Source organism: Vitis vinifera, chromosome 1, assembly GCF_030704535.1.
Source record: "Vitis vinifera cultivar Pinot Noir 40024 chromosome 1, ASM3070453v1".
Classification (NCBI taxonomy): Eukaryota; Viridiplantae; Streptophyta; class Magnoliopsida; order Vitales; family Vitaceae; genus Vitis; species Vitis vinifera.
Genome location: NC_081805.1, coordinates 25,639,423 through 25,708,267, shown reverse-complemented (window position 1 = coordinate 25,708,267; position 68,845 = coordinate 25,639,423). Strand labels below are relative to the sequence as shown.

The following is a 68,845-nucleotide window of genomic DNA, read 5'->3' as shown; positions in this document are numbered from 1 at the left end:
TTTTATATATTTTTTATAAAATAGCATCAAGGGTATTTTGATCTATTTAAGGTTAAATGTTTATAATTTCAAAGATAAGGAGATTACTTTTCCAAAATGGGAAAATTTTAATCATTTGACACAATTATTTCAAATTATCATGTAACTTAATTTTTTTTTTTTTTAATTTCTAAAAACGAATCCAAACATTTCCTAGGGCTATATGAAAATTTGGAAGAAAGAAAAAATACTATGAAAAATGGTCTTATGTTTGATTTCATCGTGAAAAATGTGAAAGAAGTTAAAATTAGTTTTTTTTTTTTAAATTATAAATCTCAAAATTATTTAATTTTTATTTAAAAGGAAAAAAATAAGTTAAATGAATTTAAACTAATATTTAAAAAATATTTTATCTAAGTTAAATTTATTTATTTTTCTCCTATTTTTCCTCATCATTTTATTTCTTTTGTATTTTATCTCAAATTATCCCGACCCAAACATAGCCTAAAAATTTACCAATAATAGCTTCCCTCCAATCATATTTTGCATGCATTTTTTTATTATTTTATTTTAAAAGGTGCATGCATTCTTTGACTAAATATTTGTAGCATGTCATCCTTGATAGGTTCATATTATCTAATCTCGGTCTTAATATTATTAATAATAACAATAATAATAATAATTTAAAAAAAAATCAACATCAAGTACATACAAAATAACATGATTACATCAAAGAACCGCCCAAAAGACCGACATCAGGGATTTTAAGTATAATTTGGAGAGCGAAAGAGGTGGATTAGGTGTCATAGCAAGCAAGAGTTGCATTATTACAACTATTTTAAATAAATTAAATGTGTTTTGTTTGGTCGGTGTCTAACTTTAATTAAAGATTAGGAAGATGACGTGTCGTCAAATTATTATTATTTTTTTGGGGAAAAAAATTATTTGATATATTTTTTATTGACATGTCATCAAATAAAGGGTCAATGTGTAATCGAGTGTGGGGGATTATTATAATTAAATTATGTTTAAATTATATTCCATAATTTCAAATTGTCTGCCAAAGTGGATCAAGTACATGGAGGAAATTGACAACTCTTCTTTTTAATAATGCTTTTTTTTTTTTTTATTTTATTTTTTTTTTATGATTTTAAATCTATCCATCATTTTCTAGAAAAATAATTGAATTAAAAAGAGAAAAAGTAAAAAAAAAAAAAACTTGGGTCTAATTGAAAATTGTTTAATATAACAATTTTTTTTTTTAAAACATTGGTAACATCTAATGTCCAAGATAATAAAAGAATTTTTATAAAATAAAATAAAATAATGAATCAATGATAAACTATTTTTTTTTTCTTTCTATTTTCTTTTCCTTATATTTTCTTTCAAATTTTCCAAGAAACCAAACATAATATTATTCTAATAAAAGAGTGGAAAATATTTTTCTCATAAATATAGTCAACATATTGTTTAGGGCTTAAGTGTAGTGGTGAAAAGTGCATAAATTGGGGTCAAATGGGCTATCATTTTGAATCTAAGCCAAATACCCACCATGATTGTAAAATTTAAAATAAGAGAATCTTTCCAAGCTTTATAAGATTGTTTTTTAAATGCCAAACATGAGTATATTCGTACCAATTTTAACTGTCCTCAATGTTTTCGATTTTAAAATTAATTCCCTTTCACTTTTCAAGGATAAAGATATTTAAAAATCCCAGGAGTCAATTTTTAAAATCATGACAAAAAGAAAAATATATTAATTAATAAGATGAAATAAAGAAAAGTTAATTTCTAAACAATAAGATAAAATGATTATAATATAGAAGGTGTTTGTTTTTTTAGCTTTTTATTTAAAGTAATTTGCTTTCAGACATTATGTCGTTTGTTTTTCTATTTTTTTTTTATGATTTATTATAATTTTTTTGTCGAATAAAAAAAAATCAAAACATTTGACTTTTTTTAAACGAAAAAAAATAAAATATTAAATTTTCTTTACTTTTTAATACTTAACAACAATAAAATATTACAAAAAAAAAAACAACCTAATACTTAATACTATTAAGTACTATTTAATTTTAAGTTCTACTTATAATTAAGTGGAGAAAAAAAAAACACCGAGTATCTCAATTTTTAATATAATTTTCAATGTTTGGACTAGTATTTTTAATTGTAATTTATCTATGTTAAAATAAATTTAAAATAGATTTTATAGAAGCAAAATGTTTAAAATTATTATTTTTTAATAAAAATATTTTTAAATTTTAATTTTTAATTATAAAAATATAAAATCAATTGCACAACAACAAAGATCATCTCTATTTCTACTATTAATTACAAAACTCAAAAGTTGTTTCAAATCAAGTTAGGTCTCAATTTGAATAATTTCTTGTTTTTAGCTTCAAAGTTACAATTTTTAAAGGGGACACAATGAGTATAGTAAAATTTTTATTAAATATATAAAAAAAACTTTTTACATAAAGCAGCACGTAGTATTTTTCAAAAAGCAATATTACTTGATTTCATATTAAGTTACTTTTAAGCTATAAGATTTTAAACAAAATTACCCATTAGGAATTAAAATTTTTATTGAACTTAAAAGAAAAAAAGAAAAAGCTTTTTATTCCTCAAAAATTGATTAAATAGAACTAAAAACATTTAGAAAAACAGATAATATCTATATAATTGACTACAAATGATCTGATACCATTTGGACCTAAAAAAGTCTTATAACTTTAAAATGTATCTGCAATGTTAAGAAGAGTCCATACTTATATAATATTTGAGACTTTCTCTCATATTCGATTTAAGATATTATAAACACCTTTATACAGATATAACATTCTTATTATATCTATATGATTATGGGGCCAAACAGATAAATACCTTTAACGAGATCGAACAAATCCCTATACAAAGGTCGAAGATCAACCCAAAACAAATAATATTTATATGAATGAGTGTGTATAGTTAAGAAACAACATTTTGGATATCAAAACATGAAAAAAAAAAAAATGTAAAAAAGTGAAAAATCAAATTAGCAATTATAAGAGAAATAAAAAAGTGGAAAACGAGTAGAGAAAACCGGAAAACACAACTTAAGGTACAAGGTTGAGTGAGTCAATGATAGGAAACTCATAGTTTGAGACTTTTTATTGATTTAGACTGAGGCAGTTGGCACCTTAACTCACAAGAAAAGCACTTTGATGATTTCTCTTTTGGCTTTATTATGTGTAACCTCCTATCTCTACAATATCACTTCTAAATTTTCTTTCATTCTTGTAATCAATAAGATTTCCTTCTTGATTGTGTTTATTTGTTTGTTTCTCCCTCTTTGATTAGACCATTTTTAATATTTTTTTTCTATCTCAATTATTCTGGTCTTGTATTTTTGTGGCATCCTTGTCTACAAGGTGTTAGACACTCTACCCCTTGACAAGCATGTTAAGCCACCTTTTGGGCTTTTTAAATATGTGTTTGGTCAATTTTTGTTTTTTTTTTAATTACCTCTTTTTTTTTTCAAATCTTATATTATAATTTTTTGAAAACCTTTTATACTATAGCATTTTGATGCTATGTAGAGGGAAATAAATATTTTTTATTTTATTTTTTTCTAAAATATAAAGTCATATATAAAAGATAGAAGAGTTTTAAGAATCTAAGGTAATTTTTTTTAATTCTTTGTATAATTTAAAAAAAAATAAAAAATAGTAAATATATCCAAGCCGCATCTTAAATTTTCATGGATTTAGAAAATAAATATCTATATTATATTAAAATTTCATATTGAAAAAAAAAAAATTTGGTCCATAAACTATTATTTCATTATTTAACAAATTAAAATTTTGAATTAATTGATAGTTTAGTATAAAATTAAGATTTTTAGAAAATTAATTATTTAATATGATATTACAGTTTGATGTTTGATTTGATGGGAGGTCGTGTATTCAAACCATCTCTTTGTAATTTGTATGCTTGTTTCCCCCGTTTATTTCTCTTCTCCTTTAAATGGTATCTCTCCATGTGGTGAGGGTGGGTGTGGATGAAACATGACATACATATTAAGCCTAAATACAAGAATTCAACAATCAAAATTTTGAATTAATAGACAACTTAATTTTTTTAAATGTGAAAAAAAAAAAAGAAAAATCATTTGATACAATCTATGAGTGATACTGATCAAGTTCAATGAAACCAGCAATCATTTTCAGTGACAGAAGAGCTTCCTCCAACAAGAACACACAAACCCATACACTGATGATGATGCCTCTTTCAGATATCAGTCATTGCAATCCCCCCATAATTTCATTTCTCTGCATTACTTATACTTAAAATCTACTCATCCCCTGCAGACTTGGCACTAATTAAAGGCCACATTTTGGATTCATTTCACCCCATTTTGAAACCTAAATCTATTACCAACTTAACCCTACCACCATGTGAACCACATCATTCACTTTCATTAGCTTATGAACCATAATTTTCTAGTCCCGCTCACCCAAAACTAGACATAATAATCGTGCTCTCGTAAAGGGTTGATCGTCATTGTACCAACAAAATTTCGTGTCTTTTAGTACTTCTAGTACCAAAAAAGGGCAAAAAAAACACACTTATAACGTATTTTTTTTCTCTTGCATAAGTCAAAATAAAGTCATGACTTGTTGACCCCGCAACTATGGAAAGAGGGTTGTGTTCGATGTTATAATTCTAATGAGATATGATTATTGGGGTTGTTTTTTTGTGGTATAATTCAGATCAAGGCATGATTGTAGTAGTAATAGCTAGCACATGGTTGCATGAGGGAAAAAAAAGGTGGATCCAACTGAGAATCCAAGGCTAATTCTAAGCAAAAGGAGAGCATAATGGCTTTGCACCCTTCCTAAGGCTTGCTTAATTTGATTCAAACACATTTTGAGATTGTTTGTAGGTCTCAAACATTCACTAAATATGATTTTTTTTAGAGATTAATTTGAAATTTGGATGTGGGTGATGGGAAGTTGGGAACCACCCCATTTGCTTCCTTGAAAGGATATGCCACTTTGTGGTTATCTCCTTGATGTTACTTAAAGCCCCTTCACATGGTCCCATTGTCCAAAATATGATGAAATCATGTGAAAAAAACCTTCCACATTTTCAACTCCTAAAGTATAAAAATATTTAAAAAAAAAATTATTATTAGGCTCAAAAGAGAAATGACATTTAATGTTTGTAAAATAAGAAAGGCCATTTTTTCTATTTAATAAAAATCCCAATTGATCTTTCTTCTTATTTTCTACCTTTATTTTTATTTTATTTTTCCTTTTCATTTCTTGGGATTTTTTTTTAATGTCCATTGAAGGAAAAGAGAAGGTGGGGTGATGATTTAGGCATACACATGTAGATAAGCATTGAGGTTGAGGACTTCACCAAACCATGTGAAGGTGTTCTTAGATTTGGATTTGTATTTTTACAAACTTTCTCACTTTACCTTACCAAACAATGAGGCAGTGTTTGGTGGGGCATTCTCGGTTTTTAGTTTTTTCTCAAGCAAACTACATGAACCACTTGCTCTGGGGTCTACTCACAAAACACCCACCTAGCTTACCCCATACATCTTTTCCATATTAATGATTCTGTCCTTTTTTTTTTCTTTTTAATTTATAACAAAAAGCGAAAAAAATATATATATATATATATTTACAAATAAATAACTTAATATTGCCAAAGACTCAAAATTATTTTACATCATGGCATGTGTGCAGGCATGCCAGAGCCTAACCATAACTAGGGTTTCCACTTGGACTTGTTTATTTATTTATTTATTTTAACTATGATCTAATTATATAATTTAATTTTAATCCTCCCCCCTTCTTTGAGAAAAAAATATAAGAAAAATCATATGGTGTTGAGAGGCTTTTTGAGCCTTTGGGAAACTTTGCTCTGTAAAGAAGATTCTCAGACCACTGTTGGTACATATGATGGCCCAGGCTGCAGATATGAGCCCAAGTGTAGGCCTGTTCAATTGGGCCTCTAATTTCGGCCCAATCTTGAGCGAGGTCAGTCATCTGACTCATCTGTGTAGGATGCTTTTAAATTTCATCAGAGCATGGCTGTCGAAAATTGAAATGTGCCAGTAAATTTAGAAATAATTACAGAATCTTCTCTAAAATTTATTTTATGAATAATCATACCTTAAAAATGGCAGCTTTAGGTAAAAAAAACTTCATAAATGGTAAGTATGGGAGACCGTGACAATTATGTCATTTGTAACAACTCGCACATGAGGAGCTCTCACGGCTTTAAAATGAATTTACAAGGTTAAGAGGAATTCATGCGTATATAATACAAAAAACTTTCTTTTCCATTCGATATTGGACATTACAAACATTTTGTTGTTGTGTCCCATGTGATTGCATGCCAAATAAATAAACATCCCTTACAGGACCAAACAAACCTGGATCAAGGATCACAAAGCCAGAAAAATAGCTTAAGGGGGATAAATCTAGATATTAATTTTAGAGAGGCAAAAAGTAAAAAAAAAAAGTATACGCCTAATCTAATGGTAATAATGTGTTTTTGACATCTCCCCTTCATGCAAGTGATGCTCATTTAGCAATGTGCAAAGTTCTCCAACAAGGTTATGGGATAAGACAAACTGAGTGAATATTAGGCTCTATAACCTTCATGGTTTCACTAAGTTCAAAGTCATCACTGTTGTCACCTCGCGTATCAGGTGGGCCACGTTGATGCTAGATGGATGGACACGTGATTCTCAACACACAAGGGGTTCTTGATTCAGTGGTTGTACCTGCAAAAAGGCATCCGGACAGGGTGTCCGGATGCACCCTCCGATGATGTTGTTAGCCATAGTAAGAGAGTAAGATATATGAGGCAGTTGGCCTTTTACTAGTTATCAAGAGGTTACCAGGAGATCATCCCTTTCTTCCTCGTGTGAAGTCATATATATACAGCTTCAGGGGTACTGTTCCTCTCATTAATGATGGGGAGATATTTTCTGTTGTGATGATGACAATAGGTGTTAGTAGGAGCACTATCATCCTACGAATGGCTGTCAGAGACCATGGTAGGTGATGCGGCTGTCAGAGATCGTGGGAAGCGATTATGTAGAATGATCGTGGGAAGTGACTTGCTGTCACTTCCTCTTGTCTTCTCATTCTGCAGGTGATGGGATGTGGGCCATGGCTGCTTGTTGTAATTGCGTGTAAGACTCGCTTTACTTTAATTGACCATCCAGACGATTTATATCCGGATGGACCATGCTGAATATCCGGATGTGTTTGTGGAGACTATCCGGGTGTTTACGCTCTGCCAGCGTCGTTTGCTCTTCCTTGGATAGGAGAAGCTGAAACGTTGTTTGTCTTTCCTTGAGGGGTTCCGGATAGGATAGCCGCACCATACATATCTTTAGGGGAATCCGGATGATGATGGTCCGGCTGATAGCACGTGCCACGCGTCACCATGAGCCGCGTGCCACGTGTTTCCCAAGGGGAGGGGTCCCTACATTGCCCCCCTTTTTAACTTGCCTATTTTGCCCAAAAAATGGACGGGTTAAAAATAACTGGGTTTTTGAAAATTGAAAAAGTCCATTCGTCTAACTTGGCCACGTGGCGAGTGGGGGTGCGGAAGCCAAAAAAGGCATTTATGGCGAGCCGCCGACCCTGTGTATCCCCAGGCAATATGTCGTTTCATTGATAACATGGCTGTTGGTTTGGCTTTCCGAGGGGCTGTCCTGCTATAAATAGGGCACTGTACCTCTTTTTGTATTTTTTCTACTGCATTCTCTTGAGAGCCTTCCTTCTTCTTACTTTTTCTGCGTCCTTTGCTTTTCTGAGAAAAACTTCGAACGACCTCGTTTGTTTGTTGCCGGTGATTTTATACCGAGAGAGTAACCGTTCTTCTTCTTCAGAGCTCTATTTGGTACGTACCTCTTTGCTACTGTCATTCCTTTGGTTGCGTTTGCCGGTTCTTTAAACTTGGTTCCTGGCTTTGTTTTGGACAAGTCGCTTGCAATTGTTTGTTTAATGTTGGTACTTTGTTGTTTGTTTGGAGGGGTTTTTGAGGGGTTTTTCTGACGGCTTTGAGTTAGGGTTTGTGTATTTTCTGATTGCTTGGTCTAAACCGTTTGCATTGTTTTTGCGTGTAGATTTTGCTTTGGCTTTGTGGTAAGAAATGGCTCCAAAAAAGACTGTTTCGTCTGTCCGGGTCAGCGAGGCTGGCGAAAAGGCGATAGATAAACTAAATGCGAAGGAGTTCCGGGAGCGATTCCGCATCCCCCATGACGTATTGATAGACCTGGTGAACGAGGAGGCGGCTATGCCTACTGAGAAAGGTGGAAAAAACGCTATCCTCTTCACAAAGGAACAATTCAACGCGGGGCTCCGGTTCCCTCTGCCAGCCTTGTTCAAGGAATTCCTCCACTTCTCTCAGATTCCACCCATCTTCATTCATCCCAACCTTGTCCGGGTGCTGATGGGATGCAGCATTATCAACATGCTGTACAGCCTCGACCTTACGCTACTGGAATTGTTCTTTGTCTATTCCCTGAAGAAAGCAAAGAATGATATCTTCAGTGTGTCCGCTCACCTGCCCTCCCTTCAAATGGTGACAGAACTGCCAGATTCGACAAAGGGAGGGGTGAAGGGGCTGGTGGCAGTCTGGGGTGGATGGGCGGGGCTATCGCAGCATCCGTCGAGGCCTTTTTCTCCGAATTATAGCTTAAAAATTCCGGGTAATCTTGTTTTGCGATTTTTTATCCGGATTTTGCTTTGCTGATTTTTTCTGATTTTTCCGGACAGAATTCTCACCTTTTGTTGCTGACAATGCAGGTTTGGAATTGAGGGGCCACCTTGTGGATTGGGTGGAAAAGGCGTCCTTTGCCTGCGTCTGCAAATTATTTGAAATAGACCCCAAGGAGAGGGCCTACAAAACATTGCTTTCCGCGCGGAATTTGACAGAGGTCGTCCGGGAGCCCCAGGAATATGTTATCAATATTCTTCCTAGGAAACTGGCAAAGGATGAGATAGTGCCTGGGGAGCATTATACTGTGAAGGAGCTCCCCCTCTATCAGGAAGCCAAAGAGGCTGACGCTGAAAGGCGGCGAAAGCTCCTGGAGGATAGAGATCAGAAAAAAACTGAAGGCACTATCCGGAAGGCTCCCGGACAGAAGCGGGGTCCGGACTCTCCTCCAAAGAAAACTTCAGGAAAAAGGGGGAAGCTGGTGAAGAAGCATGGGAAGGACATGAAGGAACCCACTCCTCCCAAGGAGTTTCCTCCTCCCCAAACTACCTATGAGGGGGAAGTAATGATAGAGGAGCCAGTAAATGCTGCTCCGCACTCTATCTCAAGCGGCCCCGGACGCATGTCGGGGTTGAATCACTCAGGTCCTTCCTTGGTCACGGCTGCGCGTCTGGCTAACGTGGCTGAGGAAGCTGCATCTATCAACCGTCCGGGCAACCTTAATCCGGATGCTGATGCAGCTGAAACGGCCCCGTTGGAGGAAGCGGGAGCAGAAAGCCAAAGTCAGCCTTCCGACGACCCGGATCGCCTGGCTATAGTCCTGGTGAAAGGGCCTCCCCTCAAGAAGCCGCGTTTGACGCGCGATCTACAGTTCGGACTGTTTGAGCGGCTTCAAGAGCGGCAGCAAGAGATTGAAATTAGCTGCGCTTCTGCCCATGACGCTCATCCGGATGGAGGCGAGGTGGAGATGGCTACTGAGACCTCAGCCGCCCCGGCAATAATTCCAGCTGAGGATGCATCCGGACCTATGTGTCCGGAAGAAGATATGGGGGTTCCGATTCCGGGACAAGAGTTACCCTCTGCTTCCTCACCTGAGGAGGAATCTGCTGACGATGCCGCTCCTGCTAGCCCTTTCAGCTACGCGGAGTTGGAAGTTAAGTTAAAGCAGATTACTCCTGACTGGAGAGCCATCAAGCCCTCTGCTCAGATGTTTGATATGATAGAAACGGTATATCGTTGTCTTGTGTTTTTGCTTTTTGATTTTTTGTTGCACTGATGTGTTTGTTGTAGTATGATTTATGTCTTTGCTTTTCTTGTTTGTGTGTCAGCTGGTGAGGGGCCTCCGCAGCATGTCTCAACAACACGATCTTTTTACTCAGCTGCTGCAGACTGCAGACTATATGAGGACCTTCTCCTCTCGGCACCAAGAGATTGAAAATCAACTGCGTCTGAGAATGGAGGAGGCTGAGGCCAGTCTATCCACCATGCGAGAGGAAAATGAAGCCCTCCGGGTGGAGTTGGCTGAGGCAAAGGGTCGAGAAGAATCAACTGCGGGCCGCCTTTATGAGGCGGAGGGTGAGGCAGCCCGGCTAAGGGATGAATTGAGTCGACTCCGGACAGAAGTTTTGAATGAAAAGAAACAGAAGGAAGACTTGCAGCTGCGTCTGGATGTGCAAAAAGAGGAACTTGAACGGGAGTTTGCTGTGGAAAGGGAGGAACTTGCAGCGGATTACCAGAAACAAGTGGATGATACATTTATCTTTGGGTATCGCTGCTGCATGAAGAAGAACGGTATAAAGCGAGATACCCCTTCAATTCCTCCAAGTGAAGAAAAGAAGCTCCATGAGAAACCTGCTCCCTGATAGTTTATCTCTTTTTGCAATTTTTCTGCTGTAATTTTTCCTTCTGTATATTTTTGTGGTCCGGATGTCTCTTTGTAATTACATTTACTCATATCAATAAAACTTACTTCTTTCTCATTTGCACTTATGTACACTTTCTACTGATAATACTGCTTTAAATTAAACACATTCCATGGTCTGAGTAACGGAGTGCCATCTAGCTTTTGTAAATGATAGACTCCATTTTCATTTGCCTTAGACACTATGTAGGGTCCTTCCCAATTGGCTTGGAATTTTCCTGTGCCTACTTCAGCAGTATTTTCAAAAACTTTTCTAAGTACTAGCGTACCATTTTTGAAGTTTCTGGGCCTGACTTTTCGATTGTAATGCGCTGATGCTCTTTGTTGATAATCTGCCATCCGGATGGATGCACTTTCTCTGACTTCGTCTGCCCAGTCCAAATTTCTTCCTAGTTCCGTGTCGACGTCTTTTTGCTTTGCTGCATCAGTCCGGATAGTAGGAAGACCTATTTAAGTGGGAATGACTGCATCCATTCCATATGTGAGGGCAAAAGGAGTATTTCCTGTTGGTCGTCCGGGTGTGGTTCGATAGGCCCATAGGACGCCGGGTAGCTCCTCCACCCACTTTCCTTTGGCTTGCTCCAGCCTTTTCTTTAAGGCATTAATTAAAGTTTTGTTTGTGGCTTCCGCCTGGCCATTGCTTTGAGGATAACGTGGCGTGGAGTATGAATTCCGGATATTCAATTCCGAACAGAAATTCCTGAATGCAATGCTGTCAAATTGTGGACCATTGTCAGCTATGATGATTTGGGGAATTCCAAAGCGGCAAACAATGTTCTTCCATACGAATTTGGTGACATCTTTATCTTTGATGCTTGCATATGTTTCAGCTTCTACCCATTTACTGAAGTAATCAGTGGCGACAAGAAGGAATTTCTTTTGGGCAGGTGCTGTTGGGAGGGTTCCCACTATGTCCATGCCCCACTGCGCGAAAGGCCATGGGCTTGAGACCGATTTCAATGCTGCTGATGGCATATGTGGAATGGGGGCGTATCTTTGACATTTATCACACTTTTGGACATATGCTGCCGCGTCTTTCTTCATTGTTGGCCAATAGTATCCTTGTGAATGAGCTCTATGTACTAGGGATCGTCCTCCCGTATGATTTCCGCATATTCCTTCATGTAATTCAGCTAGCACATACTGGGCCTCTGTATGCCCAAGACAGCGAAGATAAGGCCCTGTGAAAGATCGCTTGTATAGGTGTCCCCCGATCAGGGTGAAGCGGGCAGCCTGCACCCGGATTTTGTGTGTTTGTTTAAGATCTTTGGGTAAAGTGCCTGTCCGGAGATATTCTGCAATATCCTGCGTCCATTCTTGATTATCCGGTTGGGTTGCCTCAATGGTGTTGCAAGTGGAATTTTCTGCGACAGAGGGATTGGCTTGCACATATATGGGCAATAGAATAGCTTCTTTGATAGGTAGAGAGGCAGCTATGCCGGCCAAAGCGTCAGCGTGCCTATTGTCAGATCGCTTAATTTTTTCGATTGTCCACTCGGTGAATTGCTGTAAGGTGCTTCTTACTTTGGCTAAGTATCGCGCCATGCGTGAGTCCTTAGCCTCATATTCTTTCTGGATGTGCCTTACCACTAGTTGCGAGTCGCTGTAGATCCGGAGTTTGGAGACGGATAGAGCAAGGGCGAGGTCCAATCCGGACAGGATGGCCTCGTATTCTGCCTCATTGTTAGACGCGGAGAATCCCAGCCGGATGGCTTGCTCCAGATGTTCCCCAGTTGGGGACTGTAATACGAGCCCAACTCCAGAGCCTGATGAGCGCGAGGCTCCGTCAACTCGTAGTGTCCACCACTCCTGTTCACTTGATTCGTGGTGCTGGTTGGGTCTTCGTGAATATTCGAGCACAAAGTCGGCCATTACTTGGCCTTTTTTGGATAATCTGGGTTGGAATTCGATTCCAAATTCGCTCAATTCGATGGCCCATTGTAGCATTCGCCCAGTTAAATCTGGTTTGTGTAGAATGCTGCGAAGGGGTTGGTCGGTCAGTACAATCACTGGGTGGGCTTGAAAATAGGGGCGGAGCTTTTGGGCAGCACTTCGAAGAGCTAAGGCTGTTAGCTCCATTTTTGAATACCTGGTTTCTACATCTGCCAATGCCCTGCTGACATAGTAGACAGGTTTCTGCTCCTTTGGTGAAGGGCAACGGAATAGAGCAGCGCTGATTGCCCATTCTGAGACAGCTAAATACATATATAGCTTCTCCTTTGGGATGGGGCTGCTCAAGATGGGTGGATGCATAAGACAATGTTTAATTCTTTCCAACGCGTTTTGGCAATTGTCCGTCCATCCCTGGGTTCCAGCTTTTCGTATCGCTAAGAAGAAGGGTCGCAACTCATCAGTGAAGCGGGCTATAAAACGTCCTAACGCAACGAGCTTGCATGTGAGGCGTTGTAACTCCTTTTTGTTCCTGGGAGGAGGTGTTTCCATGACTGCTTTGACTTGATCCGGGCTGACTTCTATGCCTCTTTGGCTGACCATAAATCCCAGAAACTTGCCAGCACTCACGCCAAAGGCACATTTGGAAGGATTTAGCTTCATGTCATACTTTCGCAAGAGGTAAAATACTTCTTGTAGATGGAGGATATGCTGCTCTCGAGTTTTGCTTTTAACCACGATATCGTCAATGTATACCTCGACCGAGCGGCCTATCAGAGGTTTGAAGATTTTAGTCATCAATCTTTGATACGTGGCGCCGGCGTTTTTGAGTCCGAATGGCATGACTTTGTAGCAATAGAGGCCGTGTGGCGTTATGAATGCTGTTTTTTCTTCGTCATCCGGAGACATGGGAATTTGGTGATATCCGGAGAAGGCATCTAAGAAAGAGAGCATCCCTTGCCCGGAAGTGGAATCCACAATTTGATCTATCCGTGGTAAGGGAAAACTGTCTTTTGGACATGCATTATTGAGATTGGTGTAATCAACACAGACTCGCCATTTGCCCTCTTTCTTTGGTACCACTACTACATTTGCCAACCAATCCGGATAAGATACCTCTCTGATGAATCCGGCTTCCAACAATTTGTTAATTTCATCTTGGATAACTCTTTGTCTATCCGGGTGAAAGCGTCTTATCTTCTGTCGAATGGGTCTGGCTGCTGGAAAGACGTTAAGCTTGTGAGAGGCGATAGAGGGATGAATTCCCTTCATATCCGAATGTGCCCATGCGAAGATGTCATGGTTGCTTCGAAGGATATTTTGTATGCTCTGGGTTTCTTCTTGTGTCATGAGGGAACTGATGTTTGTGAGGTGATCATTCTCTTCTGAGATTTGGATTGTTTGTAAGGGATCTGCTACCGGGGGATCCTTGTCCACCGGACCCAATAATTGATATTGGTCGTGCGCAATGCTAGGTTCAGGGGGAGATGCATCCTCCTGGTTAGCGACTGCTTCACGTGCTATTTGGTAGCACTGGCGAGCGGCTAACTGGCTGCCATACAAGTCAGTTTGCCCTTCGTTGGTGAGGAAACTCACCATTTGATGATATGTGGAAGGGATGGCTTTCATGTAGTGAAGCCATGTGCGTCCCAAGATGACATTGAAGGGTGACAACTCTTGTACCACCGAGAATTGCACGTTGAGAGTGACTGGTCCAGCTCGAACCGGCAGTATAATGTCTCCTAAGGATGTGGTTGATGATCCGTTGAATCCGGATAAGATTCGTCCGGGGTTTTCGAGACCCGCGAGACTATGTCCCATATGGCCAATGACTGATGCTTGTATTAGATCGGCTGAACTGCCTGGATCAACCAAGATACGTCTTACATCAAAATCTCCTATTTCTAGAGAGAGGATGAGGGCGTCGCGATGTGGCTGTAGCGTTCGGGTGGGATCTACTGGTGGGAAAATGATTGTCCCATCAATGGGGCGAGGGCCCTCCCCAGTAAGACCCGGCCGGATGGAATTAATGCGTTCGCGTATTGACGCGACTCGCAGCAATTTCTGTCTTTTCCGCCTGGAATCGTATTCCTCGTCAGATGGGCCCCCGTTGATATAGTTTATGACAGCTTTGGGGGCGACTGGGGCCCTCGGGGCCCCAGAGTTATGATGCTGTGATGCGTCCCTTCCTCCAGTATCTGAGCGGATGTACTGTTTTAAATGTCCTGCTTTGATGAGCCTTTCAACTAGATACTGGAGGGACCGGCATGTCTCTGTTGTATGACCATGGTCTTTGTGGAAGGTGCATTTCTTGCTGCGGTCTCTTATAGATGGGTCCGTTTCAAGGGGTCTAGGCCACCTGAAGTCGGACAACCCTTGGATCATTGGGAGAAGTTTTTCGTATGATATGGATAGGGGTGTGATGGGCGGCCTATCCGGACGACTCGGCCCGTCCTGCCTCCGGTCAATTGGTTTTGGCCGGTCCGGAGGTTTGGCATGTCTGTCCACGTTATCTCTAGAAGCCCGTCCGGCAACCAAAACTTGCTGAGTGGCTGCACGTACGTCATCTTCGAGCATTGAATATTTGTTAGCGCGTCTGAACAAATCGTCCATCGTTGTAGGAGGTTTTTTTGCCAGCGATTCGAAAAATGGGGTGCCTGGACAGATGCTTCTTTTGAAGATCTGTAGGACAGCGTCCATGCTGCAAACCTCTATTTGGAGTACGGCTTGGCCAAATCGTTTCACAAATTCCCTCAAGGATTCGTTGTCTTTCATTTTTATGTTCTGGAGGGTGCTGATATTCTGCTTGTGTCGAGCAGAGCATAAGTACTGTCCCACGAATGCTTCAGAGAGGTCCCTGAAATTGTCAACAGAGTTAGGAGGTAGGCGATGAAACCATGAGAGGGCCTGCCCTTGAAGGCTGGTAGGGAATACTTTGCATAATAATGCATCGTTGCCAATATCGAGCGTCATAAGCTGTCGATAGTGCATGATGTGATCGAAGGGATCGTTGGTCCCATCGTATGTGGAAAACTTTGGTACGAGGAATCCTCTTGGGGGCTCGTAATGGGTGATATGAGAGCAAAAGGGCATGGAGAGCATGTCATCCAGCCTTTTGCTGATGGAGCCAATGGGTGGCTCGTTTGGGAGGTTTCTCCCAGCTGGTCGTTCCGCTAGGTGTGAGTGAACGTTCCGCATCGCTGGGGTGACCATGGGGTCACTATGCGGAGGTACGTTCTGCACCATGGGAGCAATCATAGGATCGGGGCGTGGCGCCCGAGTTGTGGCCACTGGTGGCCTTGATCTCCCAGGCTCTTGTGGGCCTAGTCTTGCGCGCATAGAACTTGACAACTGTGATTTTCTATCACGTTGTCTTTTTGCTGAGAAATGAGTGGAATCTGAGCTTTCCTCACGGGGAGCTCGAGGCATGGGTGTGCGTGGCTCATGGGGCCTTGCGTTGTATGTTCCTGGGACAGCTCCTGTTGACCCAGGATATATTGATTCTGGCTCTGGCCTTGAGTTTGCCACTTGACCTTTTGAGCGCTGACGACGAGGAGGTCCTGATGTTGAGGCTTGAATGCGTAATACAGCGTTTTCTTCCCTTAACCTCTCCGTCTCCTGGAGGAGAGCTCTTAGCTGTTTTTCGCTCGCCAACTGTCTTTTTTCGATGGCTTGACGCCATTCGTGATTATCTTCTTCCTCTCTACCAGATGATCGACTTTGGGAAGGTGTGGCCATCTTTGCTAGTGATTGAATCAAAATAAAAAGTAAAAGCTTCCCACAGATGGCGCCAATGTTGTCACCTCGCGTATCAGGTGGGCCACGTTGATGCTAGATGGATGGACACGCGATTCTCAACACACAAGGGGTTCTTGATTCAGTGGTTGTACCTGCAAAAAGGCATCCGGACAGGGTGTCCGGATGCACCCTCCGATGATGTTGTTAGCCATAGTAAGAGAGTAAGATATATGAGGCAGTTGGCCTTTTACTAGTTATCAAGAGGTTACCAGGAGATCATCCCTTTCTTTCTCGTGTGAAGTCATATATATACAGCTTCAGGGGTACTGTTCCTCTCATTAATGATGGGGAGATATTTTCTGTTGTGATGATGACAATAGGTGTTAGTAGGAGCACTATCATCCTACGAATGGCTGTCAGAGACCATGGTAGGTGATGCGGCTGTCAGAGATCGTGGGAAGCGATTATGTAGAATGATCGTGGGAAGTGACTTGCTGTCACTTCCTCTTGTCTTCTCATTCTGCAGGTGATGGGATGTGGGCCATGGCTGCTTGTTGTAATTGCGTGTAAGACTCGCTTTACTTTAATTGACCATCCAGACGATTTATATCCGGATGGACCATGCTGAATATCCGGATGTGTTTGTGGAGACTATCCGGGTGTTTACGCTCTGCCAGCGTCGTTTGCTCTTCCTTGGATAGGAGAAGCTGAAACGTTGTTTGTCTTTCCTTGAGGGGTTCCGGATAGGATAGCCGCACCATACATATCTTTAGGGGAATCCGGATGATGATGGTCCGGCTGATAGCACGTGCCACGCGTCACCATGAGCCGCGTGCCATGTGTTTCCCAAGGGGAGGGGTCCCTACAATCACCCCCTTGTAAGTGTTACTCCCTAGACAATGTGGAAAGTCACAACTTAACCTCCCATACTGGCTAATGTTTTCGATGATCCACAACTCGAGATGCAGGCACACTTTCTGATTGAGGAATGGTTCCAATGGATCTAAAACAAGTTTAACCAATTCAAAAGTATCATCCCTTATGAATTCCTATTCGCTAATTCAAGCACTCTCCTCCGATCATCTTATTTGAAGCCCAATCGCCTCCTACACTTCCAACTATTTGTCTAGTGCGAGTCCTTCAGATTCCTCACCAAATCAAAAGATTTTATCTCTGAACGGCCCAACCATGTTCTCCACCTCAATGATGTTGGCAAACTCCAAACTCCACTGCAAGCTACGCTTTCCCCGTGGCTATAAAGTCATCTACTTCATCCAACACCAACTCTTGATTTTCAAGATGTAACGCTACACTGATGGCAAATTGTGGTTTGACTTTATGGATTTTATGGAGGAAACTATTGGAGGAAGAGATATCCATCATGGAGTCTATAAAGATGGAAAGAGTTAACTACAGTGCAAAAGCTGCTAATGACGTCTACCAAGAGGCGAATTCCATTGAGTAAAATTCAACACTGTAGGGCATTGTTTAGGATTCTAGAGGGTTTTAGAGACTAGGTTACCAAGTGTCCAAATGATGGCTGAACTTTGTGGCCGAGATAATTTAGAAGTTGAAGGAAATCCTTCCCAAGTACTTTGTGGACGAGATTTGTACATCTCCATTGTGGGATAAGAATGACAGGTGCAGCGTTCAAAGAAAGTTTAGGAAGATGTTGCAACAGCCATTGGAAATAAGGGATCAAAAAGGAAAGATATCCTTGGGATTGACTCTTACTCCCTTCAATTAATCCTAGAGAACACAGAATGCATGAATGTCTCTACAAGGCGAAGTATTGGAACAATTGATCTTTCCAACTAGGGGGAGATGAAAGCACTCTCAGGAGACTTTAAGGTCAATTGGAACAATAGGAGAATCATTTCAATGAAAGGTTGCAGACTTTGATGCAACACAACAAAGCACTAATTCATAACAATGACAAGTTATGCTAGCAGCTCTAGGAGTGACAATCTCTTTCGTTATAGCCTATAATAACCCCCCTCCAATGGTGAGGTCCCAGGAACTCCCTCCCATCCATAGAGAGGGTAAAGTCAACTATGCAATTCAGTAGAGGAAACGGTTTTTTTTAGAAATGCAGCTAGACAAGTTAAAAGCATGGGTACCTCATCCTTCATCCATTGGCGAACAAGATAGTTAAGGATTAACTACCAACACCTCAAATTTTGGAGATGGGAGTACCTTAAAAAACTATGATTTTTGAAAATTATTAAAAATATTTTACCATCTCAAAACCTAAAAATTAATTTTAAAAATATTAGGAAAGTTCATATTTTCATATAAGATGTATTATATTTTATATAGAAGTTATTATTATTTTTAAATAGAAAATATATTCAAATTAACCTGAAAAAACAATTTTGATATTTGAAGCTTAAGATTATATTTAGTTCTCAAAAAATTTGAAGAAAAATGCAAGAAAAAAAAAAGATAAAATAAAAGAAAAAAAAGTTAAAGGAAAATAAAAAAGATTTAAAGTTAATAAATTTTTTTATATAGTACTTCAAATTTCTTTCACTTATTTTAATTTTTTTAATATAAATATTAAATACTTTTAAAACACATAAATTTTTAATTAAATTTTATTATATATGATTTTTTTTAATATTTTTCTCGATATAATTAAAGATGAGAAAGTCTTTTTTTTTTTGTATTTTAAAAAAATTATTTTTTGAGATCCATACATAACCTACGTGTATGGTTGTTCTATGTATTGATCTTGATTAATAAATAGGGTGCAGTGAGAGATGATCTAACATGAAACAAAATAATGAGGGAGAGAGGGAGGGGAGGCAAAGATGTGATAGTGACATGAGATATGAGGGGAATGGGCTTAGAATATGAACCACCAGCTTCTGATTATTCCAGGTAGGCTTATGAAACTGGAGGTGGATGTGCTTCTTATTAGATTCTTCCTTCCACATGGCAACCCACCAGCCAATCACACCCCTATTCTCCCTATCCTTTAAGATAAGCCCCCTCTCTTTCATACATTAACAAGTAACACCCTCCTCATGTCTTTACTTCTTCTCCATATCCCACCACCAATCAATTAACCTTCTCCATTGCTGATCACAAACCCTCCTCCATGGCCTCTGTCTGTGCCTCCTCCGCCATGGCTGCTGTTGCCACCATCTCTCCCAGGCAAGTTCTCTCTCATATGTGTCCTACCATTCAAATGCATGATCACTACTAGTATATATATGCAGAGTTATTAACCTTTCTGCATGGATTTTTGAAACCGTGTTGTAGTTCTCAGAAGACTGGGTCTGTTGTGGGAGCAACCAAGGCCTCTTTTCTTGGGGGGAAGAGACTGAGCCTGAAGAAGTTCACGGCACCGGCAGCTGGGACGCGGTCTTTTACTGTATCCGCGGCGGCGGCAGATCCTAACAGGCCTCTTTGGTTCCCAGGCAGCACCCCTCCTCCATGGCTTGATGGCAGGTTCAGTGTTTATATACATCTTCTGCTATGTCTCTTGTCAGATCATGGTTGCTGTGTTTCTGAAGTTTTAATTGGTTTGAATCTTGTAATGCAGCCTTCCTGGAGACTTTGGTTTCGATCCCCTTGGCCTTGGTAAGTCAAAAAGATGAACTTGACTCTTTATTAATCAACTTGATATATCATAATCTATTAGCATCTTGGGTAGTAGGGGACTATATAGAAGGTGGGGGTGACATCCCAACCTAGTTGGACAGGGGAACAACTTCTTAGCCCTGTATATATAAAATGGGGATTCTTTTAACCATGTCCACATGTTTTAAAATATCCACGGGGAGTGACAGTCATTATAGAATGTTATCACAGCTGATTCTTGATCCCTATTGATCCCGATATCAGACTCTACAGAGTTGATTCTCAATCCTGATATTAGACTCTATCGTATCTTCTTGATCCCGACATCAGACTCTACTATGTCTTCTTGACCGGATATCAGAATCTACTATGTCTTCTTGATTCGGATATGAGACTCTACCTTGTCTACTTGGGGTGAATATGATATCCCACACGAAACTCCTAGTGCAGTAGTACTAAATATATGATGAGCTTCTCTTAATCATATATAAATATGATTTAGAACTATGACAATACATTGGGTTAAAGCAGATAATATATACATTGGACGAGGTAGGCCACTACAAAGTATTAGTCAATTTGATATACATTATTAGCCTATTAGCAATTATGTTAATTGGTAGTTGAACACGGGTATCTCTATTTACCAGGATCTGATCCAGAGACACTGAAATGGATGGTTCAGTCAGAGATAGTGCACTGCAGATGGGCAATGTTGGGAGCAGCTGGAATTTTCATCCCAGAGTTCCTAACAAAAATTGGGATACTAAACACCCCATCCTGGTACACTGCTGGAGAATTGGAGTACTTCACCGACAAAACCACACTCTTCATTGTTGAGATGATTTTCATCGGTTGGGCTGAGGGGAGAAGATGGGCTGACATCATCAAGCCTGGGTGCGTCAACACTGACCCCATTTTCCCCAACAACAAGCTCACCGGGACTGATGTTGGCTACCCAGGTGGGCTCTGGTTCGACCCTCTTGGCTGGGGAAGCGGTTCGCCCGACAAGATCAAGGAGTTGAGAACAAAGGAGATCAAGAATGGGAGATTGGCTATGTTGGCTGTGATGGGTGCTTGGTTCCAAGCCATCTACACTGGCACTGGCCCCATTGACAACCTCTTTGCCCACCTTGCTGATCCCGGACATGCCACCATTTTTGCTGTAAGTATTAAATTATCAATTTTCTTGAACGCTTATACTTACAGGTTTTGGATTTAACATCTTCCCTTAAGGGCCCATACCCCATATAGGCAGGTAGACAAACAACCGTAAATTACGAAAACAGATATACAAATGGGGCAAACAAACAGATGAAAGTTGAACGTGTGACCTCCCAAGCTCCGAGACTACGTTAAATTCAAAAGAATCATAGACATGTCTAAACTTTGATTTCTATCCAAAAGAGTCTAATGTTGTTTCTTGTTTGCTTGTGTGCTCTATTAATTCAGGCTTTCACCCCCAAGTGACAGAAGCAAAGGAGAATGGTATCTTCTAGGAAAACATTGGTGAAACATGTTTGGAGACCAAGAAAGGACATGGGAAAATGTGTGTTTTTCAGAGAAATGTTTGTATCATTGGAACTTGTATTGCCTCTGATTATGTCTTCTAAAGAATGCTCATGCAGTGTACAAATACCTCTATTAACTTAGATTCCATTTAAACAAGTTGGTCGTCACAAAATATGTCCATGAAAGTATCCATTTGTCTAACAGATGGAAAGAAAATAGTAAAAAACTGGCAAAGAAACTCAAAGCCCATGATTGTAGATTTATAAAATGGTAGAGATCTTGTTGAAGAACTCTCTTACTGAAAATTTGAACAAGGATCTGGGATTTCACAGCCAAAAAAGATTAAAATTAAGTTGAATCAATATTTTATGAAATGGAGTAGTGTTGGAAGTGTTTTAGTGTGAATTGAGTTGAAAATTCCCTTTTCCTAATCTCATTGTTTTCAAAGGGCAGTAGAAAATAGAAAAGTATTATTAGTTTTTGAAAATAGTGTTCTACTTTTAAATCAAAAGATTGTTTTTTAGATTCGAAAACATATTTTATAACTTTTTAATGGAAAAAGTTCTTTGAAAACTTGTTCCAAAAACAACACAATTTTTTGAAAAAAAACCAAAAATAATGCTTTTAGTTGTTTTTATTTGCTTTTTTAAAACATAACATAAAAAATTGGTTAAGAATGTTTCAAGTTATTAAATAAGCTTTTGTTTTAAAAACATCAAGAAATTGTTTTTGAAAAGTGATTTAAAAAGTATGGGTATCTTTGATAACTGTTTTAAAAAATAATTCTGAAAAATAGTTTTTAAGAACCGTTTTTGAAAATTGTTTTCTAATTTTTGTAAAATAAATATCTGTTTGAAAACTTAAAATGTTTTTAACTTGTTTATTATATTTTTAAATATATTTTAAAAATAATTTTTATATCTAGTGCTTTATTTTTAATCATTATATATGTTTGTATAATTATTTCTTAAAATAAATTTCTGAAAACAAGTGAAAATAATAGAAAATAACTAAAAAATATTTTTTGTTTTTAAAAGTAGAAAGCACAAAACAATTTTTGGTTGTCAAACTTATTTTTTATATTTTTTTATTTTGGAAATAAAAAAACTGTTCTAAAACATAGTTACCAAACAAACTTTATATATATTTGAAAAGTTTTTTTTTTAAGGTGAATTTCAAAGATTATCTATGTTTTATATAAAAATTATTATTATTTTCTGTTTTTAAAAATGACTAATAAGAAATTTATTTAAACCATACTCTTGCCTTTTTTTAAAATTGAAAAATTGTTGTAATTCCATGTTAGCATAGAAATAATAAAAAAAAAAATAGCATTAATAAATAAATTTAATAAAATTTTTCATGACATTTGTGTTCCAAAATGTGTAACGCATAAATTATTTTTGGTTTTCAGAATGTATTAAAAAAATAATAATAAGAAAAACGTTTGGCTGTGATATGAAAAATATAAAAAAAGATGAAATATAATAAAAATTAGTTATAAATACATGTATTTTTAAATTATTAAATTTTTATATAAAAAAGTTAAAATAAATTAAATAAGTTTGAACTAGTATATAAAAATAATTTAATGATTTTAATTATTTTTTATTTTTTATTTTTTTTCACCACATTTTCCTTCAAACTTTAAGAACCAACATAACCATAGTTGAAACGTAGAGTTGCGCAAGAGGTTGAACACCTAAAGTAGCCTTCTTCAACAGGAGCTGAGCAAAGGACAGGCCCAAGGGCCATGGCCCACGCAAAAAGGGTGAACCCAGCCCGTCTTCTTATACATTTTAAGCCCAATCTCAAATTGAAAACCATTCGGGCCTAAGATGGATTTGGGCCTACATGCTTCAGCCCGGCCCTAATAACATCTCTTATAAAGCTATGATCAACTGCGCGTCACTCATGATTCATCTGCATTGCAAGTGCTAATTCTCCCAGAGGTATATACTATTTTCCCTCTCTATTCGAAACCATGTGTTTGGCCTCTGAGAAAATGCAGGAAAAAGAAAACAGCTTATTTTTTTCAGTGTAACACTTTTCGATGAATTGGGGCTTAAGAAACAAAAATCTGCTTCTCAATTATTTGACTTAGTTGACTAGTTTTCTGTTTTTTCTTTTTTAACCAGAAGACTCAAAATTTTGTTTTCTTTCGTTATCCTCAGTTTTGTAAGCAACCAAACGTGGTAGAAATAAATTTAATGTTGAATTAGTTGTCTATGAACCTAGTTGCATTGAGATTTCTTCCCTAGGGTTTGCTTTGGATTTGATCTGTAGGCCTAGGGATTTGATTTCGATTCCATTTGTTCAGGAAGAGAAGATTAAGATGGGGTTTATAATGGAGTTTGCTGAGAATTTGATTCTGAAGCTGATGGAGGATCCAAAGGAGAGGGATCGAAGGGCCCGAGAGCGCTTGTATGCGGTGAAGGATCGATGCGACAGGACCAAGGAGATATGGTCCTTTCCGATTCGCCCTTATGGATTCTGGACTTTCGAGCGCCACAATTCTCAGCTCGCTTGGGACCCTCAGATTAGCCAGGTGCCCGGTCGGAGGGACCCCTACGACGACCTTCTCCAACAGAACTTTTACAAGTCCAAGTAAATGAATGGTCTGAATCTTGAACCTTATCAGAGATTTTTATGGTTTCTTGTGAAACTCATTTCATTGAATAGAATATTAGGATCTTTAAAGGATGTGCTTTATGTGAAATACATGTTACAGCATGAAATTCATGCGTTATGATGATTGTGTTTAAACTTTTTGGATGTTATTCACGCAACTATGAACTATAAAACTTGGGATTATGTTGCTCCATCTTTAGCCGGCCTACCTTAGTTGAACACCGTGCAGAATGAACAAAAGTTATGGGATAAAATGATTTATATTGTTGTTATTGCACAAGGTTGAAATTTTGTTGAATACATTAAGTGGCTAATCTAGTTATTTTTTTCTATTGAACTGCCTATTCTAGTTTTCGTATTTGTATTCATCTCCACCATGCTTTGAAGAAGTTGGTGATTGGACTGCCATAGCTGTTAAAAACTTATGCCATATGATAAAGTACATTTTTTAGCGTAAAACTGACTCTGACAATACAATTTAGCCCCTCTTTGGTTAGGTGTTAGGTTGTGTACCTATCATGTATTTTCTTTTCTTTTTTTGTTCTTTCCTGGTTCTTGGTGCACATTTTGTATTTCCCGTGTTTCACATGGAATAACAAACATCAAAACAACAGCAGAAGCAATGAAATAAACGGGAGAGATGAGCCAAGGAGGTATGCTCTATCTAGTTTGCTCATTTATATCCTAGCAGAAAATTTATACAAGTGAGTTTGGCACAAGAATGAAAATATCAGAAATTCGCAAAATGTCGATGATTAGATTTTACTCATGGAACCTTTATAGCTGCAAAAATTACAGGTCTATCGATTGCAACAGAAATTCACTAAATCTGAAAGGATTGCATACAGTTTTACCTGACATTGATGTTTCTTCCCATAAGTCTTATGCTAATCAACACCTATACGTAATCTTCACGTTTACAATGTAGCATTCCCTCATGGTTCTTAGTAGATCACCTCAAAACCGTATTAAGGCTTGACGACTCAAATTCTATACTTCTGTCTTTTCTCCCTAAAAGGGTTTTAAAGATTCAATAGACTCAATCTTGATTTATGGAGTTTTGGAATTAGGGCAGAATATTTTTTTTGATAGGTAAATAAGATTAGGATTAAGAGAAAGAGAGTATACACGTTGTATACAAAGAAAATAAAGACAAAAAAAGGCACGAAAACACAAAAACTCACTATCGTGCTCTAACAAGAGCCTACCCAATCCACAAAATCTAACAACGATAATGAACCGTCCTCAATAGACAGCCGAACCCAATCCCAAAATAGATGCAAAAAGTAATTTTTAATAGCTTGGTCTATGCTTTCATAGTTATGAAAAGCTCTCTTATTCCTCTCTCGCCATAAAGTCCAAAATAGACACAATGGAGCAACTTTCCAAGCCTTCTTCCTCTTTTTACCAACAAAGGTCTCATGCCAACTCAGAAGAACCTCTCTAATTGAAGAATGCGTCACCCATTGGATACCAAAAAGCGCAAATACCAGCCACCACAAAAGATGAGTTTTCGAACAATGGATGAGGATATGGTCACTTTTCTTTTTCTTTCTTATACAAGTAGCATCTATTAGGAATCCTCCAATCCCTCCTTTTGAGCTTATCAAGAATCAAAATCCTGGCCTAAGTTGCTTCCCAAGCAAAAAAACTAATTCTTGGAGGCACCCAAGAATTCCACACAATGCCATAGGGAATGGCTCCAATCTCCTATTTGCTAAAGAGGAGTAAAAGGATTTAACAGAAAAAAACACCATTTTGTGTAGGCAACCAAACCATAACATCATCAGTCTCCAAAGATAAGTGGTAAGCGGATAATCTCCCAAAGAAGGTTTGCAGCTCCTCAAGTTCCCAATCATGAAACCACCTAGTAAACCTAGGACTCCAGGCTCCATCCTCCCAAATTTCACTCACCCAAGCATCTTTTGAGGTACCAATGGAAAATAACTCTAGAAATGACTCCCTTAAAGACGAATCTCCACACCACTTGTCCTTCTAGAACCTCACCTTGCTCCTAGACCACTAATCTAGTTGTAGAGATGCAGCATCTAATCTAGCTGATCCACTTGGAGCCAAAGTGCATTTTTTTTCAATACTGCAAGACAAAGCTCCGATTTACATGATCATAGGCCTTTTCAATATCTAACTTACAAATGACCCCTCTCAAGTTGGCTTTAACTTTGGAATCAATGGATTCATTTGCAATCAAAACAACATCCGAAATTTGTCTCCTCGGCACCAATGCATGTTGAAAATCCGACACTAAACTACACACCACCTTCTTGAGACAATTGACAAGAACCTTAGCTAAAAGCTTATGTAAGCCTCTTACCAAGCTGATTGTCTTGGAGATGCACTACCTTTTCCAAAAGGAAAGTCTCTTCCTCAGCCTTTCCTCAACCCCATCCCAAATTGCCACCTCCTTGAAACGAGCACCCAAAGGAAGACCCAAGTAAGAAGATGGGAGCTTGCTAACCTTGCAACCAAACTCAAGAGCCAACTCCTCTACATTCTCCACTCTTCCCACCGCGATGATCTCACTTTTGTCCAAATTCATCTTCAACCCTAACATGGCTTCGAACCACATAAGAAGCCAACTCAAGTAGGACACCTAATCAATGGAAGGCTCACATAATACTAAAGTGTCAACCGCAAGCAACAAATGAGTGATCTCCACTCCCACTCCTCCTCTACCACTGAGCTGCCACCCCAGCAAAACCCCTCCCTCTTTTGCTCTCTTCAACAAACTATTAAGAGCCTCCATGACAATCACGAACAAGTAGGGGGATAAAGGATCCCCCTGTCTCAATCCCTGAGAACTTTGAAGAATCCTGGGGGAGTTCCATTAATAAGGACGGAGAAACTGACAATACCAGTACACCATTGAATCTAGCTAATCCACTTAGCTCCAAAACCCATCATTTCCAGCAACCAAAGAAGAAAACTCCAATTTACATGGTTGTATGCTTTCTCAATATCCAACTTACAAAGGATGCCACCACCCCCACTTTTCTGCATCTAATCAATCGCCTCATTCGCAATCAGCGAGGCATCCAGGATTTGCCTTCCCTCCACAAATGCATTTTGGGACTTAGACACTATCTTACCCATCACCTTTTTAAGCCTATTAGCTAGCACATTTGTTAACAACTTGTAAAGACTGCCCACCAAGCTTATAGGCCTAAAGTCCTTGAGATTTTCAGCTCTTCCTTTCTTAGGAATTAAAACCAGAAAAGAAGCATTAATGCTCTTGACGAACTTGCCCTAATCATGAAAGTCTTTAAAGAACCCCATAACTTCCTCCTTTAGAAAACCCCAACTGAATTGCGAAAACGCCATTGTGAAACCATCAGAACCAAGAGCTTTATCTCCATTGAGGTCCGAGAGAGCATCAAACACCTCTTCCTCAAAAAAAGGGGCCTCTAACATTGCTACAACTTCCTTTTCCAGGACCCCAACCTGCTGCCCATTGCATCTGGGTCTCCACTCATCTGTTTTTGACAATAGAGAATGGAAAACCTGAACCACACCATCTTTAATGTCACATTCTTCAGTTACCCACGACCCATTTATCTTAATCTTCACTAGGAAATTAACCCTCTTATGTGCATTGGCCATTTTATGGAAATAACCAGTATTTCTGTCACCCTCCCTCAGCCATAACTCTCTAGACTTTTGCCTTCAGGATGTCTCTTCCATAATTACCCACTTCTTATACTCCTCCAAAGCTTGCTTTCTGAGACTTTGCTCTTCAACAGACAACACCCTCTTCCCTTCTATTGAATCCCAAAACACCATCTACTTTAAAGCTGATTCTTTTCTAGCAGTGATATTTCCAAACACTTCTCTATTCCAAATCTTCAAGCTGGCCTTGAGCGCTTTTAGTTTTTCAGATAGAGTGAAACTGAAAGACCCTCTGAATTGGAAGCCCATCCACCAACCCCTTAACAAATCCTTAAAGTCGTCTTCCTTCAGCCACATATTCTCAAACCTGAAGGGGAAAGGACCCTTCCTCGCTCCTCCACCGTCCAACAAAATTAGGCAATGGTCAGAAACAAGTCTGGGAAGAAGACTCTGAACTGCCCCACTGAAATAACACTCCCAATCCTCTGAAACTCTAAATCTATCCAACCTTGACTGAACCTAATTATTCAAACCACCCCTCCACGTGAAAGACCCCCCTGCAAAGGGAGATCCCGTAATTCCAAATCCTCATTGACCTCCGAGAATCTTCTCATTGTTGAAGACAATCTTGAGATACTATTCATCTCTCCCAAAAATCTAATAACATTAAAATCACCCCCTATGCACCACGGATCTTGCCATAAACCCCTGATAGTCCCGAACTCTTCCTAGAAATCTTCCCTAAACCTCCCAACAGCAGGGCCATACACCTTTGTAAAAACCCAACAGAAACCATCCTCTACATTCTTACACTGACAGGAAACCGAAAAATCACCAATTTCCATTCCAATAAACTCTAAAACCCTTCTATCCCAAAAAACTAACACCCCCCATGTCATACCCCGAGAATCAAGAGTGCCCCATTCCAGGACCCTGCCCACCCCCAACGACCGAACCAATCTACACGACATACTTTGGATTTTGGTTTCCTGTAGACAAACCAAATCCGCTTTTTGAGCTTTGATTAAAGATTTAATGATCCTTCTTTTATCGCTATCATTTGCCCCTCTCACATTCAAAGAAAGGATTCTTAACTTCATTTACCCTCAGAGACTGAACCCCCACTCTCTCAAAAGAGAGCTCTTCCACTTCCTAAACTTTAAAATTAACGGAACACTCCAACCTTTTAAGTTCCCTTTCAGACCTCAAGGATTCAACCTTTACCCTTTTAGCCCCAGACCTCCGGTTCTTCTGGTCTTTCCTCATAATCCATTTCTTGAGCAAAACTAGAATTTCCTCTTCAAATCCCGTGGTTGGCATGCCAAGAAAGTCACTAAACTGAGCAAGGTGAGAAGAATTCCACTTCCCATCTGACTCCGCTCCAAACTCAAGCTACCTCAAGGAGTTGCTTTCCTCGGGGCTCATCTCTCTAACCACAACTAACGCCCTTTCCTTCTCGAAAGAGGACACCGCAGCACTCCCGTAAGCCAAAACTATATTCAGGGGACGAATGCTCACATCCGCTTCAACCACCTTCGTCCCCGAGCCACAACCATGACTTCGGACCCCTTCCGCCGCTCTTTTTCGACAAAAAAGAGAAGAAGAAGAGAAACCCTGTGCCCCCTGAAACACCAAAGGAAAGGGATGAGAGGAGTACCTTGTCACTTCAACCTGGAGAGCCTCATCAGTTCCTAAAATCCAAGCCAAAGGCGACTTGAACCACTCCACCGGGACAGTCTCTGCTGCTCCATTGTCCCCAACGAGGAGCCCTAAAGGGCTATCCACCCCCACACTACCCTCCTCCTTTAAAAGAGAAGGGTCACGCAATTGGGCCCGACCCAACCCACCTTTTTCTCCAACAGCCAGCCCATTCACCCCTTGGGCCTTTTGCAACACAGCTAGGCCTTCCCCCATTGGCCCACTTACCCCCTCTGAGCCCACTATATCCTCCAAAGAGACCCTCCTGCCAACTGGACTCCTCCTGCCACCGCCTCCAAAATCTTCCCCACCTACAACTACTTTTTGAACACAGTAATCCAAACTTTCGCCAAAACTGCCACTCTTCCCTCCAGAGTTTGACACGTCTTCCCTACCAGCCTACAACAGAAAATTGGTCTTTCTCCACTCCTATACTTGCACGTGAACCACCACCGTCGTCACCCTTAACCTTCGACTCTGGCGACCGCGACCCATTACTGCAACTTCTCGGAACAACCATGGAAAATTTCAGGCGGGCTTCCCACCACAACTGGATGGAATGGCACGTAGACCCAACCACTAGCTGCAACGAAGCGGGTAGACTTCTCCCATTCAACCTCACTAGGATCCTAGCCCACTGTAACTGAACCGAGTCTACCAAGCCTTCATCCACTGCGACGAAGCCTCCACAACAGTCCCCAACTTCAATGAAAACTTCACGGCTCCACAAATGCAAAGGAAGACCCAACACTCTCACCCACGCCTGCTTGTAAGACCCCTCCTTCACCATACACCCAGTCTCATGTCGCCATCTTTCCAAACTGAGAAGTCTCTCCCTGAACCTCCTAGGTCCTCTAGCCAACACCCTTTTCTGCCTCCAAACGATCCTCAAACTCAAACAGAATTAAAGACCCCCCAAAAACAGACACCTGCAAGCCAAATCTTAGTTGCCATGTACCCCTAGCCCACATTTCCAATGCCTGAATCTCTGAGACCAAAAAGGGTCCCTCACCAAACTTCCCAACCAAACACCTCCTTAACTTCACAATCTAAATGTGGATTGTTAGGATAAATATTAATGAAGGATTTTACTTAGGTGATGTTTGATGAAACTATAAAATTTAGTTTTTAAAACTCTAAGGTTTGAGTTGGAAATGTTGAAAATTATAAGTGCTAAAGTATCTTCTTAATTTTAGGTGTTCAATTTAATTTTAGTTGCTTGAGAAAATTAAACATTAAAGTTGAAAATTATTATTTCATAATTTTGTCCATAGAGATACGAATGTGAACTGAAAAACACCATATTATAAATTTGCATATGACATATTTAAAATAACCTTTTTAAATATTTTGTTGTTTTATTATAATATTAAGTTAATCCACACTGCATTTATATATAAAATATTAAAAATCAAAGCCTTTGTCATATAAATATTTAGAATGAAAACAAGTGTGCAATAGTATAACATATGGTTCACTTATAATTTATGTGACATATTAATAATAATATATTGTCATTATTATTATCATCATTAGTATTTTGATATAATATATTAATATGCTAGAGGTGTCTAAGTATAATTGGAAACCCAAACAAATAAAAAAGTAAATCCAGTTAAATTTTTTTAAGGTATATTAATAAGCCAGCATTTTTTTATTTATTAGATAAGGTCAAAAATTTGAATAAATTATTTATTAGTTAAACTTATTACAAGGATCCAATATTTGAAAAAAATTTGAAGGTTAAAATTATAATCCAGAAATTATAAATTCTTATAAATCACTTGCTATGTTTTGCTCTAAGTGAAAAATTCAGGTTCATTTAATCTATAGATTAAATGGTTTTTTAACAAAAATTTAATGGTAAGTGTTATGGAATTTGAGTTAATCATTTTTCGTTTATCAAAGACTGCCTTAGAATGTACATTTTTCTTTTTCAGCATTGTGGCTTAGAAGGGGATGATGGGAAGTGAGATACACAAACAATTCTTGACATGACTTCCTGGGAAACTAAAAGGGACTGGCTTTGAAGAAAATCTTGTTACACCCTATGTTTTGATTCCACTGAACTTTCTCTTAACCAAAATCAAATTGGAAATTGAATTTCTTTTGTTAAATTTTGCTGTCAAGAAAAGATATATTAGTTTTGTTTCATTGATGCAGGAAGCTCAGAAGCCATTAGCAGAATGCTTTACATCTGTCTTAAAGGGTGGAGGATTCCAGGATGTTATTTTAGCTTGATTTGATCAGTATTCAGTCTTATATTATATAACCACAGCAGGTCTGTAATACCTGAATATTGCTGATTGGTCTTTGAGTATGAATAAATTTTCATGTAACTGTGGTGCTTTTGAAGATATTTTTGTGGGAATATTTACTGCTTTCATCAATTCTCCTTACATGTCCTTTGATAGTGTCCTCCTGAAGTGTTACTGGTATGGATCCCTCGGGCAGCTTATAAATTCAAGGTAGGCATTGATTTAGGTATTATTTCAGAATGGTGTGTTTGATGCTAGTTCATTCAATACCATTTCAACTTTTTCTCCTACAGATATGCAAAATAGTTCTTGTTATGGTTACAAAATCAAGTCTAGAGAGCGAGACATGGCAACACGACATTAGTAGGCCTATTTGGATGTGATTGCCAGGATCTCTTTGTAAAATGTTCATTGTCAGCAGTTATCTGTTTCTTGTGATCTTTTAGAGGGTTGTAAAACTAAATGGAGGATATAATTTGTTAGAGAAGTTATAGCCATGATGATTATGTGATGTATTGACAGTGGATCCCGTAAGCAGTAAAATTCCTGAGAGAATCAAAAGGTCGATTGATTTCTTAAAATTAAATCTAAGAAATGGGAATTGCTCTTATGTCCTGTAGGATTTGAAACAGTCGGCCCACCAGGTTTAATTCTCGATGAGATAAACTGGAAGAATATAAGTCTGCTTGTATTCATGCCATGACAACTCATACAGGTTCTCAAATTGCGTGTATGCTCCTAGTGATAGAGCTGAAAAGCAGGATTTCTTTGGCTCCGCAGGTTGTCCTTTGGAAGGGCGAACATGTAGGTGAGACTATGATTAAGGGAACAAAACCCTCAAGCTTAGCTGTAGGCATTAACCCGGTCATTGCCCTTGAAATCATGGAACAACCTAAAGGGTGTCAAATCTTGCTGGCTGCCCCAAAGGGGGTCCAACATTGGGAATACAAAATTAGAGCGGTCATGTTGCTGATCCTCTTACCTACTAGCTCTCATTCTTGCAGATCCAGGAAAATGCACGGTTTTTCATTTACTAGTTCAGCCTGATTCATTGTATGATTTGAAACTCAAATTCTGCCCACACAAATAACTATCATATTGCTTGGTTTGCACTGTGGGCTCGGGTTTTCTGATGGTAAGACGCCAGCTTCCGGGTTAAAGATTGAAGTAGGTCAACCTCTGATGAAAAACGTCCTGGTTAATTTGAAGCAACCAATTACAAAAAGGTTAAGCCACTACCGTGGTAGAGAGGGCCTATGGGTCAGGTGGACTCTTCCACTACCGAGATTCTTCTTGCTTGCATGTGTTTGGGAGATGGGACTTGGTAGTGAACCAGAGTGAATTGTTTTAACGTTCGATACCTTAAGAGGAAAACCAGGTGGATATTTGTGTGCTATTACCTTCCATGTGCTAAAGGGGTATATTACCGAACTGGTGTCCCGCCACGGAGCTAATCTAAATATTTGTGTGACATTTGCCCCCTCTTTTCTGCAGTGTTTGGGGCGTGTAAAGGCCCTAGATCATACCCTCGCATGCCCAATGGCATGGCAGACTTCTCTATTAAAGTAATTTATAAATAAGCCTCAAAAATTAAACCTATCCAGCCCAAGGATCCGAACCTCACCAGAAGGGACTCATGCCTGTTCTGCCCTGCTCATCTCCGAACCGGATAACATACTGAAAAGATCACCAACAAAGACTGAACCAAGTTCTACTCCACTGATACAACATTAATAAGTTAACCATTCACCCACATGCTAGTTTATTCACATTAACATGGCGGAAGTGAGGAGAGACTCCTCCAATGGTCATTTACAAACTAGATTGACATTTCTACACACCCACCACAATCACAGATCTCTTTAATCTGAATCTGATGATGATTCACCAGCAGAAGAAGCAGCAGAATCCATTTCCTTCCCAGCCTCACTCTGCTTGAATGTCTTGGCTATCTTATCAATAGGAACTAGCGGGAAATAACCAAAGATGGTATAACCCTTTACGCTCATGTCTGTAACTACGTGGTTGTACTTATCTGACCAGTGAGCAGCTGTAGGTACTGCCATATCTGCTACCGTGTGGAAGAGGGGCACCTTGTTGAGGATAAACCACAGCTTCACTAGTTGGGTCAACATGAACAGCTTGTACGCGGTGGCGGCATGCTGCAAAGCTGCAGATGGACCACCAGCTTTCGCCTCCGATACAAGCGTTTGAGCTGTCTTTGATGCCTTCAGAACCAAACACTGGGCCTGGCCTACAACCTCCTTGGCTACTGGGGGCGCGTGCTTATCAAATTTGGCCGAGACTTCATCCACCTGTGGCCACCAGAACAGCAATATTTCACTTTCAAAATCCAATAAAACTTAGACCATGTTTGGTTCTAAAAAATCTGAGGAAAAACATGTGAGAAAGAAAGTACAAAAAAAAAGTGAAAGGAAATAAGAAATGAAGAAAAAAATAAATGTAAAGCCAATAAATAATTTTCATATAGTACTCTGAATTCGTTTCACTTATCTTAACTCTTTTATATAAAAATTAAATAATCCCTCGACCTATTTCATCATAAATTTACATTAGGATCATTTGCACATGTAGCATGTATACAGGGACACCAAACTAGTGAGGAAATTGTGATTTGCTATAATTGATGATCAGTAAAAGACCCAGAAAATTTGTGCAATTACATATGATGAATCACCAAAAATAGGATGAGATTTAGCATCAATATGAGGCAACTCCCTTCTTTCCAAATAAGAACAAAATGTCCAGTTCCTTGTATTTAAGTGAAAACACAGAAATTCTATGAACTTGTCAATTACTCATAAAAAATGACCAACACAAAAGTATGTCAAAGCACTGGATACATGCGCAGTTCCTGTGTAGGCAAAGCCTGAAAGAGTAAACCAATAAAAAAATACCTCACAAGGACAAGTAAACATAGGCTTGACCCCTAACGAAATCTATTAACACCACCTCAAGAAACTGTGGTTTCTTTAAATGATACAAGAAACAGAACCAAGTAACCTGTTAAAAGAGGAAAAGAATAACGTATAGAAACATACTACAAAAACTCCTGTTATATGATTCCAACCTTTGAAGAAAAAATAAAAAAAATTCCATATGGCTTCCTATATTTTTTTTGGCCGCAAAACGGAAGACCTGACCGAGAATTAAAGAACGATACCATGACACCTCATATCATATCCATCTCAAGAAACTAGGCTCTCACCGCATCATAACAAAATCGAAGCAAAATAATTGTTAAAACGAAGTCTCCGTTCTTGTCACTACATTTTCGATCCAAACCAGAACAGTACGGACAAAGAACTTATATCATCTCAATAAACCAAGGTTTCCTCGAATAATAGCAGGGAAGAAAAACCATTGGTAAAACGAAAAGCAAAGCAAAGAAAACAAATCGTCCGGGCACAAATGATAAGATCCCAAGTTCCCATCACTGTCCCAAATTTTCCAGGCAATCAAACCTAATTGAGCGAGATCCAGCCAAAAATGAGAAAATGAGTTACCTTCTTGTCCATAAAAACAAGGAGATGATCAGGCACGCCCTTGAATTTATCGTAAACGGGAGAGATCACAGCGGTGACAGCGTCCTCCACAGCTCCAACGGTTGATCTGAGAGGCCCCGAGTTCTGCTTCGCGTAATAGTACAGATTCGACACGCATACCAGAGCCTGGATCGCAGCAATCCTCACGAACCCTAGATGCTTCAATTCTCGCTTCTCCATCTACATCAACAAAAGAGCAACAAAAAAACAAACGAGTTTTTTTAGAGAAAAGGAAAACATATGAGAAGATGTTAATTGGAGAGATCCCGAAGAAGAAGAGAGTTGCAGACCTCGCAAGATGCCATTGTAGTTTGTGAGAGTGAAGCTCTGTCGACACTTCTTTTGTGCGAAACTCAAATACCAGGGTTCAGGTCTTGGTACATGTTTATAGGAAGCAACCACCAACCAGTCGTTTTGTACGGTAGTGTGATCGGACGGTGGATGTGAAATGAAGTGGCCCCCAGTCAACTAACTGGCTGAAGGCAAAGATTCGCGGTGATGGAGTAAGGCGCGTTTGGAGGTCTTTCTAGGAGAAAGTAGAGGCTTCGGGAAGGACACGTGGATTTAAGCTGTAGTGTTACTTCGGAAATATCGACCGTGTGAGGTGGGAGAGTCAGGCACAAGGCAACGCCCAATCTTCTCCTAGACGCTTGTAGTTGATTCTCCATCTAGCTCGAACCCCATGTAACAAATTATAATAATATAATTCACGCTTACATAATTTCGAATACAAAAAATTAAGCATTTAAAAATGTTTTAGAAATTAATTTTAAAAATTCAGAGAATTATATGATGTTTTTAAATAGTAAAATCACTCCATCAATGTAAAAAAATAATATAAATTCAAATATAAAGAGATTTTTCATAGAAGTGTTCTTCTAAAAAAATATTACTTATGAAAACAGGCTAGAGTAAAAATATTTTCCCAAGAATTACTTCCAGTCATATGTAGGGTTGATGATTTCTAACGTGATAGCGGTTTTAATTTGACAGTTCAAGCACTGTACCTAAAAGCTTTCCTAACCAATTCCAATTAAAGCGTTGTGAGGTGTTAATTAAAGAACCATACCAAGCGGCTTTCCTAGTCAATTCCACTTCAAATCGATGACATTTTCTTTTGAAAACATTTTAACAAACAAAATTTGCCATCTATTTATGTCTGCAAGAATTTGGGCTGGTGTATAACACAACAAGAGTTAGGGTAGGAAAATATTCTGTATAAAAGTGAAGCCTTTGCTAACAAAATTATGATCCACATATGTGCCAAAAATTGGAACATGCAAGCGGCACATATGCATATAGCACCAGTCCATCTAATCATCTACCAACATGGCCAAAAAAGAATGGTACCAGATAGTTCTGTTTATCAATTTCTATTGACACTTCCTGTGGCCTTTACCTTGTTTATCCTCCATGTAGTGTAAGTGTATGGACAAAGGCGTTCGTAAAGTGCCTTACAGGATTTTGGAGGGGAATGTGACTACCTATCATGTTTATGTCATTTTTTTTTCTCACTATTGATATCCCTTTTTATATTCGGGAAATGAATAAGAAAAGTCCTCCAGTGGCATTACAGGACCAAAGCTTTTCAGATAGCTTGAGCTTTCCGGCGCTTCAGGTATTGAAGGATAGGCTCCTTCACCTGTAAAAGGGAAAAGGAGTTAGGTCCAATTATAGTAATAAAATCGCCTTCTTACAGCTCTGCATTCTCCATGAACCATTGTGAACTATATTTGAAGCATACCGTGCTTGCTTTCCTGGATCTCTTGTCTTGGGTGGACCTACTACAGATAATGGCATCCACCTCATCACCGTAATTTGTATTTCCATTTGCTCTGGTGTTGTCACTCCCTGGTGCAAAGCTCTCTCTTGAAGCTATTGGCTACATCAATTATAAACGTAACAGTTTATCAAACAGCTTTGCAACTGCCCAGGAACAGGGAACTATTGTCACAGGCAACTAATGACTATACTAAATCACTAACCTCAACCCTGCTCGTGGGAGTGTTCCCCTGCCCCAGTGTCTTTGAAATGGTCTGCTCGCTCCTAATTGAGCCATTTTGATATACGTCTGATCTGCCTCTCATTCGCGTGAGATCTGATCCAATGGAGTGGAGGACACCGCATGTGGACATGTCCTTGAGGTTGCTTCCTAATCATCAGAAAGGCCATCTTTTGTTGCTATTCCTAAGAGATAATAAATAAATAAATAAATTCAAACGATCAAATAGGAAGTGATCCAATTGGGTACCGTTTGTGTGAAATCCTAGATGGTTGGAGTTGTCATGTGGCTCACTGACATCCAAATCCTGTTTCAGAATTAAGGAAGATTAATATAATCAAATTTGAAAACATGCAGTTATGCACAGAAAGAAAGGCAATAATTCATCACCATAGCTTCATTGTTCAAGGATTTTGTGACTTCAATTAGCTTTTTCTCAGTCAGATCAGAATGGATCACGCGCTTTCCTGCAGACAAGATACGATAATCACAAAGCTAAACCAAGATGGGAAGAACTTAAATCTGCCTAAATTATGGTGAACCTTCTATTGTCACATACCTAGCCTTCGGTTGCTTTTAGCATCAATAAATCCATCTTGGGTCATTCTATCAATTAGTTTGCGCACAGTAGTCTGATTGGCTTGTCCTTGGAGCATGTTTTGAAGCTTAGGAACTGTCACATAGTTCATCGGAAGAGCATAGTACAAAGCCTGCAATTTGAACAACAAAATGTCAAGGATATGCCACATGCAAAATCCATTCATGACAACAGTTATCTACACCTGACCTCCTGGAAAACACATACAAGCAACTCACCTTCATGTACATGTGATCCTCTCCCATAGCCTGGTCAACTTTATCATTAATAGGAAGTGCTTGAGCACCCATTTCTTCTTTCACAGCATCAAATTCATACTCACATTCCTAATATTTTGGCTTGTTAGAAGCAAAAGGACTATGAGCTAATAGTAAGATGATATGGATAGAAATATGAATGAACGGTAGATGAAATAAAACAACCTTCTGCCTCTTGATGGTGTAAGCGTCCTTTCCAGTTTTTGATAGAACACCTTCTTTAACAAGCTTGTCCATAATTTCTGAAGAAAGATAAGGGAAAAGAATCAAAAACAATTATGAAGGTAGTAATAGAACTTAACAATACAACATGTACTCTCCTTGTTTAAGCAATAACATGGCTCAAATTGCCAACTTACCTTCAGTCAAAACCTGCCAATCATAGAAATATAGATTGAAGAGGTCAGTATCATTGAATTGTAAATTAAGAATGGTTAGATAAACTAAAGAAATTGTGGGATTTTGAAGAATTCAATAGCCAATCAAATCCTCAGTTAAGGCTTAAGCTGTACAACCTGCCTCATGGAGGTGCATTTTTTTGGGGCTGTTTGAGGGCTAAATAAATTGGTGAAATGAATACTGCTGAGGTTTGAACTCTTGACCTCTTCCATGAACCAAGGGTATGTATGATATTAACTACCGATTGATATAAAAGCTTTCAGGCTGTTAAGTAGTTCGTTAATAATATATATTAAGCTTATTTACGCTACAGCCCTAACAACCCCCTACCACCACCACCAAAGGGAAAAGGGAAACTTTACCACTGAGATGTCGGGAAAATTTGACAGAACATCTGTGAGTTCAATGGTGTCAAGGTGGCAACAGCTGATCCAATCCTTCACCCGGCTCAATTGTTGTTCATCTTCCACCGAATCCTGGGTATCATCTGCAGAGTGTATGACAGTGAGTTTGTGTTAGCATTAGCACCACGGTTGGTTCAATAGTCCTGAAAAATTTTTAACTAAAAAGGAAAAGAAAAAATGCAGTGAAAACTAAAGGATTAAAGTTGCATATAACTTGATACGTTTTGGTATTTAATGAATTAAGATTTGTGTGAATGACTCATTCTGATATAAAAAATATTATGTTGGCATGAAGGTTGTTGCTGAAACTGAGTGAAGGAATACCTTCATCAACCATACCAGTGTCTTCAGGTGGCTTCTGCTTATCTGGACCAGAATTATTGTTACTCCGAGTTGAACTCACTGACAATATCAATGAACTGAAGTAGATAGGCAATGCAACAAATTGAAAAAGGGAACTGTATATTTTACCTACTGGTGCAACAATATATTGGTCCCTTTGCGAAAGGTTAACCTGAAACGAATAAAAATTAAGCATGACTTGTGCATAATTCATTAGTTGTAACCTAAATATAATCATGCTGTCATCATTCTAGCCTAGTTAAAGGTCAAGAAGAGAAAGCAAATATTGGAAGTTACCTCACTGTCAGATTCAGAATACTCATCTCTTTGTACAGAATCAGCTCCCAAACTCACATCATCATTTTGGATATCTTCGTTTTCATCCTCACAAGGATCAAGCACACTCTTTACCTGTACAAATGGTTGCATAAAAATCAGTGGAAGCCTGAACTATGGACTGAACATCTAGCCATTTCTGCAATCTTCACCCCTTACCTTGAGAGCTAATACGAGATGTTTGCTGTTCACATTCCCAACCTCCATTTTCAAAGGATTCTTGTTCCATGAGATATGAGCTTCTTCTTCAGTGCAGCTCCTAAAGAAAGGAGGTTCATAGTCCACTGGCTGCAGGTTGAATAAGTTTGTTACATTTCCTTCCCTCTGTTGAATTTTTCCACGTCAGAAGAAAAAATAATAGTATAATAGAAAAGGATTCCGAAATATATTCTCAGAATTGCCAAGCTTGGGAGCACTGGATGGAACAGACCAATGAGTTGGTTCTTCTAAAACACCAGAATTCATCCAATGGTGTAATACTGTAATAGGACCCTTTAGGCACACATTATATATGTTACACAGCATATAAATGTTGTAAAGGTTTCTGCCACAATTAAGCTTAAGGAGCCCGATCAAGTCCAAAATATGCACTACTCAGATTAGTTGAATCATCTTTAACTTGACTTCTTATATCCCAGAAGATGATAGTGCAAAAATTTAAAATGAAACGTAAGGAGATTACAAGTAAGATGCAGTACTTGTTGACTCATTCATACATGAAATCCCATACAAACTGATCTGAAAGTGGAAGTCCAAAAAACAATTCATTTTCTCTGGATTAAGGTGGAAATGCATAGCTACATCAGCTGGTACAGAGATTCATTTATAAGTTGGTTTAGCATTGCTTTCAAACACTTGTTTTCTGAAATATGACTTTAGTCGCTGATTTCCCAAGCTCTAATTAACAAGTTGAGGACATTTATGAATAGGAATCACAAAATTAAGCACATGAAACTGAATCAGAAGAAGTTAACAGCAGTCATACCGTCACATCATCATAGTAGAGGAGTTTCATCAGTATAGTGCGCTGAAACATGAATCAAATTTCTTACAGTTACATATAAATGTAGTTCAACTGCTTGTAGGAATTTGTATCTTCAAAACATGAATTGCAACCAAAATTTCTCAGTTTTCACTAAAGATCAATCCCCTAATTGATTTACCTCTTCTGGCATCCTATCTAGAGTTCTCATCAATTGCACCAGCGTACGGACCATTTTACAAGCAGAGCTCCTGGATATTGTATCATGAATTTATAAATACTTAAATTCAGAACCTAGACGATGATAGTAAGCAAAGGTCAAGTTTGGAGGGATTTCATGCACGATAATGTTACCTCATCTGATTGGGAGTAACTTCAGTTGCGGAGTTACACTTGAATGTTCCTCCCTTCTTGGTTCCAGTGCGATTGACATTCATTGAAACCTCTTGACTATCAGAATTTGAATAACTGAAAGAAACTGCAAGAGAAAAAAAATAGTTCTAATCTATTTAGCTCACAGAAAGTGTCCCAAAGAAGAAACCAAGTGAAACTTAAAAGTTAAAACTGTGTCAGGTTGCCAAGGAAACGTGAGGAAATAAATTTTCACTTATTGATATCTCATTATTTTGGACTCCAGAAACAAATAATGCAGATAACTTTGCTTATTTTGAGAGTGCTTAATTTTCTTGAAACCAGAATAACATGATGTATGCAATTCAGAATTTTCTTTTATGAGCCAATCAATAGATGAACTAATTTATATGAAATCTTACATGCATATTCTTCAATCATCGGGCCTTCTATTGCTTCACACACACAGAACATAAGCGTTTTCAGGTATTTCTTTTGCAATGCATCATAAACACCTTCAAAAACAAGAAAATATGTCACAAAAAATGGTTAAAATTTCAAAATCGAGAAGTTCATTCAGATCAATAGAATCAATGTGCCTTTTTCCATCCAATCAATCAGCCTGCGTGACTCTGCATCCATTGGCATAAGCTTCTTGATCTTCATCTCTGTTAATCATGCCACGATTTCAGAATTCACTAACCGAGAAAGTGGATTTTGAGGAAAATTAGAAAAACATCTGATAACGAGAAGCTCACCTAAGGCTGGAACTGACTTATCATTGAAATATTTTTCTGGAAAAAGTCCTCTGATGTAACTAATATTGAATATGGCAATACGGAGAAGGTTCCTTGTCTGTCCATTGCAAATTGTACATCCGTCAGAGAACATGTTATATCATTGATCGTGAGACATACAGTTGTCACTACACGTCAGAACCATAACTCCAGGGACAGAAAATGATCAACAACTGAAGAAAATAACTTTCATAGAGTCATTCCATGGTCATCGACGGTTTCACTGTCACATCCTTAAATACTTGAACATCTAATTAACTAAGAAAGGATCTGAAAATTTTTCATCTGTTTTCCCAGAGAAGATTGCATGATGAAAGACAATACGGATTTGAACAAACTTTGGTTCCGATTTAACAGTCATAAGTCATTCATCTAAGCCTTTTAGCACACAATGGTACTACTAGAAATTTTGGAAACAGAAGCCGATATTATGAGTTTCACATTCATAACTGACACGGATTTGAGAATACCAAACATTCCTGATCCAAATTCTCTAAATCACACAAAAATTCACCAATAAACATGCGAAAAAATGGACCTCAAATTCAACCTACGATTCATCGACTGTATGACGCTCTAATCCGAGAAAGAGAAAAACTACTAGCGTGGATCAACTGAACATGAACGAGTCACAATCGACTGAGAATTCAATAAAAGAAAAACACATTCCACACAGTTGTTATCGTAATCGTCCGTAGAAAGAATCACAAGCCAAAAATAAAATAAAAATCGGATCATTAGATACCAGAAGAAGAGAATCCTGCTCAGTGATCTCTGCTTCCTTCAATTTCTGTGCAACAACCTGAAAATTTATGGAAACAAAACGAGAAAATTACAGTGAGACTGAGAAGAGAGTGAATGGAGAACTAAAGCAGAAGATGTAATGATGAAGCGGAAATGAATGCTTCCCAGAGATTTCTCTGCTTACCATGATTTTCAGTGTTTTCAGAGAAGTGAACACAGAGCACTGTGTTAGGAATTTTGAAATTAAGTGAGCAATGGCGGGAGGAGAAGAGCTTGGGGGTATTTATAGGGCCACAAACTTAATCATGGTTAAATTTGCTTGATGGGTAACTCAACCATGGTTAATTGAGGAGCGCAAACCGTTGGAGGTTGAGTGCAGGTATAGGATCACGATCAATGGTAGTACATGCCATGCGAGCTGGCATGGAGAGATTTGGCTTAACCAAAAGGTATGAATCAGGTGACTGTTCACTTGTTACGAGTCTATAACCATTCAGAGTCCTTGTAATTCTCCACAAAGTAGTTGTCTGTAGACAAGGTGAGTATGGCCATTACTTTTCCAAGATCTTTCTCTTGTTCTTTTCTTACTTTTTCTCTTTCCTATTTTAAAGCTATTTTTAGAAGATTAAAATAGATATTTGATATGATTATCAAATTATAAAAATAACATCTCTTTTTCAATATCTTCAAAAAATGACATCTTTGGACTCTTTCACTCCCTCTTTACTTCGTTTGCCTCAAAACATATCCCACTTTTTTTTTTTCTATTTATTTTAGCATATTTTTAAGGGTGTTCACTTATTGAAGTTAAGTTTATTTTTACAAAACCCAAGTAATGTCAAGTTTTTATTACGATGATAATTTGAATTACATTATGATTAAATTTTATTGATAAAAAACTTGAATAAGTTTACAAGAATTGCAAGAATGGAACGGATTCAAACAACATAGGAATTTTAGCAAAGCTCTAATGTCATGATCAGACTCAAAAATGCTTGTAAGAATTGCAAGATGTCGCCTTTGAAAATCCTATTAATTCTCCCAACTTCGAAGAAATCACAAAGATTCTTTAGTTATTTTTATGCTCAAACTTTTCCCTGGAAGGAGTTATCTCCACCACTTCTCAGCACGCGATATAAATACATAACTTTAAAAGGCATTCCCAGGCTATCCTCCATTCTAAAGGCTATCATGAGCTTCTGCATACCATCTATTAAAGAAAAGTTCTTAACAGACTACATCATTGATCTTTTTCTTCCCTTCCCCTCCCCCCTCAACTTTTCTAGGTTGGAATCATCACACTCGTAATTTCAAATTTGTTTCACAAACTCATCCTCAACAAAGAGAATGGTGTTCCTAAAGTTAATGGTCTACAATTACAGGACAAAACCTGTCCACATTCCAACACTCTTTAAAACTTGCAGCTCACATTGGATCCTCACCTTTCAAAAGGATCCCCACTATTTGATTCTAAAGGATAAACAGCTGCAGCATTGATTCTCTCTCGAAGGTTGAACTTCTTAGCAATCAGTGGCCGGACATCTTCAACTCCAACTAAACTCTCCAAAAATGGAAGAAGTAAAAGCAACTCTTGGTCTGAACGATCGTTGAACCAGCTCTCAATTGGTATTCCATTGTCCACTTGAAACCCAAACGCCTGAGAAGTAGACCATCAACCTTGTTAATTATTACCAAAAAACCAAGATCCCAATAACTTTACAAAAAGAATCTACCCTTTTCATTACTCCAACATACATGGATAAACAGACAACCTATTTATCAGTATAAGACAATTCATTACGAATTTGACATGATTCTTATGTTTTATTTTTCCATAACTTAAATGCTACTCAAAGAAACTCCATAACAAGTAAATTGGATTCATTAGGAATTTAGCATAGACATCAAAACAAATCATACATTTCAACAACCCTAACTTACTGGTGCAAGTCCTCAGAGAACAAGTTTACAATTGACCAAGGAATTGGCCCCCAAACAAAAATTAAACTTCGACTAAAAGAGAGAAAAATAATGGGTTTTGCAGCAAAAACTCTACATTCCCCTAAAGAGAGCTGGAGATCGCTTTCCTACAACGCTCATGTGAAAATTACTTCAGCCACAGATTATTAATAACCTCAACAACACCCACCAACATAGACCTCAACTTTTCATACTACGATTTAGTTAATGAAGCATATAACAAAGGAACAAAACCAGAGCGAAGAGTAAAAGAAAAAAAGGCTCGATCAGCAGAAGCAAGATTAAAAACCTGCACAAAACACAGAAATTTTGCAAAGTACCTGTGGAGAGTTGTCAATTATGATGACATGTGCTAAATCCCGGCCAAGAACTGACAAATCCTTTAGGTAATTTCCCTCCACAAAAACACAGGATTCACGATAAACACGATGACGAAAGAACCTCCTCTTTGGATCAAGGACATTGAGGAGCTGCTCAGCATAGATGCTTTGGCTGGCCGTAAATATGATTATTTCGAAAAGGCTGGCAACCCTCTCCATAAAATCTTTGAGGTGAGGACGGCATCGAACATAAACCATATGCTCCTTGAGGTTAAAATTAACGGGGAATGTGAAGTCTGCATCATCACAAGGTTCTAGTGTAGAGTGCACTAAGGTCTCTGACAAAACAAATAAGTAGCTCAGTCCACGTAACAAACCATGTATCCTCCAACAGAAAACAGGTAACCAGGTCATGTATACCGTAATAGTAAAGCATCAAAACAGAGCTAAACATGACTACTAAATTCTTGTTCAGATTCAAGATATGAATGTGGAAAAGTAGGAGCCATTACTCTTTACTTGGGTCATCGCTTCCCCCTATCTACAGTAACATGCAATAATAACTCAAATTAAGAAAACTCAATACTCAGTAAAACAACAATTAGCAAGAGCTGAAACATGATACCAGATTGATTATTATACAAAACACTAGCTTCACATTAGCCACCAGTTTCTGTTTCAATATTTATATAACAAATTTAACATTAGAATATTTTTCACAAAAAAACATAAAGATGATCAATAGAGTCCAAAAGAAGCAAATGAAAGAGAAATAATGTTCCATCTAGTTTAGGAGTAAAGCTGAGACAAAGATATAGTCAAATCATAAAGAGTTTAAAATTCAAATATATGTCATGTCGTAAATATTTAATTAGGTGCTCATGATTGTACTCATCCAAAATAAGATTGGCACATTGGTAATAATATCTTAAATATGCTTACCATCTAAGTCCAGAACTAGAGTAGTTGGAGGACAACTCCGCGTCTGTTTAGGAAGCAGCAGGGGGCGGAAAGTTGGAACAACGGATGACAAATCTGGTAAGTTTTTTATGAATAAGTAAGGATCGAAGTCGTCAAATTCCTCACTGTCATCATCCTCAACGCACCCATCAGTTGACATAGAATCTTGACCATGCTCATCAACACATTCCAGTTTAGAGTTTTTCATGGCAAGATATATGGCTGAAACTTCAGATGACAGGTTGTTTCCTTCTAAGTCCACATTGCAAGATGAGTTCATAGAAGTTGCATCTGATGGAAGCTTCTGACTACCACAGTTACCCACATTTGCATTTTTGGATGGCATGTTTTTATCCACTTCCATATTACTATGGCATGTTGTGTTAACTGAAGTTATTGTATTCTCATTGGAATTCTCATCTCTACAAATGGATTCAGAAGTTCTCTTGATAAAGTGACAGTTCAGAGTATCAACATGTGAATACTCAATTTCACAATCCTGATGAAATTTCTGGTCTCCATTCCGGAGAATTTTGATGAAGTCGGCTGAAAAGGAAAAGGTAGTGATGAAAGATGAGATAGATAAATACAGAGAATAGCTGAGAAGAGTTTCTTAGGTGTTGACGAGCAGAGGAACATAATTGCATTGCTGGAAGGGAACAAAAAAGTGCATGTATTTCCCAACCTACCTCCACTAGCAATTTCCCCACCAGCACTTTTTGACATGTGAAAAGCAGGAGAAAATATAGTTTCCAACACAGGCACAGCAGTTTCCTCGTTGTAGCTCTGCAATAAGACACAGACAATCATATAATAAACAAGATTTTTTTTTTTAACTCTAAATAAGAAAACATTTGCAGAGTTCCTTTTTCCTCTGATAAGAAGCTTTTTCAAAGTTCTGACATTCACCCACATCCTAAAATGAAATTGAGAACATAACAACATGCTCTTATTAAATGCCACATTTAAACACAAGCCAGCAAGTAGGAAATTCAATAGTAAAGAATATACAGTGCTGCTATAAAATTTTGCAAACACGTGAATTACTCAAAGCCGGAAATTAATGATCCTTGCTCTAAACTTCGAGAGCTACCTTCACCTACAGCACAATAAGGCCTTTTTCCCTATACAGAAGCACAGAGCCATCAATTTTCAGCAAGCTGCTCACCTTCATAGACTGTTGATGTAGGATAACTCTAGAATGGTTGCCGACAAATCAAATAGGAGGGCTAGGGCTTTTAGCTTTTAGGGTTAAGGATAGGAACAAGGGATGAAGTTTATGGCAGCAAAAAATAAAATAAAAAAATATAGAGAAAGAAGATAAGAAGAAGAGATAGAAACCGGAGTTTCATTAAGGCCAAGTCTCACCTAAAAGAAAAGAAAATCAATGGAGTTTTGAACCTTGAGAATTGCAACACTTAAAAAAAAAAATTAATATTATTTAATCACCAATCAATACTTTGGCTTACATTAACTAGCCTTATTTATATAAGAAATCCAAATTCTACTAACCTATTATGCTGTAGTTTTCCTATAACCTAATTAGCTACTACTTCTAATTTGACTCCAAAAATAATAATCCTAATTTAATTCCAACTAATACTAATGCCCATCAGCCCATACTCATTAGATGTTTCTCAACTAAAAAAATTGTTAGGCCACAGTCAGCCTTGTTTTGACATTATTTGACCAAAAGATCTTTGTTAGCAGTTCTTCAGAAAATATGGAAGTCACCCATCCTCATCAGATGTTCCTCAACTAAAAGAATTGCTAGGCCACAGTCAGCCTTGTTTGAGAATTTTACGTTATTTGACCGAAAGAATCTTTGTTAGCAGTTCTACAGAAAATATGGAAGTCCAGACTAATACATTCTGCCTACTTCATCCAAGTAGACCATTCAACCCTCAAGCCCCAATACTTCCCCAGAGAGCTCTGTTTACCCGATATATAATATGCAGCAGCAGCCTATGTTAGGCTGGCCTATTATGGATTTAGCCATGGTTGAACTTTAGTCATGCATGTTCACACTAACATTCAAGAACACAAATTCTTACTATTACTAATTTATGCCTGTAGTTGCATTATTATATATGCAGTGTAAAATAGGGTTTCTAGTACAGGTTGATAAAGAACCTTAATGCAGAATGTAACTCCTATTATATCTCAAAATCTAACTCTTCATTCAAACAAAGTTGGAAATTGTCATGACTTTGCATTCAAAAGAAAAGTGAATATTATCTCATGTCAAGCCCTTGAAGCCTGACTCAAGTGGTAAAAGGATGGAGAGGGTTTGTGGGAGGTTTCAAGTTCAAGTCCTATTAGGGACAAAAATTTACCTATCAAAAAAATAAAAAATCTCATGTCAAGAGCACCTATCCCACTACTTGTGTTGACTACAGGAGTCATTTTCCATTTTCCTCTATGTCGGATGGTGTTTTGTTGTAGATGGTTTAACCAGCTTCCCTTTTTTCAGAGAGCAATACCTCATTGCACATCCTGTGGCCTTCTCCTTGTTCAACTCAATTTTAAACAGTGAGCCTAAGCCTAATGCGCAACCACTCCCTAGTTATAGCATTTCACTTGACAAGGCATATGCCTTGTTGGAGAGGTATGCCTCATCTAACTTACTTTTCCTTTTTAAACAATTTTGTTCTTGAAATTTCTAACTGCATATTGAATTTTGTATAATTTCATTATGTTTTTGTTAAATGCTTCCTTTAAATATTTAGAATCTTAATTTTTTTGTTGATTGGATTAGATTTTGAATCATATTTTATAAAATTGATATGCATCCTTGGTCACATTTCGCTTTGCTCAGGCACACGCCTTGTGTTGCACTTTAAGCGCTCTTTGTGCCTTTTAAAACTATAGTTCAACTTGAAGCAGATCATCCTATGCTATTTCAGCATTGAGAATTCATCTCTCATTACCAAAGATAAAACTGACGCTTTCACATGGTCTTCAATTGGTATGACACCACCTCTTCACCCCATGAATGCATTTATTTCTGGTCTAATTCATTCTCATCATCTACTCAGACATTTTAACATCCTTATTTCAACAATGTTCATCTTCTGAACAATATCACAGAATATTTTTACCATAAAGCATGACTAGTCTAAGACCCAGCTTATGGAATTTTCAATATAATTCCATAAATACATGATGCATGTCAATAACATTAAATTCTAATTCATGAGCATAGCAATGACATTTCAATTACTAAAAGTGTCTAACATCCATCTATCAAAACACATCAAGAAAGTGAAATCCTCACAGAGAAGTAAGGGCATTGAGAATTTTAGTTCCAAATTAACATAAAAAAATCAAGCATATGATAGGAAAGAATAAAAAATGTACCATAAAAAGGATAACAATGTTGACCATAAGGCCAACTCCAGCTCAGGAAGTCAATTAAGCAAGGATGGATTGAACAATTACCTTACAGTCAATGGAAGCATCACTAGTTCCATTATACCCCAAACAAACATCAAAGGTCTCATCATGCACCAAACCGTATCTGGTATTCAAATTTCCTGCAGCAACAGGCTCTTCACATTTCTTGGAAAGCGAACCAGCTGACATTATAAGGGGAAGATGAGAAATAAGTTCACTTATAGACAATAGAACTGTAAATCTTTTTCCTACAAAAATATTTGAAAGTAATGGCTATTTAAAAATACAAAAAAAAAACAAAAAGAAAAAGAAAAAGAAATACACCTCCATGGAGCCAATTCAAGTCCACAAATCATTAAAATGCATGAAACTGTTCAACAAATCCATTAACAGAATCAAGTCAATCACAAACATAAGATAAGTTGTTAAACATATAGAACCAAAACATGTATCCTGTGTGTGTGGATGGGGTGGGAGGGTGTGCGCGCACATATCCTCTATCAATGAGCCTAGTCAGGTTAAAATATGAGGGCTAAAAAAGGTCTGGCATTGTCAACAATATATTTATTGGGATGACCAGGGAGAGACTGAAAAACATATTTAAAAGAAAAAGGCACCTTTAAGAATAGAAATAATTACATAAACCATCAACTTTCATGCAGAAGGCCCTAAGACTGGAAACAGTATGCTAGAACAAATTTTACTTGGGTTCTGGTTAGTAATGATTTGTATTCCTGTTCCAGTAGACTGAAACACACTTCTGGAATGGACGCATATTCATTCGTGTATATTCTAAAGTATACAATATGATCTGCACGGAAACACACTTTTGGAATATTTGTGTACATTCTAAAGTATACAATATGATTCATCTCTAATAGGCAAAATGCATAGAATTGGTTCACATTTTGACTATTCTTGACTATTAAAACAAATCATATTTCAAGTTTAAAAATCATTACCACATAAAGGCATTGCTTCAAAAAACCCCTTCAAGAAGTTGCTCAAGTGTTTTCTTTATCACATATTACAAACACATGCAGTTTTAGACACAGACAGCACAGTTTCTTGATGAGATTTTGAATTCAGAAATATCAACTAACCAATGCTATAAAAGCTCAACTTTTTCAATTAATATATTCATGCTTCAGTATGTACTTGAATAGGATTGGAGGATTGTATTTTGGCACTTAAATTCTTGATGAGGTGTTTTGCTTATATGAGTCAAAGCATAACACCTGAAGCTAAACACGGCATAAGCCTCAACTTAAACAAAAAATAAACAACTAATAATAAAAAAGAAAATAAAAAATCTCAAAATAATAATAATAATAATAATAAAATCACATTAAAATCGAACAATAAGAAAACCATACATTCATAATTTATTACCAAATTAATTGTTTGTCATCATCAATAGTTTCTAATTCAATTCATCTTCATTTCTTCTAAAATCCAACTCTATCTCATAGTTTTATCAAATAATCTTCAACACTGCTATATTATCCTCCACATCAGTATTAATGGCTACACATTCTTCATCATCCATCAATTATAGTGAACTTTGCACGAAATTTTCATGAGATCATATGTTGCTATACCTCAAGTGCCACATAATCTTCATTTTATATATCTGTGTGTCTAACAAGACATGATGCAATGGGGTTCACAATGCAGAACCTAGAGTAATTGATATCTCAATAACTACTTGACACCAGATGGGATTTATCATTTTAACATCATCCATGGAGCATGGCATGCTTTCTATTTAGAAGTTTATCAAGATACAATATGAAGAGTTAGAATACCATGTGAACTAACATCATGAAATTATTTTTCACTCACTCAGATACACTTTGAAAACAAGGATTTCAAAGAAGAAAGCAATACCAACAAAGAAAGGCAAAACTAGATAAAGAAACTTCTCCACAACCATAGCCTAAATAAGAAGAAGGTTTCAACTTACCAAATCTCTGCCTTCGGGTAGAGGATGCAATTATCTCAGTTACTTTCTGTTCTTTAATTTGTACAGTTTCAGATACCTTCTTCTGAGATCTCGAAACCCTGGGATTGGCATGCTCTCGAGCAGAATTTCTTCCAGGCATTTTTTTCTTGGTTTGCATCTCCAACTCCAAAGAATATCTTGGTTTTAAGAAGGTTATTATTATCTAGTTTGCTTCAGCTGAATAATTCAACATGCACAGTCCCCTGCCCAAAGCTTCCTCCTTTTGAAATAGACTCTTACTGAAGAAAGCCTGTGCTAAGGATGAAAGGCTGAAATGTTAAAATGGAAAGGAAAGGTCAATAACCATTTTTTTTTTTTTGATAAGTGAAGAAACCGATTTGATTATAACATATAAGAGAAGTTAGTGATCAAATCAATGGACTCAAATGGACAATGAGACTACGTAACATTTGAAGATGAAACAAACAGGTCCCCGGGGGTTGTCAACAAAGTGATAAATGTGATGTAAAATAAGGATATTCTCAAATAGGATTTTTTAAGCGGAATGTGATAAATAATGGGTTTAAAATCATTCTATTCAATACTTGATAGAGCTTTTGTATTGTAAGAAAAGATCAATTTTTCAAAAGGCTAAACTGGAAGTTTCTAAACACCTTGGACTACTCTAGAAACACTCTACTGCAAACAATGAATCCACTCATTGCTCTTTTAATAAAAAGAAAGATTTGTTTAGATAATGATGCATGGAGAAAGAAAGCACATGTAGGCAGAAAAGAATAAAAAATACATAGGATTAGGAAAAACAAAAAATAATAATTGCAATTGGAGGGGCAAAATCATGTCATATGTATTTGAAGACAAACCAATTACCAACAGATATTAATAGTTTATAAACCACGCAAACAAGATCCCTAACATGTTAACATTGGCCAATTATTGGTCGTGGTTAGATGCAGAAACAAGAAAATAGATTATATGTGGAAAAGTAACTCTGGGTCCTAGAGACAACACATACTTCAAAGCAAAAAACCAAAAAAAATATAGAGCAAAATAGAAAATCTTAACGGAAGTTTTTTATTGATCTACTAATTACTAAACCTTCAATAACAGAATTTGAATAATCGACCAACTTAAAATAACACCCCAGCCATGGGGTTTCCTTACGTAGCACTTCTATGGCTCGATATACAATCCAAAGCGCACAGACCAGGTGTTTCCCATACCCCAGAATGCTGAAAGATAATAAAAGCACCTTGACTTGAGTCCTTCTAGTTCTAACTGGTTTATCATAATACACACATTCTAGGGTTTCAAAATTCCCTGGCCTCTACTTCAGCATTTGATTTTTCAATTAACACAATAGAGAAAAATGCCTTATTTTCTAAATTCCCATCGCCATCTCAATCCGCAATACAGTGACAGACTAGTAAGTGAAAGCTCCCTTGACTCTACTCTACTGACCACTACAAATTCAAACAGAGCTTAAGAAATGTGAAATCCAAAACCGCACCAAATCTGATAAGTAACAACGCTAAAAAAACACAAAAGAAACCATACAAATTCCAAGGAAACTGATAATAAGCCAAACCCTAGAAACTCAAACAACAGACCGGAGGGGAAAAAAAGGCAGAACACGAGAACACCATCGAAACCGACAAATTCGAGCTGGAAAGCATTTCAACAACTTATACCTGAAAGCAAATCGTCCTCGGGAAAATGAAGAAAACTGAATCTACATTAACTTTAGCTGCGATTGAGAACAACAGCAAGCAATAAACGCAGTCATTGAAGAGATACAGAGAGCTGGCGAAAAGAGTGAAGTGCGAAGAAAATAGGAACCCTAAAAATTTCTTACCATTCAGTAAATGGAGAGACTGTGTTTGGGGTGTTTGGATGTTTTCCCTCCAAAGAAGAAAAGAGAGGGAAAATTTGGGAAGAGAAGGAAAATAATTTTGCTCGAAAGAAAAGGAGTGAGAATGAAAAACTAATAATTCAACATTTTCGAAAGATAATTTTCCGAATTTGAAGATTCCCCATCACACACAATCCCATAGCTTCCCATACTCGCATCTTTCATCTGAAAAACATACTCGCCCTTTTTTATGGCCACGTAACCAAACATGTTTGTGAAATTACACTCGGTGTGAGACAGGGAGTTCTTTTCACGTGGTTACGTCACCAATGAGGAAAACGCGTTTCCTTTTCAAATTTTGCTACAAGATAAAATTTTGCTGGCCCCCCAAAAACGACGTCGTCTGGGCGAGGAAATACTTTAAACGACGTCGTTAACGAGCTGACAGCCGCGCCCCGCAGTTTGCCTAGTCCTCAAAGAAAGGACCAAATGTCAGAAATGATCATTCAAAATTTTTGGATCGGCCCCGAGAGGCACGGATTCCGAGTTCAAATTTCGGCTAAGTAATTGAATCCTAGCACTTTTGTATTGAAAAAAAAAATATTCAATTTAATTATATATTTCAAAATATATATTTGCAACGGTCGTGCTCTCAATATAGAAATTTTATTTATAAATAACCTTTCAATTTTTTATAAATTTCAAAATATTTGTATTGAAAAGGAATATCTAAACATATAGAGAAAAATATTATACCACATAGTAAAAATCTATTCAACCTCGACACTTAAAAGGGGATGTAAATGACTTTTAAAGTACATAAGAGGAGAAGGTTAATTAAAAATTTCCTTGAATAAAAACTCAAAACCCTTTTTAACATGGTGAATATTCGATACACATATATAGTAAACTTATATTACAATTTTCAAAATAATTTTAATTATAATTACAAAATTAATTATTATAAAATTAATCCAATTTCAATTATAAAATCAATCAATTATGCAAAATTAGAATTCCACCACAAGTGCATTTATTAGGCTTTTCCAAAACTTTCTTTACTCCCTTTTGTCGTTTCTATTAATAGTAATCTCGTGTTTTGATGAAGAGTAAGTGTGAGTTTGGTAATTCAATTTAATAATTTAAAGTGACTTAATAATTTAATTTAAGTTATTAAGTAATTAAATATATTTTATAAGATAATTTAATGGTATAACTTAAAGTAATAAATAAAAATAATTAATTTATTCTTAAGTTAATATTTTTATTTTATATTTTTTTATTCAATTTGCTCTAATTACTTTGACGATCTCTTTTACTACTCCACGATCTTCATTATTATTAGATGTTATTTGCTCTAATTATAATTTATAAGAATATATATATTAATTTTATTATTTAAAATAAATTTTAAATTAACTTTATCAAACAACCTTAATACTTAAAAATAAAAAAATTAAGTAATCAGTTTTAAATTAACTTAACTCATTAAGTAATAAATATTGACTTTTACCAAATATCCCTTAAAACATATAATTTATAAAAATCTTATATCAAAATAAATGAAATAAAGTCACGAACTTAAATTACATAGTCTAATGTACTAACAATTATTTTAAATATATAAGATAAGTACAATACTTATATATAAGTTTTTACGAAGGATAAAAGTTTTTAACTTACTATGACTTTGGTTAGTAATTTACAATTTTGAGGCCTCGTGAAGAATCTTTTTTGAAAATTCGCAGCCAGTAGGGAGCTGGGGGGTGGCATCATTCCCTCAATTCGGCTGCGTGGGGGCTTCTGATTAGTTCCTTTTAATTTATTGAGAAAATTACGTTTCGGGGCTTTTTAAAAAAATAATTAATAAATGAGCCCCACTTTTTACCCTTACTAATGATGTACCTTTTATTAAAAGTACTTCTTCATGGATGCCCTTAAACTTTAATGTGGTTGGGACAAATATCATTGGGGCTTTTAATAACGTAGGGTAGACTTAAAGAGGATATGAAAGATGTATGATTAGGCCAAAACCCAAAATTTAGTATATGTAAAGGATATTTGACCTAATAATAATCCAATAACACCCAAAATATTCATAATAGATAAAAAAAATAACTTTTAAAGAAAAGTATATCTAAAAAAATTAAAAATATCGAATTAATAACTTGATGGATATTTGATAATTAAGTGGATGTTTGGTAAATCAACTTAATAACTTAAAGTGATTTAAGTCATTAAGTAAATTAAGTATATTTGGTAAAAAAAACTTAATAATATGATTTACAATTAAAAATAACTTTAAGTAATAAGTAAAGATAATTACTTTATTTTTAAGTCCACATTTTCATTTTACTTTTTTTATTATAATTTGTTCTGATTACCTATATGATCTCTTTTGTTACTTCACGTTTTTCATTGTTATTTGACTTCGTTTGACTAATTATAATTTATGAGGATAAATATGTTAATTTGATGATTTAAAATAAATTTTAAGTTAATTTTATCAAACAACTTTAATATGTAAAGTAAGAATTAAGTAATAAATTTTAAGTCAATAATTCAATTATAGTTTAACTTAAAGTTAACTTAAGTTATTAAGTAATAAGTATTAGATTTTACTAAATGTCCCCTTAATTTAAATCATTAAGTAGATTAAATATGTTTTTTTTTTTTTTTGTAAAATAACTTAATATCACAATTCAAAAACAACTTCAAGTATTAAATTAAAACAGTTAATTTATTATTAATTTTAAATCATTTTTTATCTTATTCACCTACTATAAGTGAGAGTATATTTTATAATTATGATTACATATCTATGACCTATATGTTATAATAAATATTTTATGATTATCTTATATTTTTATAATATTTTAAATATGAACATTCAACAAATAAATTTATTGCTTAATATTAGCAAAAATAAACATTAGTTAAAATTAGTAAGATAAATATGTAAATTTGATGGTTTAAAATAAAATTTAAGTTAATTTTTCTTTTTAAAAAACATTAATATTTAAAATAAAATCAAGTAATAAGTTTTAAATTAAAAACTTAAAAATAATTTAACTTACAATTAAATGTAAGTTATTAAGTAATAAATATTGAGTTTTATTAAGCATCTTTAAGTCTGTTTGAATACATTTTCTCTTTCTTATTTTTAAAATTAGAAAACAATAATAACTTTATATAAAATAAATATTCATAGGAACTTACATTGAAAAGTTATGGTTTTAGAAATTGTTTAAAAAAATCGGGGTATCAAATAATTTTTATTATATCAAATTTTAAAATTCTTAAAAGTGATTTTTAATAAGGTAAAATTTATACTTTTTGAGCAAAATGTTCTATTTTTATATGAAAGTTTCTAATTTTAAAAACAAAAAAGAATGAAAAATGTTTTCCAATTGATATTAAAATTCTTCATTGTTAACTATAACTCTAAAAACCATAATTACTATGCTTCCCCTTCTACAAGAATAAATTAGGATAATCAATATTGTTTGGACTCCCCTTCCAACTAGTAATAAACAAGCATAACCAATATTGTTTGGACTCTCCCTTATAATAGATGATGTAATGCTGAAATCTAAAGATATTGTTGCCTTTGTTGCCTTGTATATGGGAACTAAGTTGTTTTCAAAACTTTTTTTTTTCTTTTTTCTAATTTTCTTTGGATTAAAAAAAAGAAGAAGAGAGAAACACGGCCAATAATTGGGAAAAAACATGGAACTATCATCAAACTACACACATTGATGATTGAACCATAATTGGGAAAGACATCCATCAAGTTGCATTCATAGATGATTGAATCATTAACTTGGTGAATTGGTTTTGGCTTGTATCTTTTTATTTCTATTTTTGGCAAAATATGCCAAATGTGTGACATTTGGAAGTAAGTTGGGTTGTTATCACTCTGCCCTTGCATGCTACAACATTTTGTGATTGAATGAATAACATACAAACTATTTCTTCTCGCATCAAAATACAAAGTTCATTTTATCTTCATCTGATTTCGATGTGGGATGAATGAGATGGATGACTTAAATAAACGAAAAAATTATAAAATTGATTAATAATTAATTACTCCTAAAGAAGAAGAATACAAGTGTAAACACTACAAGAGAAAAAAAATATATATGGTGACATTTATAATGAGTCACTATAAACATAGGGTGTCGTTATAACATAATGTCACCTTATCCACTGACACCATAAAATGTATCAATTGGTGATGTATTTGGAAGCGACACCAAAGCAAATAAATGGTTTAGTAATGCTTAATTTGATATAGAGTTGTGTGAGATATATAATGTGTCATATTAAATGCATCACATTTGAGTTATGGTGTCACGTCATTGTAAATGATTATGAAAAATATGATTGTTTTTGGTTGATTAGTTTGTAGATTTTTGTAATACTTATTAATAAATAAGATCATCTTGTGCATATTTTATCCATAAATATAATAATAATATCACATTTAACTTATATTTTCGTAATGCTTATGGATTAACCTATAATACATTACATCATCCAATAATATTTGTATATCAAATGTTCAAAAAACGAAAGTACATCAAACCCACCAAAACTAAAAAAGAAAAGTGAATGCACATTAAAACATGATTTATAAATGTTAAACATCCCAACATTCATGTATACTTGCAATTCATATGCATAAAATTGGCTAACCATAAAATGACACACGAGTTGCATCAAAAAACCCAAAATTCTCAATACCAAATACAGTAACGTTTATATCCTATAATGTATTATATGAGTCACATCTAAAAACTCAAAATATTGTTGTCTCTTTCTCCTTTCTTTTTATTCTTTATATTGTCCTCCCAATAGTATATAATTACATTTCATAGTTTAATGAGTTTTAAAGTTATTATTGAAAATAAAAATTAATTAATGTTATTAAAAATAAACAAATCTAAGTACTAATGCTTTCTTTTTCCCATTTTGATATAAAAATAGTTCATAAAGAATAAGTGATGCTATACAATTGATATATATATTTTTTTTCTAATTAAAATAATTAATAAAAAAATTGGATATGAAAAATATGTTCACATAAAAATAATAAAAAATTAAAAACATCAAAGGAAAAGATATTCAATATTTTAAATTTTTTACTGTTAATATTCTTTATATCGATTTTTGTAATAAAATGATTTTATAGAAATTTCATAACTTTAAAAGGAAATTTTCATCATCAATTTCAAATTACTCCAAAGTTTGGTCAATGCATATAAAAACAATAAGAAAATAAGGCAAAAATAAAACATATTTTTAGAATGAATGCTTTTGCGGGAGATGACAATATTGAGAATAATTTTCTCAAAAATTATTTTCCAAATATGACCAACCAAATAAGATTTGATCATTTTTATAATTATAAAAAATTTAATTCCTATTTAAATTTTAAAAAACAATTAATTTACATTAATAAATAAAAAATAAAAATTATTTTGTCATTGTTAATTCCAACATTCCAAACCAACTCCTACATGATATGGAAACTATTTCATTTTTCCTTTTGTGGGAGATGACGATATTAAAACTAACTTTCTAAAAAATTGTTTTTCAAATATCACCAATACATATCCTTATCACAATATATTATAATATTTATAAAAAATAAACAGAAAGTCTCATCAAATGAAATTTCTTGTAAGATCAAAAGAAATTTTCAAAGAAATTTTGGGTTACCTAATAGTCCACGAGGTAGAGAAGAACAGTTATGTGTTAAACATGAGTATGAGAAGATGTAGAAGAAAATTATGGTTAGGGTTATGAATTGAGATTTTCAATGAATATAAATCAATTATGCTAATAAAGATTTTGACATTAATAAAAAAATAAAAATGAAAATGATAGATTTAAGAGATTTTGGGTTACCTGAGAGTCCACGAAATAGAGAAAAACAGTTGTGTGTAGTAACTATAGATGTGAGATAAGATAGAAGAAAATGAATGAGACTTTTTTGGATTGTGGGTACATGGAAACAACTAGTTTTTTATATATTATTATTATTCTCAAAGTGGGCCCATTAAGTTAACAATATTTTAAATTTTTTATTTTATATGGTGTCGCTTTTCAAAAACCAACACTATAAACTTAAAATTAATATCATCTATTTTAATTAAAAAAATTTATATGATGTGTCACCTTTATGGATTTTAAGTCATATGGTGTCATTATTTTAAAAGTGATACCATAAATAGTTACACCATAAATTATTTTTGTAATAGTGAAAAGGTAATAAGATTGATTAAGAGTTTATTATACCATAAGAAAGAGAATACATGTGTGACAGGTGATAAGATTGATTAAGAATCATTACACATGGAGAAAAAGAATAAGAAGAAGACATATGGTACATACATTTTTTTACATATAGAATAATTATATTGTAGAATAAGAAAAAGAAAAAAAAAAGACATATGGTACATACATTTTTTACCTATATAATTATATTGCATATAACTTACACTTTAAAAATGTGTCTTCTTGACATTCAACACAAGTATAAACGCATATATCTTTTTTTTTTACATATAGTATAACTATATTGTATATAACTTACACATGTATAAAATGTGTCTTAATTTTCAACATAAGTATAAATGAGATTTGATTTAGAGTTCACATCACAAGAAGAAGAAAGAGGAAGAAGAAGAAGAAGAAGAAGAAGAATTAATTAGGTATTGATTAGACTTAAATGCACCTTGTTCAATTAATCTTTAGGGTCTTTAATATCTTGTGTCACACCCATAATTCATCTTGTCTCGGTTCTCTTAGAACCTTGTGGGTGCAATGTGTCTATTCATAAGGCCTTTTTGTTATTGGAATAATAATAATAATAATAATAATAATAATAATACAATTCATCTTGTCTTGGTGTCTATTCATGCGGTCCTTGCTCCAAGTTATCAAAATCATCCAACTAACTTTTATCTTTTATGGTATTTATTATCTTGTATCATACCTACAATTCATCTTGTCTTCTTCTCCCAGAACCTTATAGGTGCAAGGTGCCTATTCATGAGGTCCTTGCTACATTTTATCCAAATCAAGGGGCTAACATTTTGTTCCCTCCTGATCAAAATCTAATGATTTGTCATTTAAATTTGCTAAATATTACATTTTATCTCCTTGTTCAAAATCTAATTATTTAGACAAAAAAATATTAAAATAATGGTATTTACATTTTTTAATAACATTTATAGTAATTATTATTATTATTATTATTATTACTAAAAACGAGCTTTTTTTAAAAAAAAAAAGGAAAAGGAAACAGAAAAAAAAAATTTATTTTCGTCTTTTAATATTTCACAATCAAATACCCATTTTAAAATTTTGTATATGTGACTTCATTGTTTCTTAATTTTTTTTAAAATAAAATAATAATACTTAAGAAAATAATGAGAACATACATATTTCATATCATCAAATCACTAATGTCTTGTATGATCATGAGCTGGATCAAACAAAGCACAATTACCACTTTTAATGCTTACAATGATAAAGATTTCCAACGTCTAATCCATCATCTACATTTGTTTTCTTCCACAATCCATATTTAATGCGACCAAAACATTCCTTCAACAAGCCCCTAACCACCGAGTCATTCATGTCTCAGCATACCCCACTTGTAACAACAAAGAAGAAACGCGTAAAAACTTTTACTTCATTAATCAATCGAGTCACCCTATAAAATATTAAAACCAACACCCAATTTATTAAAGAATGATTTATAAATGAATTAATGGTAAGGTGTCAGCCTCAAAAAATTGTTTCATTTTAAAGATTCCATATGGGAGGGGTCCTACATCAATCATACACTTAGATTTTGTGGAGCATTTTTGCATGTAAATATCAAAATGTACATGGAAAGGAAGGCAAGCTAAAGGAGATAATGAAATGGGAGAGATTAAGGGTATCTATAAAGCCTTGACTTTTGGGTTTATGCCTTAATAATTTTAACCATGGGGTATTTTGAAGGGGTATGGTTTCTACCAAAAAAGGTCAGGTCATTTTTGACAACACAAATGCCCACATTTAGAATCTAATGAGTTGTTATAAAGTCATAGTGGGTTTCACTAATCTTCTTTTAGAACAAAGAAGGTGATGTTACTTTAATGCTTTTCCTTATTTTTATTTTTGTTTTGACCAAGCCTTCCATGTCATACTTCTTTAAATATATCAATCAGTCAATCATGAAATGAATCGATGGGTTAAAAATATTTTAAATATGTAAAAAGTTACTTATGAATTCAAAAGTTATAGGTTGAGATGACAATATTTGAATTTACAACTTCAATCATAACGGTTATATAAAAATTACCTACGTCGTGAATGTCATTTATAGTCCTCAAAATTACTCATAAGGTATTAGACTATATCAAGTAAATGATTGACGAAAAGGTTTGCAGAGATCGACTAAATGTAATAAAAACCTTTTGCTATATGTTGTCACTTGTATCTTAATTTAACATCTGAACTCATTTTGAAGCACCGATTATCTAAAAAAAATTTAAATGTCTAGTAAACATTTTCATTATAAATTGATGAAGAAATTCATGTGTCGAGCACATGGATAGCAAAACGAGTTTTGATATGATATATTTAGATAATCTTAAAGTTAAAGTCAGATTAAGGATATTTTTGTACATAATTATATTCAAATGTAAGGAAAAATACCTATCTTTTTGTACTCTACATATAAAAAACAAATGTCATTTTAGTATATATATGTATTTTTTTAATTTATGTGGTGGAAGTCCACACATTCGATTCAATCATTTTTGGATGGTAGTCCAATCCAATATCTCTTTCAAACTCCACATTTCATTGCATTTTTTAGCTTAGTGGTGGGGCATTGAGAGCATAACTTAGTATTGATAACCCAAGTTAGGCCATTATGATACATGAACTCATAGGGATGAAGTTGCCCCCCACCATGTATGGATTTCAATGCTTTCATTTCAAAGTATTCTTTGCACTCGAGCATTTTCATGGTCCTTGTCTCAAGAAAATTTGATTCACGGAATGATGAAAAGGATGGTTATAGGATGATAAGAACACATGAATTTGTCAACTACTTGTCTCTAAAATCCTTATCTCAAATCATATTATAGATCCATGTCCAATCAATCATTATTTGTATTTCAAACTCCTAGTTGAAGTGCTTCAACCTAAGATTTTGTACTAAAAGGGTCATTTTAGTGGCAAAATTCTATGCATACAAATACAATTTTTAAACTTCAATAATCATTTCTTGGAATGATCTTCAACTATGGCTCCTCAACTCATAATGTAAATCCAACAAGAAAAATATTTCTTAGATGTTTAAAAGTTTATTTTTTTTATAAATATTTTACAAATTCACTAAGTTTTTGTTTGACTAAGCTTTTTATTTTTTATTTTTTATTTTTTGTTTTTAAAATAAAAAATATAAATACATACATAAAAGAATATAGATTTTCCTTTATGTCAACAATCATTTTTAAGAATTTTAAAAATTGGGATAGTAAAAATATACTTCAAATTTTTAAATAATTTTTAGATTTAAGAGTATTTATATTTCATATCAAATTATTATTATTATTATTAAATTTTAAAAATAAAAAATAAAGAGTGCATCCAAACGAGTACTAAATCAATAAATCATAAGCACTATGACTAACTACATTAATATAACTTGCAAGAAAATAGGATAAATTCATTCCTCTTACCCTTCAAGGCTTATGGTACGAGGATCATTATTACAGAGTTGATGGTTCATGTCCATGTTAACCATAGTTTTTGGTCACATCAATTTTGGACAAACCACACCCTTAGTCACACTAATTTACAATACACCCACTCAAGTTTTTTAAAGAATTAATCGATATACTTCTCTAAATAAATATAGTAGACAAGTGATTTTAATTTTGTTGAGCATTATATCATGCTTTACTATATTTTAGAGAAGTATTTCGAAAAATTCACATTTTTTTTTGAGAGGATTACAAACTCACACTCGAGGAATTGCACAACAAATGAGAGGTTTCTTCATTTCAAGGGAGAGCCTCAAGCATTCTCCAAGATCCACGGGATGGGTTGGGAGCCATTTGAACTGATGGAGAAGTCGAGCGAGCCATAAGTGAACCGTGGCTAAACCGAGTGCCTTTCCCGGGCATGCCCGACGACCTGACCCGAATGGTGCCAGCCTTAGATCCGAACCCATGATCGACACATCCTCGTTAATGAACCGATCTGGTTTAAAGGCCCATGGATCTTTCCAAATTGTCGGGTCATGGGCTATGGCCCACATATTGACCATTGCAGTTGTGCCAGCTGGCACAAAGAACTTGCCTACGTGGACATCATGGATCGCGAGCCGGGCCCATGAGAGTAATGGGCCTGGAGGGTGCATTCGGAGGGCCTCTTTCACAATGGCTTGGAGATAAGGGAGGCTTTGAATGTGAGAGTCTTGCACGTGCGACTGGTTGCCAAGGCACGTGTCAAGCTCTTCCTGGGCTTTTGCTTGGATGTCTTGGTGTATAACCATTCTGGCCATGATCCATTCAAGAAGAATGGCCACTGTGTCTGTGCCTCTAAATATCATCTCCTGTTAAACACCAAATAAATATATAAATTTAAATAAAATTTTAACCTAAATTTCATTATGCACCTCTCTTTTTTTTTTACTAAGAGAGACCGTGAACAAAAATAAAAAGAATAAGAGAGATATTTGATAAAATTTCAAACATATCTACACTAGATGTATTTAACCAAAACATCATCAAAGGTGAATGAAATTAACTCTATATTTTTTTAAATGTCGGGTATGTTATCCCTTTGTCACAAATATTTCTTAAATAAACTCTTCGATAAAACATATCATTAAATCGTCATAATCTTATAACATGCTAAATAATCTTATTATAGATTTCCCCCTCCCTAAGAATTATGGCTTTACTTCTGAAACAATTATTATGTCTTTACTATGAACTTCTATAGAGGAAATATGTGTCACACCCACTTTAATCATACTTGAAATGATTACTATTTTTCACTACTTAGTGATAATAGAGAAGAAAAATTTAAAAATTTAAAAGTACCCCATGAGCCAAAACCTCATCAAGTGAAAACAAGAAATCTATAAAGCAAATCCAATATGCAAGTTTGTGAGGACTGTAGCTATATACACTTGTCAATGGCATACATATTATATAGATATGAAAAAAATCAGATTCTTAGTAGGTATTGGATGTGAGAAGAGAATAGGGTTTGGTGACCACATTGCAATCTAAGTAATTAATGTAGTTAAAGAAAATTGAGTATGAGCATGTCTTAGTGGTGGTACCACATCATCATTCATAAAAAGGTGGGCAGCTTTGGTGTCAAATCACAATTGATTCTATGGTTTTTAATACTTTTTACTTCCTTTTTTTTTTTCTTCATAGAGATCTATAGAGAATTGGAGATTGAGTAGGAGTCAAAAAGTCTGGGGTTGGCGTAAAGGGTTGTAGTGAAAATATCTTGAATATCTAATAGACTGAGATTAAACAAGTAGAAACATATGTCACAACAGAAGAGAAATGTTCAAGCCCAAGAGATTAGAAACCAAAAACACCCATCAACTTTATAAAAGCATATGATTAGGGACTTTAACATAGATTTATTAGAAAAGGAATCAAACACAAGATAAAGGGGAAAACAAATTCCAGATGGCATAAATTACCTATATATAGAAAGTGTACAGTTTGAAATACATAAAAAGGTATTTTTAATATACGGCTTTTTTTATTTTTTATTTTGATAATATCTTTTTTATTTTGAATTATTATTATTATTATCTTTTTTTTTTTTAAGTTCGACATGATACTGAATGGATATAATAGAAATTTTCTTTTAAAAAAGCTTATGAAACTTCACATCATACGAGAAAAGAAAAGGTGAAAGTAGTTAAATGAGATTTCTCCTAATAGTTAATCAAACTTTATAGCAAATGAGGAAAAGTAGGTGGTGAAATTTGTGTATATAATAGCATGAAAAAGAAGTGAAAGGTTAGTTTGAATGATGGGGATTTAAATCAAATAAGCCTAAAAAGATGCCATCAAATATAATATGATACTTATGAATATATATTTCAACTTTCGTGAAAAGTTATAAGATATAGTGCTTTGAGTTTTAAAGTGCGTTTTTAGTTTGATAATGATTTTAAAAAATATTTTTAATCTTTCTAATCCTTTAAATTTATTTATTTTTTTCAAATGTTAAAAAGACTAAAAATGATTTTTAAAATCACTATGAAATATTAAGAAATAATGTTCTTTAGTTAATGTGATTTTTAACTGGGATCTTTGCATACTTGCATGCAAGTACACATAAAAGAGAGGGAAAGAGCTTACCCACAAGACAGCAACCATATCTGAATCACTCAGCTGATCCTCTTTTGGCAAAGACAGCAAAACACTGAGAAAATCATTTCCACCACCACTCAACTCTCCAACTCTTTTTCTTTCTTCTATCATCTTCCCCACCACACCATTCACCTTAGCTGCCAATTTACTACACCTTCTCTTTACCCCGTAAAAGTCTATAAACCCTAGTGGAAAGTAATCTTCCCAATTGAATTTTGCAATCAATTCATATCCTTCTATCACCATAAACCCTAATCCCTCTCCTTCTACACTTCCTAAACCCCTACCAAACACACTCTCCATGATGTTACTCAGAGAGCCCTTCTGTAAAATCCCTCTTAATTTCACAACACTTCTCTCCTCCATCTCCTTCCGCACTCCTACTACCATCTCATCAGCCACACGGAGGCGGACAGCCTCAGACCCAGAAATTCTCTTGGGAGAGAACATGTAGTTTGCGGCGATGCGCCTAAGATGGCGCCAGTAGTCCCCGGAGGGAGCGAAGCCAATGGCGCGCTCGAACATCAGTAGACGAGCTGATGCCTTCACTGGACGGTTGGAGAAAGAAGACCCACATAGGATTTCTTTGGCCGTGTCCGGGTGACTACTGATGATAACTGGAGTTACACCAAGGCTCAATGCCATGAGCCGAGTTGCACCACAGGAAGCAGCCATGGTGGCCAGTTTTCGATGAGCGAGCGAACCCATTAGAGGTAAGGACCCCAACAAGGGCCAGCCAATGGGACCAGAGAGCTTTGAAGAGTACTTTCCATGGTGGTTTCTCCATGCAAAGCCTCCAGGGACAAGCCAGAAGTTGAGGAAGAGAGTGAAGATGAGAGAGGAGACAGAGAAGAGAAGGAGAAGAAGAGGCCATGAGGCTTGGTGTGTGGCTGCAAAACAAAGGGGTGAGAGAGAGAGGATGGCTGATATGAAGGACTTCATTAGGATAAAAGCTAATGGAAATGTGTAGAGAGGGGAGGTCTTTTCGTAGTGGTAGAGAATGTCAGGTGGGCTGATTTGTATATATAGTACGTGGAAAGTGATTATGGTTAAACGTATGGTTAGTTTGTCAACCCTGGTTAAGGAGCCATGACTTCTAGTGTTGCGTGTCTTAGACCCCACCCGATTATAAATCCCAAGTCCCAACTATTCCCTCAAATTTGGAATTATACTGTTGTCTAATCGTGGGGCCAAAACCAGAGTAAGTTTAAGAATTCTTGGATTCTCCCAGAGTATTTATCAGCAATCCAAAAGAACAATAAAGTCCCCCATAATGAAAATCCTACTGTGGATAAGAGTAACACTATTATATATACCTTAATTATTTTTAAATATTATATATATATATAAATATTTTATATATATATATATATATATAAAAGTAATTAAAAGATTGAAAAGAGATGTTGGATGTTGGACATGAAAATGAGATATATGTCATTATGAGATTATGCATAATCATGAGATTCATAAAAAGAGTGATGAGAAGGCAGCAAAAGCCCCCAATGAAGCTTGGCATAAGTGGGGTAATAATGAGTGAATTTTTTGGGACATGTAATATGGACATGACCCACTCTTATTGAGTCGTCGACATCGCTTATTTATATTATAAGATTAATTGATTAGAATCAATCAAAATATCCTAAATTTACAAAATTAATCTCTCATATTTTTAAATTTGAAGAGTTATTCATTTTTTTTTTTAAATATCCTTCAACTTTTTTATTATTCACATGTGTGTTTTAAAAGAAAAAAATACTTTTGTAAGAAAAAAATAAGTATATTCTGGTTGAAAATGATTTTTTTTTTTTTTGTAAAAAAAAGTGGAAGGTTAAATTTGTAATTTGATGTTTTTTTTATCCCTTTATATATGTATATATAAATTTTCAAATCCACATATATATAATTTTGAATTAATTGATTAAAAATGATAAAATAAACTCTAAATTTTATTTGAAGAGTAATCAATTTTTAACCTAAATACCTTTTATTATTTTAAATATTTATATGTAAGTTTTAAAAGAAATTATTATTTTTATATAAAAAAAATAAGGGTATTTTCATTAAAATAAATAAGGACATTTTCGTCAAAACGGAGTCATAAAATAATGTAGGATTAAATATCCAAAATTAGTTTTTTAATGACCATTTAATCAAATAACCCTATAATTTTTCCTAAAATTAAACCAACTCTGTCTCGTAATCCCATGCTAAAACCTATGGCAATTAGGCTCTGATCATGAGTAAGTTTTTAAGTATGATAGTGGGATGAGTAGTGCTATATATATATTATCAATACCAATAAGGTTTCTTAATTTCAATCCCATAATGGGATGCATTCCTTAATCTCTCTTTTGTTAACATTAGAAAATACAACCATTTGCCACCCATATGCATGACATTAAGCCTTGTTTGGTTAGCTTATGCGAACTCAAAAGCTCTTTTATAAACTCAATCAAAACTTTTACACCATGTTTGGTTTAAAAAAAAAAAAAGATGGAAAAAACCATTTTCTCATGTTCAATTCTATTATAAAAAAATGGTAAAAAAATCAAATATAATTAAAATTAGTTATATATATATATATTTCAAATGATTTAATATCTATATATAAAAATTAAAATAAGTGTAATTATTTTAAAATAATATTAAAAAATAATTTATTGACTTTAAATCTATTTTTCTACATTTCTTTGTTTTCCCTTCCTTATATTTTTCACTTTTTATTTTCTTTCCCTTACAATTTTTTCTAAAATTTTCTATGAAACAAACATAACATTGTATTTATTTGAATAATTTTGTTAAAAAAATATAGCACTTGAAAAAAACAATATAAAAAATTAAAAATTTTCTAGTAACCAAACATAACATTATGTTTACAAAGGTGTAACTCTTAAGTTTTAACCTCAAATGGGCCTTGCAATTCAGTTGAACGTGAACGCCTGGGCCTGTCTGAAATTGGGAACAAGCCCACGTATAAAGCCCAATTCGGTCCAGCCGACACAGATCCAACAGTGAGGATTGTTACAGTGCTGAGAAAATGTTTTATTAAATTTAAACTCAAGAAATAACCCGGAAAATATTAAGAAAAGACATTTTGTTCAAGGAAAATGAGCGTTTGTCTAGTAACTATTTTTCAGAATAGTTTTTTGGTTTTTAAAACAAAAAAACAAAAAGACACATTTGACAACCAAAAACTAATTTATTTTTTTTGTTATCTAAAAATAGAAAATAAGGTGTTTTAAAAACAACATATTTTAGTTGTTTTTAATTATTTTCATTTGGTTTTTTATAGTTGTTTTAAAAAATAACTATATAAACATGTATAATGATTAAAAGTAAAGCCCTAAACATAAAAATTTAGTTTTAAAATATATTTAAAAATATTAAAAACAAGTTAATAACATTATAGGTTCTTAAACAGAAAAGTTCTACAAAATGCCAGAGAACAATTTTAAAAAACCGTTCTTAAAAACTATTTTTGAAAATAGTTATCAAACATGGTCTGATTTTCACATATTTGGTTGTTCAATGAAAAATAAAAATCAAATATAATTAAAATTAATTAAAAACTGATGTATTTTAAAATTATT

At 35.6% G+C, this 68,845-nt stretch overlaps 5 protein-coding genes across 7 annotated transcripts; 2 read left to right on the top strand and 3 right to left on the bottom strand.

Moving 5' to 3' along the window:
• The first annotated feature begins 19,038 nt into the window (after window positions 1-19,038).
• LOC100266036 (chlorophyll a-b binding protein, chloroplastic) lies at window positions 19,039-21,517 on the top strand. Its single transcript, XM_010657584.2, has 5 exons — window positions 19,039-19,420; window positions 19,529-19,717; window positions 19,812-19,849; window positions 20,500-21,014; window positions 21,302-21,517. Exons 1-5 carry the CDS (start codon window positions 19,365-19,367, stop codon window positions 21,317-21,319), a joined length of 816 nt encoding a protein of 271 aa, XP_010655886.1. The 5' UTR covers window positions 19,039-19,364; the 3' UTR covers window positions 21,320-21,517.
• A 1,686-nt stretch (window positions 21,518-23,203) lies between these two features.
• On the top strand, window positions 23,204-32,156 carry LOC100255760 (uncharacterized). Of its 3 annotated transcripts, none has more exons than XR_009465026.1 (4): window positions 23,204-23,313; window positions 23,682-23,979; window positions 31,478-31,782; window positions 31,866-32,156. XR_009465026.1 is itself a non-coding variant. In XM_059734817.1 (2 exons), the coding sequence occupies exon 2, from the start codon at window positions 23,697-23,699 to the stop codon at window positions 23,970-23,972; it is 276 nt and encodes a 91-aa protein (XP_059590800.1). In that variant the 5' UTR covers window positions 23,221-23,313; window positions 23,682-23,696; the 3' UTR covers window positions 23,973-24,185. The 3 variants fall into 3 exon arrangements, 1 of the variants encoding a protein (XP_059590800.1); XR_009465032.1 differs by having other exon boundaries at window positions 23,219-23,313; window positions 31,255-31,782; XM_059734817.1 differs by lacking the exons at window positions 31,478-31,782; window positions 31,866-32,156 and having other exon boundaries at window positions 23,221-23,313; window positions 23,682-24,185.
• A 1,116-nt stretch (window positions 32,157-33,272) lies between these two features.
• On the bottom strand, window positions 33,273-52,960 carry LOC100262484 (uncharacterized). The gene is made up of 34 exons (XM_059737071.1): window positions 52,828-52,960; window positions 52,664-52,719; window positions 50,973-51,280; window positions 49,052-49,188; window positions 46,300-46,396; window positions 45,593-46,156; window positions 44,651-44,988; window positions 43,793-44,007; window positions 42,711-42,833; window positions 42,535-42,622; window positions 42,352-42,408; window positions 41,568-41,664; window positions 41,409-41,477; window positions 41,232-41,324; window positions 40,813-40,936; window positions 40,640-40,709; window positions 40,462-40,503; window positions 39,636-39,800; window positions 39,438-39,551; window positions 39,270-39,312; window positions 39,123-39,200; window positions 38,757-38,881; window positions 38,355-38,367; window positions 38,161-38,237; window positions 37,957-38,064; window positions 37,700-37,850; window positions 37,531-37,607; window positions 37,390-37,447; window positions 37,124-37,290; window positions 36,924-37,020; window positions 36,718-36,780; window positions 35,429-35,490; window positions 35,100-35,318; window positions 33,273-33,887 (listed from the first exon to the last, which is right to left on the bottom strand). Exons 3-34 carry the CDS (start codon window positions 51,127-51,129, stop codon window positions 33,435-33,437), a joined length of 4,341 nt encoding a protein of 1,446 aa, XP_059593054.1. The 5' UTR covers window positions 51,130-51,280; window positions 52,664-52,719; window positions 52,828-52,960; the 3' UTR covers window positions 33,273-33,434.
• LOC100267642 (meiosis-specific protein ASY1) lies at window positions 36,480-42,631 on the bottom strand. Its single transcript, XM_010657564.3, has 22 exons — window positions 42,535-42,631; window positions 42,352-42,408; window positions 41,568-41,664; window positions 41,409-41,477; window positions 41,232-41,324; window positions 40,813-40,936; window positions 40,640-40,709; window positions 40,462-40,503; window positions 39,636-39,764; window positions 39,438-39,551; window positions 39,270-39,312; window positions 39,123-39,164; window positions 38,757-38,881; window positions 38,355-38,367; window positions 38,161-38,237; window positions 37,957-38,064; window positions 37,700-37,850; window positions 37,531-37,607; window positions 37,390-37,447; window positions 37,124-37,290; window positions 36,883-37,020; window positions 36,480-36,780 (listed from the first exon to the last, which is right to left on the bottom strand). The coding sequence occupies exons 1-22, from the start codon at window positions 42,535-42,537 to the stop codon at window positions 36,727-36,729; spliced, it is 1,851 nt and encodes a 616-aa protein (XP_010655866.1). The 5' UTR covers window positions 42,538-42,631; the 3' UTR covers window positions 36,480-36,726.
• Window positions 52,961-62,504: 9,544 nt separating the features above from the next.
• LOC100257370 (cytochrome P450 78A4) lies at window positions 62,505-66,241 on the bottom strand. Its single transcript, XM_002271605.5, has 2 exons — window positions 65,241-66,241; window positions 62,505-63,454 (listed from the first exon to the last, which is right to left on the bottom strand). The coding sequence occupies exons 1-2, from the start codon at window positions 66,192-66,194 to the stop codon at window positions 62,858-62,860; spliced, it is 1,551 nt and encodes a 516-aa protein (XP_002271641.2). The 5' UTR covers window positions 66,195-66,241; the 3' UTR covers window positions 62,505-62,857.
• Window positions 66,242-68,845: the final 2,604 nt, after the last annotated feature.

Excerpts from the sequence above, each read along its gene's own strand:
- LOC100266036 (XM_010657584.2), top strand. The coding sequence starts at position 19,365 with ATGGCCTCTGTCTGTGCCTCCTCCGCCATGGCTGCTGTTGCCACCATC. Across the intron at positions 19,421-19,528 it reads GTTGCCACCATCTCTCCCAG|TTCTCAGAAGACTGGGTCTG; the intron begins GCAAGTTCTCTC and ends ACCGTGTTGTAG. Across the intron at positions 19,718-19,811 it reads CCTCCATGGCTTGATGGCAG|CCTTCCTGGAGACTTTGGTT; the intron begins GTTCAGTGTTTA and ends CTTGTAATGCAG.
- LOC100255760 (XM_059734817.1), top strand. The coding sequence starts at position 23,697 with ATGGGGTTTATAATGGAGTTTGCTGAGAATTTGATTCTGAAGCTGATG.
- LOC100267642 (XM_010657564.3), bottom strand. Across the intron at positions 40,504-40,639 it reads TAGATAGGATGCCAGAAGAG|CGCACTATACTGATGAAACT; the intron begins GTAAATCAATTA and ends TTCATGTTTCAG. Across the intron at positions 39,552-39,635 it reads ATCTCGTATTAGCTCTCAAG|GTAAAGAGTGTGCTTGATCC; the intron begins GTAAGGGGTGAA and ends CCATTTGTACAG.
- LOC100262484 (XM_059737071.1), bottom strand. The coding sequence starts at position 51,129 with ATGCAAACCAAGAAAAAAATGCCTGGAAGAAATTCTGCTCGAGAGCAT. Across the intron at positions 44,989-45,592 it reads TCTAGTTCTGGACTTAGATG|AGACCTTAGTGCACTCTACA; the intron begins GTAAGCATATTT and ends TTGTTTTGTCAG. Across the intron at positions 35,491-36,717 it reads AAGCTATCTGAAAAGCTTTG|TTTCGCACAAAAGAAGTGTC; the intron begins GTCCTGTAATGC and ends CTGGTATTTGAG.
- LOC100257370 (XM_002271605.5), bottom strand. The coding sequence starts at position 66,194 with ATGAAGTCCTTCATATCAGCCATCCTCTCTCTCTCACCCCTTTGTTTT. Across the intron at positions 63,455-65,240 it reads ATATGGTTGCTGTCTTGTGG|GAGATGATATTTAGAGGCAC; the intron begins GTAAGCTCTTTC and ends GGTGTTTAACAG.